Source organism: Rhinichthys klamathensis, unplaced genomic scaffold (assembly GCF_029890125.1).
Source record: "Rhinichthys klamathensis goyatoka isolate OS25496 unplaced genomic scaffold, OSU_Roscu_1.1 h1tg000036l_1, whole genome shotgun sequence".
Taxonomy (NCBI): domain Eukaryota; kingdom Metazoa; phylum Chordata; class Actinopteri; order Cypriniformes; family Leuciscidae; genus Rhinichthys; species Rhinichthys klamathensis.
The window spans coordinates 1,190,415-1,262,503 of NW_026606584.1; the positions used below are offsets into that span (position 1 = coordinate 1,190,415).

At 39.2% G+C, this 72,089-nt stretch overlaps 1 protein-coding gene across 1 annotated transcript; it reads right to left on the minus strand.

Annotated features, from left to right (window-relative positions):
* Positions 1 to 14,611: 14,611 nt before the first annotated feature.
* LOC130081149 (probable ATP-dependent RNA helicase DDX5) lies at positions 14,612 to 38,969 on the minus strand. Its single transcript, XM_056246109.1, has 6 exons — positions 38,830 to 38,969; positions 35,952 to 36,062; positions 35,805 to 35,866; positions 19,935 to 19,994; positions 15,109 to 15,330; positions 14,612 to 15,024 (listed from the first exon to the last, which is right to left on the minus strand). The coding sequence occupies exons 1-6, from the start codon at positions 38,967 to 38,969 to the stop codon at positions 14,612 to 14,614; spliced, it is 1,008 nt and encodes a 335-aa protein (XP_056102084.1).
* Positions 38,970 to 72,089: the final 33,120 nt, after the last annotated feature.

The window sequence follows — 72,089 nt, forward strand, 5'->3', positions numbered from 1 at the left end:
TACAAAATGTTCTCCATTTACTTCAAAATTCTTAATTTTGACTTGATTCTCTCTTGAAAATATTGAATTTCGGCAGCTGTGTGGATGCATGTCTGGCAAGTGGCTCAACGAGATGAGTGACAGGCATCTAACCCATAGATAGTGGGATCGAGTCCCGTGTGGGACAACTTTAAAATTGTGTATTATGAAATTAATTGATTATGAAACACTTGTAGTGAGTAGTCCAACGTGTGATCAGATGATCTTTGGACCGAGCTGCACAGAAATGATGAACAGGTTTTTGATAGTAGCCCCCATACCAAAGATCTTCCTCTCTGCAGTTGATCTAGCCTGTGTTTGTTGCCTTATCTTAGTTAGCTTAGCATACTAATTGGTTAGCATGCTAGCCAGATGCCATTCTTTCTAATGTGGCTCTTCAGTTATCAGGCTAAACCATAAGGCTTTAAGTGGTGGACAAGTTGCTTCTGTTCCAGGTGAAGGAGCTAGTAGAATAGAACACACAGATAATTTATTTAAAAATTCTTCATTTTGAGTTGCTTCTCACTTGAACTATGGATCTTCTGCATCTTGGCCAAAACACAACTTCCAAGTGGTGCAATGAGATGAGTGACAGATATCTGACCCAGAGATAGTGGGTTCAAGCCCCATGTGGGACAACTTTAATTTAAAAAAAAAATGTGTTAAGTTGTCATTTCAATTCCTTTATTATCCAGATAAGCATTGTTGTAATCTTTCTTTTGGGATTAGAAATGTGTTTTTGTTCATTCTATGTTGATTCTTACCTGAAGTCTTAAATATCCAGAAAGGTTTGTGAACAAATGAGCAGTCATTGACTTTCAACTATTCTAATTGCATTGTAAGCAGTTACATAAATTGGTTGTTTTCTTCCTATGTATAGTCGTATCCTCTTTTTTTTTTGCCTCCATGTGTTAATTCTCAACTTCATATATGTGTTTGTGCATTGTGTGTAAAGTAGTGAACTGGAGAGCAGAAGGGTATGATAAGATGTTTGTGGTGGTCTAGGTAAACCTCTATTTTTTTAAATTGTGCTGCCTTTTTTACATTTCAAGTTAAATACATAAAGCTTCAAACAGAACACAAATGCCTATTCAATTGATCAACCACTGGCAACATTTTATTGCAAAGTATATAGTAAAGAATACTTTCAATTCCATACAAGAAATGGTTTGACCAACTCCACAATATTAACTGATCTGACATTAAACATTTGAATGTGTACATATGCATATCTTTTAATTATTTTAAGTCCCATAAACATTAGACTTACTTAGTGACTTGAATATCAGTTTTTCCTTCTCGTCATGTGGACAATAAATAAAAGTAATTTTATCATAATAGTAAACCATAAAATCACATTAAAATACATGAACATTTTTGTATTATCTAACATTAAGAATTGTTTTAAAAAATAAATTGTAATTGTAAATAGAAGTTAATTAGTTACTACATGAATGTTAAATTACAAATAGTTACTATTCTAACAGTACATTATTTGGATCAACATCAATTAGTTGAGGTATATTGCCAAAAAGACTAGTAAAAGCTAACCTAAAGAATTTACATAATGTATACAATTATTTATTCTCAAATAAGCAACAAAATATCATTACACATCAAACAATACACTATCATTATACACAGAGCTGCACTCCAGGTTTATTGCTGCTCCTGATGCTTTGAATATTTTCCCAAAACAATCAGAGTAAAGCTTAATTAAGTTCAAGAGGCTTCATTTCTCCATCCCTAAAAGGCATTATACAAGTAAATTTACCTTTCAATTATTTCCAGCAGACTTTCAGATCCATTTCTTGCCTCCACTAAACCAAGCTTCCCAATTCTAAAATGATTAACTCAGCAATTTGATGAATGTATTACTAATTCCTGCAATCACCCTAATTGAATCGTTTGTTAATTGCATACCAAGCATTGTCAATTTCTGTTCTAGTAGGCCTAATCTACTATAAATCACACCACTTGCAAACCTCTTTTTTCATGCAACAGCAAAAATGAACAAATATTTAAATAGACCAGAGACCAGTGAATCTGACAACTGCATTTATGTTTACATTCATGCAGTTTCCAGAGTGCAACTGTCTAGAACAAACTCAAAGTTTTTTAATGCAACTTTGCAAACAGGTCGCAGTGAATATCACCAAGCTGTCATCTTTGCGCACGAAAAACATCAAACTTGGACAACATTAGCATTAAATCGGACAGCGGTTAAACTGTCAAACATAACAAAAAAGCCAAGTAAGTGGTAGTCTAGCTATTTAATCCTGTTTTCTATCTGATAAACTTTCAGTAATCGTATTCCTTTCAAATTCATTGTACAAACAAGCCCATATCAATTCTCACTTTTTTCATTCTTTAGGCCTCAATAATTCTGAATATTTCATTCAGTGTGATCGGAGTACTGCTGTGGAAGTCGCAACATCTACATTTCCCCACAAACCACCAAAAGAGATAGAAAAACTCACTGTAGAAGAAGCAAAAACTCTGGGATCACGACAATTGGTAAGCTGTTTTTTTTTCAACCTTCTCACTGTGTAAATAGCCTACAGGGTTGTTTACTTGTTGTAGTAATGCTCTGGAGAGTAGTACAATCACATATATTAGCCCTCTGTAGATTGTGCAAAATCGTTTTTATGGGGAGAAAAACATTTTAAAGTAGCCTGACGTTCAAAAAAATGCTAAAATGTGAAAGATTTTTCAGATGCACAGGCAAAGATTACTCTGCTTCTCAGTTATCTTTGCTAGATGCTTTACAAACATGATTAATGCGTTTCAAATTGGTTAATGTGTGGAAAAGTTTGGCTATTTCCTCTTCTTATGACCACAACAGCAGTTGTATACATTTCCCTTGTAATCATGTTTATTGATGTATATTTTTGATTGTACATGTACGATTTTCTTTAAATTTTCAGATCACTAAAATATCTGCAACAGTATGCAAGCTAAACAACGCAACTACTGTAAAGGCCTGGGGTACAGACTGTGAGATCCAAGAATGTTCCTTGCAAGATCCATCTGGAGAAATTCAACTTACTCTTTGGGAAAACCAAGTTTCAAAACTGCAACTAGGTAACTCCTACACCTTTACCAATCTTAAAACTAGACTGTACAACAGCCTTAAGAGCCTCACAACAACCCTGAAAACAACCATGGAACCTATTGCACAGGACCAAGTTTTCCCACCTGGTCAAGGCCCTAAAATCAGTAAAGAACCCTCTCTACCTAATACAGTGGTGAAACAAAAGCCAATAGGGGTGCAAATAAACATTAAAAAACAATGTCCAAAATGCCACAAATCACAAGAACAATTCAACATCAAACAGCAATTTCACCGTTGCCCGACTTGCAAAATTCTACGGAACACAAAAAGCTATATAACAAAATGCAATGGAATAATTGAGATAAATCAAGACAGTCAAATAACTTCTCTTACGGTTTCGAACTCAACTTTGTCAAAATTCATAGCACCAGAACTTGAACTGTCAACTTGTGATTCACAAGATATAGAAGAACTCTTTCTATCCTCCGATGAACTGACTTTAACATATAATAACTGTTTGGAAGTCACCAATATTGAAAACGCTTCATCCGCTCATCCCAGTGATGAGGATTTATTTGAAGTGAATATCGATGAAATCAACCCTGTCCTCTGTGTCACAGAGACACAAAGCACTCCAGAACCCAAGTCTCCAGTTAAAAGACCATCTGAGCCAACAACGCCTCCTATTACACCAGCTAAAAAACCTTTGACTAAGAAGAGTGCTGTAAAAATAATACAAAAATGACTTTGTATTGAAATGCACAACTAAGATGGTTGTGTGTGTGTGTGTATATATATTGAAATGATGGTATTGGTGTTTTTTTTTTTTGTTTTTTTTTTAATGAATGGCAAATATTGATTTAAGTCATGTTTTCTATTGAAATTAGGTTAATTTTGTCTATTATGTTCTGAAATGCTACTGATTGATTTTTATTTCATTTTTATGGCAAAGCTTTGTTAAATGTTGTTTAATGTGTTTTTTTTTTATTAAAACAAATGTGTGTCAATTCTTGGAATATGTGACCTTTATTGCATGGGCTTATCTTGCATTTGGAAAGTTGCGTGCATTCTTCTAGCCATTCTTAACTAGGCACTAAGTTTAGTTTCACAAACCATACTGGGAAAAGCAAGTAGTGTAACCATAAGTGTCATTGTGAATAACTAAAGAAACGGTTGGTATTCTGTTCTGTAAAAATTTAAATATGCAACAATGGTGCTTTAAAATCACTTCAAAGGCCCCCTCTAATTTGCTTACTTTATCCAATGTGCTAAATGGTATTTAAACTAAAAATAATCGTTATTTTTAATTCACATTTTTATCACCTCTCACAATATTGTTTCTAGGCAGCATAAAAAAAAAAACTTAATTGTACAAGACATTATCAAAGATGACTGTCAAAGTAATGTACTTGTAGCAAAAATATAGGTTACAGTTGCATATGGCAGTTAACCCATGTAATTCCAATTTCTTTTCCCTGAGATAACATGTATGAATACATAAGGATATTAAACAATCTTTAACAATTACGTCAAAAATATATATCAAAATCCATACAAAAAACTTGATTATTCGTCAGGTCACAATTGTGACCATTAGTAGAACAAAGGGAGGCTAGGTATATGGTGTTAATGGATTTATAAACTGACAAACTTCTACAGTTTAAAGACCAGGTTCAATAATTGTTTTAAGCTTTAGTTAATAGTGTTGTATTACATCAAAGACACACCATGCAAAATTTCCATTTGTCAAACAGTGACCCCTAGAGTCGCTGTGGAGTACTTGTATTTTTTCTGAATATTAACTTAATGACCTAATATCTAATATGCCCATGACAATTTAGAAACTGAAAATAGAACATAAAAATATGTATTAGATCTAATATAACAAAATTACAAGATTATAAAATGCATTGCGTGAATTCTTGTTTAAAGAGAAGTGTTTAATCTACAATTAAACTAGGAATGTTTGACAGAATAGTGAATATTATCAGGAAACCTGCTCCAGACTTTAGGACCCACATGCAAAAACAAAACATTCTCTCCTTTAGTGCAGTTCAATATTCTTAGTAGTACCAAAAGTCCAGAATTGTAAGATTCTTACAAGAACCTGTTAATCTTAATGTTGTAAAATAATATTTTATCGATCTATATACTGCATCTTGGACTAACTTTATTTGTTAAAGGTGCAGGACAACCACCTAACAGTGAATCACAATAATATCAACTAAACTCATTAAACGTAACATGCTGTCCATTTAAATACTAAATCTTCATTTTGAGTTGATTCTCATTTGAACTATGGAACTTCTACATCTATGGAAACACATGACTTTCCAGGGGCTCAATGAGTGACAGGCATATGACCCAGAGATTGTGGGTTCAAGTCCTTTGTCTTACAACTTTATAAAGTTGTGTCATTTCAATTTCTTTATCATCCTGAAACGCATTGTACTATTCTTTCTTCCTATTAAATACAACGTGTGTTTCATTTATATGCAAAGTCTTTATTTTGAGTTCATTCTCTTTTTTACTACTGAACCTCGGCAGCTGGATGATCTCATTTCTTTTGTGAGGTAAGAAGTTAATGAGTAAGAATACTTTGGTTATTAAAGTTTCTTTTAAAGTTTTGAAAGCAAAGTATTTTTAAGTACTTTTTGAACCCATGGAACCATTGAAGGCTTGGCCCCGTAAGGCTGCTTGCAGCTTTAATTAGGGGCCAAGCACCGAAGGTGCAGAGGCACCTATTGTATCTGTTGGTTTTCTTATTATTATTATTATTCCGTGAATGGGAGTCTATGGCAGCCCTATGAACCGTAAGTAGGAAAATGATGAAATTTGGCACACTTGTAGTGATGCTAGTGAATAGTAATTGGACCAATTTTTGACCCTCTAGGACCAACTCTATAGCGCCACCAGCAGTTCAAAAATTCAACATTGAAATGGTTATAACTTTTGAACCCTTTGATCTAGAGACATGAAACTTAGTACACCTGATTCCACTCATCATGCTGATCACAACCAATACCTTACATTAAGACCCCGCCCATTACAGTAGTGGCCATTTTGAAATGTACAGTATTCAGTTATTTCGCTACTCCTCCTTCAAATTTTGTCCAATTTTCTCCAAACATGCACTCAAATGATCTTCAGACTGAGCCGCATAAAAGTACTGTTCCCGATTTTTTTGTTATACTGGAAAAAAAAAGTTATAATGTCGCAAACTTAACGAGGTCCACCCAAAATTGGCTAAGAGGCTGTATCTCGGCCAAAGTTTGATCAATCGAAACGAAAATTGGTACACTTCATCGGAAGCATGTTCTGAGGTCCCATACCAAAGTTGGGAATAGCGCCACCTACGGGTCATGAGATATGACAAATTGATATTTTGGCCAATAACTTTTGAACAGTTTGTCAGAAATTCATAATTGTGGTATCTATGGATTCCTTGCATCATGCCGAATCCGTGGATATCGATTTTGCCATGATGGGATGTACCACGTGTCCGCCATTTTGAATTTTGTCATAATTTGCAATATCTTTTAAACTATTTGAAATTTCCTCACCACATTTGGTATGGATCATCATTAGCATGGCCCGAAGGTACATGAGAAGTTTGATCACAGCGCCACCTAGTGTTCCAGAGATATCATTGTTTTTTGAAAAAACGCTTATAACTTTTGCTATCATTGCTTGAAATTTGATTTCTTTATGTCAATATATTCCTTGGCTTATGCCGATTTCAACGATATCTCATATGCTATTTTCCAACAATGTGACTGGCCGCCATATTGGAGCGAATGTAAAACAGTTTTTTCGCTACTCCTCCTTCAAAATTTGTCCAAAATTGTCCAAAATTTTCTCAAATGATCTTCGGACCGAGCCACACAGAAGTACTTTTCCCGATTTTTTTGCTATACTGGAAAAAAAAAAGTTATGATGTCGCAAATGTAACAAGTTCGACCCAACATTGGTTCAGAGGCTGTAACTTGTGAACAGTTTGTCACAAAATCATAAAATTGGTGTCTATCGATTCCTTGCATGATGTCGAATCCGATGATATCTATTTTGCCAGGATTGGATGTACCACGTCATAAGCTAAATTAGCATTAAGCTAGCTTAGCATGCTAATCTGGTTAACATGTCATGGAACTTTTTTGTGAACTCATTCTCACACTGAACCCTCTCCTCTGCTGTCTTGAAATTCACGTCCTCTGAGTGGCGCAATCAGCTAAACCATGCATCTCGAATCCCGAACCATTCTGGTCGTGGGTTCGAGTCCCATATGGGATGACTATAAAGTTGTGTCATTTCAATTTCTTTATCATACTGAAAAGCATTGTACTATTCTTTCTTCCTATTAAATACAACGTGTGTTTCATTTATATGCAAAGTCTTTATTTTGAGTCCATTCTCTTTTTTACTACTGAACCTCGGCAGCTGGATGATCTCATTTCTTTTATGAGGTAAGAAGTTAATAAGTAAGAATACTTTGGTTATTAAAGTTTCTTTTAAAGTTTGGAAAGCAAAGTATTTTTAAGTACTTTTTGAACCCATGGAACCATTGAAGGCTTGGCCCCGTAAGGCTGCTTGCAGCTTTAATTTTCTTATTATTATTATTCCGTGAATGGGAGTCTATGGCAGCCCTATGAACAGTAAGTAGGAAAATGATGAAATTTGGCACACTTGTAGTGATGCTAATGAATAGTAATTGGACCAATTTTTGACCCTCTAGGACCAACTCTATAGCGCCACCACCAGTTCATAAATTCAACATTGAAATGGTTATAACTTTTAAACCCTTTGATCTAGAGACATCAAACTTGGTACACCTGATTCCACTCATCATGCTGATCACAACCAATACCTTACATTAAGACCCCGCCCATTACAGTAGTGGCCATTTTGAAATGTACAGTATTCCGTTTTTTCGCTACTCCTCCATCAAATTTTGTCCAATTTTCTCCAAACATGGGCTCAAATGATCGTCAGACTGAGCCGCATAAAAGTACTGTTCCCGATTTTTTTTACTCATCTTTGTTCAAAAGTTATGGTGTCGCAAACTTAACGAGGTCCACCCAAAATTGGCTAAGAGGCTGTATCTCGGCCAAAGTTTGATCAATTGAAATGAAAATTGGTACACTTCATCGGAAGCATGTTCTGAGGTCCCAGGCAAAAGTTGGGAATGGCGCCACCTACGGGTCATGAGATATGACAAATTGCTATTTTGGCCAATAACTTTTGAACAGTTTGTCAGAAATTCATAATTGTGGTATCTATGGATTCCTTGCATCATGCCGAATCCGTGGATATCGATTTTGCCATGATGGGATGTACCACGTGTCCGCCATTTTGAATTTTGTCATAATTTGCAATATCTTTTAAACTATTTGAAATTTCCTCACCACATTTGGTATGGATCATCATTAGCATGGCCCGAAGGTACATGAGAAGTTTGATCACAGCGCCACCTAGTGTTCCAGAGATATCATTGTTTTTTGAAAAAACGCTTATAACTTTTGCTATCATTGCTTGAAATTTGATTTCTTTATGTCAATATATTCCTTGGCTTATGCCGATTTCAACGATATCTCATATGCTATTTTCCAACAATGTGACTGGCCGCCATATTGGAGCGAATGTAAAACAGTTTTTTCGCTACTCCTCCTTCAAAACTTGTCCAAAATTGTCCAAAATTTGCTCAAATGATCTTCGGACCGAGCCGCACAGAAGTACTGTTCCCGATTTTTTTGCTATACTGGAAAAAAAAAAGTTATGATGTCGCAAATGTAACAAGTTCGACCCAACAGTGGTTCAGAGGCTGTAACTTGTGAACAGTTTGTCACAAAATCATAAAATTGGTGTCTATCGATTCCTTGCATGATGTCGAATCCGATGATATCTATTTTGCCAGGATTGGATGTACCACGTCATAAGCTAAATTAGCATTAAGCTAGCTTAGCATGCTAATCTGGTTAACATGTCATGGAACTTTTTTGTGAACTCATTCTCACACTGAACCCTCTCCTCTGCTGTCTTCAAATTCACGTCCTCTGAGTGGCGCAATCAGCTAAACCATGCATCTCGAATCCCGAACCATTCTGGTCGTGGGTTCGAGTCCCATATGGGATGACTATAAAGTTGTGTCATTTCAATTTCTTTATCATACTGAAAAGCATTGTACTATTCTTTCTTCCTATTAAATACAACGTGTGTTTCATTTATATGCAAAGTCTTTATTTTGAGTCCATTCTCTTTTTTACTACTGAACCTCGGCAGCTGGATGATCTCATTTCTTTTATGAGGTAAGAAGTTAATAAGTAAGAATACTTTGGTTATTAAAGTTTCTTTTAAAGTTTGGAAAGCAAAGTATTTTTAAGTACTTTTTGAACCCATGGAACCATTGAAGGCTTGGCCCCGTAAGGCTGCTTGCAGCTTTAATTAGGGGCCAAGCACCGAAGGTGCAGAGGCACCTATTGTATCTGTTAGTTTTCTTATTATTATTCTTCTTCTTCTTCTTCCGCAAATGGAAGTCTATGGCAGCCCTATGAACCGTACATAGGAAAATGATGAAATTTGGCACACTTGTAGTGATGCTAATGAATAGTAATTGGACCAATTTTTGACCCTCTAGGACCAACTCTATAGCGCCACCACCAGTTCAAAATTGTAACATTGAAATGGTTATAACTTTTGAACCCTTTGATCTAGAGACATGAAACTTGGTACACCTGATTCCTCTCATCATGTTGATCACAACCAATACCTTACATTAAGACCCCGCCCATTACAGTAGTGGCCATTTTGAAATGTACAGTATTCAGTTATTTCGCTACTCCTCCTTCAAATTTTGTCCAATTTTCTCCAAACATGCACTCAAATGATCTTCAGACTGAGCCGCATAAAAGTACTGTTCCCGATTTTTTTGTTATACTGGAAAAAAAAAGTTATAATGTCGCAAACTTAACAAGGTCCACCCAAAATTGGCTAAGAGGCTGTATCTCGGCCAAAGTTTGATCAATCAAAACGAAAATTGGTACACTTCATCGGAAGCATGTTCTGAGGTCCCATGCCAAAGTTGGGAATAGCGCCACCTACGGGTCATGAGATATGACAAATTGCTATTTTGGCCAATAACTTTTCAACAGTTTGTCAGAAATTCATAATTGTGGTATCTATGGATTCCTTGCGTCATGCCGAATCCGTGGATATCGATTTTGCCATGATGGGATGTACCACGTGTCCGCCATTTTGAATTTTGTCATAAATTGCAATATCTTTTAAACTATTTGACATATCAGCACACAATTTGGTAAGGATGACCGACACCATGTCCTAAAGCGACATGAGAAGTTTGATCACAGCGCCACCTAGTGTTCCAGATATATCATTGTTTTTTGAAAAAACGCTTATAACATTTGAAAATATTGTTCAAATTTTGAGTTCTTTATGACATTATGTTCCTTGGTTTATGCCGATTTAGACGATATCTCATTTGTCATTTTCCAACAATGTGACTGGCCGCCATATTGGAGCGAATGTAAAACAGTTTTTTCGCTACTCCTCCTTCAAAATTTGTCCAAAATTGTCCAAAATTTGCTCAAATGATCTTCGGACCGAGCCGCATAAAAGTACTGTTCCCGATTTTTTTGCTATACTGTAATAAAAAAGTTATGATGTCACAAATTTAACAAGGTCAACCCAAAATTGGCTAAGAGGCTGTAACTTGTGAACAGTTTGTCACAAAATCATAAAATTGGTGTCTATCGATTCCTTGCATCATGTCGAATCCGATGATATCTATTTTGCCAGGATTGGATGGACCACGTCATAAGCTAAATTAGCAATAAGCTAGCTTAGCATGCTTATGGAACTTTTTTGTGAACTCATTCTCACACTGAACCCTCTCCTCTGCTGTTTTGAAATTCATGTCTTCTGAGTGGCGCAATCAGCTAAACCATGCATTTCGAATCCCGAACCATTCTGGTCGTGGGTTCGAGTCCCATGTGGGACGACTTTAAAATTCAGTATAAAGTTGTCATTTCAATTCCTTCCGGCTCTGCTCTGCTGTTGGTGCTTAAATGCTCGCTGTGCTTCATTTACATGTATATTCAATTTGTGCTGTTTTTGTTCTTGCGGCTCTGCACTGCTATTGGTGCTTAAATGCTTGATGCGCTGCTGTACTTGCAGTACTTGCTGTACTTGCTGTGCTTGCTGTACTTGCAGTTTGCTGTACTTGCAGTTTGCAGTACTTGTTCTGCTTGCGGTGCCAAGCCTTTCAACTTTGCTGTACTTGTTCTAATTGCGGTGCCAAGCCTTTTAACTTTGCTGTAATTGTTCTAATTGCGGTGCCTTGCAGGGCTTGGCCCCGTGTTGCTGCTTGCAGCTATATTTAGCAATTGTTATTGTCAGAATAATAGTTTTCTTCTTCTTCCGCAAATGGAAGTCTATGGCAGCCCTATGAACCGTACATAGGAAAATGATGAAATTTGGCACACTTGTAGTGATGCTAATGAATAGTAATTGGACCAATTTTTGACCCTCTAGGACCAACTCTATAGCGCCACCACCAGTTCAAAAATGTAACATTGAAATGGTTATAACTTTTGAACCCTTTGATCTAGAGACATGAAACTTGGTACACCTGATTCCTCTCATCATGCTGATCACAACCAATACCTTACATTAAGACCCCGCCCATTACAGTAGTGGCCATTTTGAAATGTACAGTATTCAGTTATTTCGCTACTCCTCCTTCAAATTTTGTGCAATTTTCTCCAAACATGCACTCAAATGATCTTCAGACTGAGCCGCATAAAATTACTGTTCCCGATTTTTTTGTTATACTGGAAAAAAAAAAGTTATAATGTCGCAAACTTAACGAGGTCCACCCAAAATTGGCTAAGAGGCTGTATCTCGGCCAAAGTTTGATCAATCGAAACGAAAATTGGTACACTTCATCGGAAGCATGTTCTGAGGTCCCATGCCAAAGTTGGGAACAGCGCCACCTACGGGTCATGAGATATGACAAATTGCTATTTTGGCCAATAACTTTTGAATAGTTTGTCAGAAAATCATAATTGTGGTATCTATGGATTCGTTGCATCATGCCGAATCCGTGGATATCGATTTTGCCATGATGGGATGTACCACGTGTCCGCCATTTTGAATTTTGTCATAAATTGCAATATCTTTTAAACTATTTGACATATCAGCACACAATTTGGTAGGGATGACCGACACCATGTCCTAAAGCGACATGAGAAGTTTGATCACAGCGCCACCTAGTGTTCCAGATATATCATTGTTTTTTGAAAAAACGCTTATAACATTTGAAAATATTGTTCAAATTTTGAGTTCTTTATGACATTATGTTCCTTGGTTTATGCCGATTTAGACGATATCTCATTTGTCATTTTCCAACAATGTGACTGGCCGCCATATTGGAGCGAATGTAAAACAGTTTTTTCGCTACTCCTCCTTCAAAATTTGTCCAAAATTGTCCAAAATTTGCTCAAATGATCTTCGGACCGAGCCGCATAAAAGTACTGTTCCCGATTTTTTTGCTATACTGTAATAAAAAAGTTATGATGTCACAAATTTAACAAGGTCAACCCAAAATTGGCTAAGAGGCTGTAACTTGTGAACAGTTTGTCACAAAATCATAAAATTGGTGTCTATCGATTCCTTGCATCATGTCGAATCCGATGATATCTATTTTGCCAGGATTGGATGTACCACGTCATAAGCATGCTAATCTGGTTAACATGTCATGGAACTTTTTTGTGAACTCATTCTCACACTGAACCCTCTCCTCTGCTGTTTTGAAATTCATGTCCTCTGAGTGGCGCAATCAGCTAAACCATGCATCTCGAATCCCGAACCATTCTGGTCGTGGGTTCGAGTCCCATGTGGGACGACTTTAAAATTCTGCATAAAGTTGTCATTTCAATTCCTTCCGGCTCTGCTCTGCTGTTGGTGCTTAAATGCTCGCTGTGCTTCATTTACATGTATATTCAATTTGTGCTGTTTTTGTTCTTGCGGCTCTGCACTGCTATTGGTGCTTAAATGCTTGATGCGCTGCTGTACTTGCAGTACTTGCTGTACTTGTTGTACTTGCTGTACTTGCTGTACTTGCTGTACTTGTTTTACTTGCTGTACTTGCTGTACTTGCTGTGCTTGCTGTACTTGCTGTGCTTGCTGTACTTGCTGTACTTGCTATACTTGCTGTGCTTGCTGTACTTGCTGTACTTGTTGTACTTGCTGTACTTGCAGTACTTGCTGTACTTGCTGTACTTGCTGTACTTGTTGTACTTGCTGTACTTGCTGTGCTTGCAGCTTGCTGTACTTGCAGTTTGCAGTACTTGTTCTGCTTGCGGTGCCAAGCCTTTGAACTTTGCTGTACTTGTTCTAATTGCGGTGCCAAGCCTTTGAACTTTGCTCTAATTGCGGTGCCTTGCAGGGCTTGGCCCCGTGTTGCTGCTTGCAACTATATTGTAAATATGTCGTTGTTATTTTATTTTATTATTATTATTTGCACATAGGTTCTTTGCTTTTTTGTTCATAATGACTTTGTATGCTGAGATAAGCAAATGTTTAAATAAAACATACTTTGCTGAAGACATTAAGTTTTGGTAGGTGATTGGCATACTAGTCAAATAGCCTAACAGTCTGATCATGCATTGCTAGTGGTGATCAGGTAGGCATTTGTTTACCTTTGTTCATTGTTGTTTATCCATGATTTCAAATAAGAATCCCCCAATGGCTTTTTAGTGCAAATCATTAGCCCAAATTACACAAAGTAACTACTTGAGCACTAGTCAAATCCCAAATTACGCAAAATAACGAATTGAGTTTAAATCATTTGCTGACAGCTTGGTCCCCCCCCCCCCAGTTAAAAAATCCTATCTGCGCCACTGCTTGCAGCAACCCATTTTTGTACACCAGGGGTTTAAAAACAATTCCTTGAGCTTTCCCAGCACTGTCTTTTGGATGTGACAAACCCAAGTGTAAACTATACAGCATGGACTACTATAATAACATCTTCAACACAGTATTTAATTAATGTCACTTTATTGGCCAAGTAAACAGGGTTGCTGTGATCAGAAACTACCAATACAATGGACGGAGTATGTTTTCACCCTCTCTGTACTAAAGTCATAGATTAAATGCAATGTTACAACATACCCCTTTCAAACCTCCCACCCAAAAAAAAAAAAAAAAAAAGTCAGACACCACTGGAATTCTCTTTGCCCTCTTTATTTGAAGATCCATACATGACCCTCAAATCAGATTTCAAACATTGTGTTAAAACATACAATAAATCAAAGTGTGCACTACCTAGTAAAAATAAATTACTGAGGAATGTAACAAAAACTGTATAACATGTGTGCACTGTAATTGCTTTGACTAATAATATCAGCTGGATGAGCTAAAACATCCAGCTCTGCCATAAGCGAAATAAACAGTACAAATGAAAGTAATATTTTAAACAAGTCACTTGATTATCTGTAAGTGTCTAATAGCAGCAGTTGCTATTCTCTACTGGGGGAAGGAAGGGGGCATGGGGAATGGAACCATGGGCTGTGGTGGCTGCTGGTGCGGTTGAGGAGGATTAAATGGGTACTGTGGGTGGTTTATCCCATTCTGGGCCTGAGCCAGATTACCCGGGAATGACTGGTTCTGGAAAGTTTGATTCCCAAAGGCAGCAACTGAGTTCGCTGTGTTGTAGCTGGTCTGGCCATTGCCACCATAGCAATTACCATAGCTACTGCTGCTATTGTTACTTTTGTCATAGCTGCTGCCTCCATAGCCACCATTCTGCACCTTTGGTCCACTACCATAACCCCTGTCACAATCCCTATCTCTGTAACTACTGAAATCTCTCCTACCCCCACTAGAATACCTATCTCGACGATCGTCCTTATAGCCACTGCGACCACCACGAGATCGACCTTTAAATTGAGGGGAAAAAAGGGTAATTATTATTTAATTAATCTCAGGTTTCTAAAATGTTCTGTGTTAATTAGCAGCCTCACCTCCTCTGTCCTCTGCCATCTGGATCAGTTTTGGGTTGATGGCCTGGTTTGCCTCTCGGAGGACAGAGATTAGGTCGTTGGCCTGTTTCATGTTGTTGGGAGTAAAGAAGGTGTAGGCTGTGCCTGTTTTTTGACTGCGGGCTGTTCTTCCAATGCGATGAATATAGTCTTCAGATGAGTTAGGGTAGTCATAATTGATGACAAATTTGACATCTTCCACATCTGTAAAATGTTGCAGTGTGGCAAAAAGGAATGCAGACAGATTTTGCACACCACAACAGCCAGATCAAAAAAAAAAAGTTAGCAATAAGTACATTAAACAACTGAATGGAATCTGGACTGATAAAAAAAGTTAATGGATAAATTTAAACAGATGATAGTTTCTGACTCCATGGGAAGACTACTGTGAGAAGAGAGAAACGATGCACACTCTATTTACAAAAAACAAAACAAAAAAGAAAATGAACCTAAATGCGTTCCACCCTCCCATTTTTTACTAAGGCTGCACGATAAATCGCAATTAACATGAAATCGTTTAGTGCGATTATGAAATCGCAAAGGCTGCGATTATTTTTTTAAGCGCAGCTTGTCAATGAAGCATGGATCTGTGATCAGAACTAAATGCTGCTCCATCTGAAAGTACTGGGAGTTTTGAGTTGCTTATAACGTGCATGTTAAAAAGCAACATGCGTCAAACATCTTTCCAAACATATATGAAGCATTTATTAACCTCTTGCCCAACAAGAGACAACATTTAATAACATGTTTTTACTCCAAACTTACTTCATAACATCAGTTGAGTGTTTGAAAACATCCTTCTGTGAGATGATGCTTCTTACACAGAATAAGGCATATTATTTCTACACAGAATAAGGCATAGTGTTTCTATACAGTGATAAAGGCTATGTCGATTAGCATTGAAGTATAAATATACTTTATCATCATGAAAATACCCGAGAAGGCTTGAACTCAGATAAACCATATATGTGACCCCGCCTGTGAACCCCCGGCTAAAGTCGCAGAATCTAATTATGAGTAAAAGAGCGTCAAAGTAGTCATAGCCATAAAAATGACAAAAATAGGTCATGTGTGTTTATTGCTGTAAATGATAGATTAGTCCAAGGGTTTTGAAATGCAATACTCAAATTTTCCTTTATAACATGATAAATACTAAAATTAATGATTTTATTGACACTACGTTATACTTTTGCGAAAAAAAAAAAAACCGGACGTGGGCTTCCTAAACATTGATTTCAATCGTCTCTGGGTTTATTTTTCGGCGCAACAACACCTGCTGATTCTTATATCATTCAGTTCAGGGACTTCTTTTCTACTTATTTTCTATTAGAAATAGTAAACAGACCTTAATATCAATCCGCACCAGCGGCAATCAGGTCAACACGATGGAAAAAAAAGCGACTTTAGCCGGGTTCAGATGTCTGAGGAGATTTTTCGTGTCATCGCCAAACATTTAGGAACAGCTTATTTGTTTTGTAGCTCAGTATTCTGCCAATAAGATTAATCTTAACAGTTTAGGCCTGCTATGTGTCAATAATATAATTTGTTTGCTGGAGTAACGTTACTGCATAATTTTGACATCTGACATGGCAGCACCGAAGCATGAGCAGGAACGTAAAATAGCGGATTGCTTAAACAACTTGTTAGATATTAATCTCGGTGGAATTGCCCCAAATTATGATTTAACCGGTTTTATAGCGGATTATTTTCTGGAGGATGATGGTGATGATGAACAGGACACACTCTTTGACGAAACTGACTAGGAATTTAACGGTAAGTTTTTGTCATTCTTTTTTGTCAGTGTTCAGCCAATGTAACGTTAATGCTAACACAGAATTCATCCTGTGATGCAAAAATAGTGGATTTAAATGTTTATTACATTTGTTGATTGGGATTGAGTCAGTTTAAATTAATTACGTTTATGACATGATGTATATTTGTTTGATTACACTCTGAATTGAAGCTATGGCCATATATCCATAGCCTACCTGTTTCTTGTCCCTATGTCATCCCCTCAATTAATCAGAATCAGTCTGATATTTTCATATAAAATGATTCATTATCCATTTTAAATGTGGATTTACATTTAAATATATCTCATATCTACATTTAATTAATATATTACATTTAAATATATCACATATCTCATAAATCCATTTAGATCTCTTGCTTTTAATTGAACAAATTCTCCTTGTTTTTTCAGGCAGTGACCAACATGATGATGAGGACAATCTGGTATGCCCTAATCCAACAATGCAGAACAAGGTTCAGAGTGACGAAAACAACAAAGTTGTCCATGCAGAGGTGCTGACTCCTGCTCCACCCCACACCCATGGTGTTAGAAGACCAAAAAAGACCCCACATGGTCTTGCCAAAAAAATGAAAATGGCTTAGCTTAATTGACTGTCTCTATGGAGCTGCTTATGTACATACTCTTATTTCCAATTTTAATATTAATTTTAGACTTTTTAATGACAAAGTTGAATACTTTCGTGAATAGAATCCATGAGATTATCAAATATTTTGCATCTAGACAATTTTAGAATGTGTACAAAATTTGAGACTGACCTGTTAAAGGGATAGTTCACCCAAAAATTTGAATTCTGCCATCATTTACTCCCCCTCATGTTGTTCCAAACCTGTATGAGTTTCTTTCTTCTGCTGAACACAAAATAAGATATTTTAAAGAATGCTGGTAACCAGACAGTTGGCGGCACCCACTGACTTCCATAGGGGTTTTTTTTTCATAGGGGGTAAATGATGACAGAATTCTAATTTTTGGGTGAACTATCCCTTGAAATTGTATTTATTTATTTTTTACTCCAGATTTACTCAATGTTACACCATGGCTCAGTAAGAGAATGAGATTTTCTACCGAATAAAGTTATACAAATCATTCAACTGAATTGACATGGCAAGCTCTTGTGGTGGCCCCATTCGTTTCAATGTTTTTATGCTTTTAGCTTTTTGGACATGCGCATCATAATAAATAGGTCTGTTTTACAAAACTTAAGAATTTTCCCATAAATGTGTTTATATATCACTAAAAAGGGGAGAATCTCAGCTTTAATGTGGTATATGGCACATATGGAGGATAATTATGGATCAAATGTGTTGCAGTTTTAAAAATAAGTTGTTTTTTTAATCGGAATAATTCTCAAAAACATGATTTTCTGAGCCTGAAATTCAGCAAATCTTTGACATAGCCTTACTCAGTCAATATTAAGGATATCAATGTTATATTTTCACAGAATGTTCTTTACATTATGTAGGATGATTTTATGTAGAAAACAGTGAATCACAAAAAAATGACTTTAGCTGGGTTTTCACAGGCAGGGTCACATATTGTCGTAGTCGTGTGTTTATAAGTCATGTTTTATCAATCAAAGACTTTCAATATTCTGTATATTCAGCTACAGCAATAGTATGATCCCAATAGGGATTTCCTGGAATGGCTGCATTATCATACTTCTGCGGGGCATATTTGAAGTGTTTGCGCAAGAGCGCCCTCTGGCTTTCAGATGGAGCAACATTTACTACTGATCACAGAGCCGCTGCGCATAATTTTTTTTTTTTAAATCACAACCTTTGTCAAATCGCGTGCGGTTTAGTTTCGATTAATTGTGCAGCCCTATTTTTTTTACAATACGTTTTTTAGTTTGTTGAACAATGTCTTACCATTAAGGAGTATGCCACAATGTGCACAGTCGCCTCCTCATGTGACGATTGAGGACTGTTGGGTTGGTTTTGGTTCTAAAGGTCCTTTCTCAGCAGCACACTCATTAGAAGCTTGCTAATAAAGGCCGCACTGCTTAGTCTTGCCCAGACCCAAAAGACCAGTGCTAATCTGACGGCACCCACAAATCAAAGTTCAAAAACAAACAAAAGCCAAGTGATATCCAACCCATCTGCACAAGCTATCAAAGACGTATCATCATATCCCTCATCACAGTCTCGTCTAGGCATGATCTTCCCAAAAGCCTGTGTTCACTTGAGAAAATGTCTCGTTGGCAGGTCTCGACATGACTTTTTAAAAAACGCAGGCGAGGGAGGAACATCCAGCTTAGAAAATTTAGCTGAGCATTTTGTTTAAAATAAAGCTTTATGCTCCACTGTCTACAGGCGTCCCAGAGCTCCTCACATGTGCCAGTTGTCACCAATTGCGTTATGAGGAAAATAAACTAGCTTTCTCCATTTCATGAACACCAGGGCTTTGTATAAAGAAAAAAAGCAACTAATCAGAAAAGCTTTTTTTTGTGCATTTTGCTAACACCCCATGCTTGGACAAGCTCAGAACTAAAGAATCTGCCCAAATCTCAAACAAATGTCTTGCCATTCAGTGCTTTTACAAAATGCATGCAAGGCAAAATGGTAAAACCAGCAATAAGCCTTTTTTTGATCATTTTGGTAATTTGAGATGGAACATGGCTCGAGATGGAACTGGTGTACTTAAAAGGCATAAAATACATGGACAGAGAACAGAAGTATATATAAACGAGTTATAAAAAGGCTTAGCCACACTGCCTTATTGAAGATGATACTGGCACACAGAGCTCAACTTGGACACAGTCACCTCTCTATGCAACTGGGTGGCAGCCAGTCACCAAGTTCCAATACTCCTCCTTCCTGCTCTGCTGGCCTGGAGTTGTCATGCCTAGGCCCTGCCACAAAGACTCCACCTTTAGCTGAGAAAAACTCAGAGAATGCATAGAGAAGTTAAAGAAAGCAAAGCACTTTCTTTAAAAGTGAAACTTTGTTGGCTCTTAAGAGAGGACGCTAAGAAAGGTGTCATCTTGGAAGGTACTGACCTAATCCACGTGAGGCTACATCTGTTGCAATCAGGATGCAGGCCTTCCCGTACTTAAACTCTAGAGAGAAAAAAAGAGAAAGAGAGGGAGGAAAAAAGAGAGAACATTCAGAGGTCAAAGACAGTTTTACTTATACAAATTAACCCTTTAATTTTTAAAACTGCTGAACGTTAAAGCTAGCCTGGGAAAACCCAGACAACTTCCGGCAAATTTAGATTTGCTCTGCAAGTTAGTCTGGCAAAGAGCTCATTCAAGCCCATTTCTAATCCGTCGAAATCGCGGCACCAATCAGAAACGTTGGGGCGGGCTTTACACGATGACGACAGCACAGCGACGGTGAAGCAGATTTAGTACATTTACAAAGATGGATGCCGCTGTGGAACTAGGGGTGTGACGGCAGTGGCGCAGATAGGATTTTTTAACTGGGGGGGACCAAGCTGTCAGCAAATGATTTAAACTCAATTCGTTATTTTGCGTAATTTGGGCTTTAACTAGTGCTCAAGTAGTTTCTTTATGTAATTTGGGCTAATGATTTGCACTAAAAAGCCATTGGGGGATTCTTGTTTGAAATCATGGATAAACAACAATGAACAAAGGTAAACAAAGGCCTGATAGTATGCCAATCACCCACCAAATCTTCATGTCTTCAGCAAAGTATGTTTTATTTAAACATTTGCTTATCTCAGCATACAAAGTCTATCATTATGAACAAAAAAGCAAAGAACCTATGTGCAAAAAATAAAAATAAAATAACAACGACATATTTTCTACTGTGGCTGCCCTCCTGCAGATCCTCACTTGACTGACTAGGGCCTGCCTTACTGTCATCAGAAATCGCCTGAGGCCAGGAGGACAACAGTTTAAATCTTATAATTTCAGTTAACCCTCTATACCTCTATATAATGTGAATATCAATGTGAAGCAACATATTCCTGATCATTAATGGCTAAAACTACTATTTCAAAAATGTCTAAGAATAACTAAAAAATGTAAATTTAAGTGTTAATTACAATTTTGTTGCAATTTATAGATTAGAAATATCTTTCAAATGATGTATGACATATTAAGAAATGTTTTTCATAGCCCATAATTTAAGAATCTATATCCTCCTTTGCTCCGTACAATAAAAAAAACATGATTTCCTGCTATAAGAGGATGTCAAAAGTTTATGTAGGCCTTTATTTGTTGTTTGCATAAACTTTCTACCACACAAATTTACTTATAGTGGTTTACACGACAGTGAACATACCTCATCAATTTATACAGTACAATGGGTTAAATAAGATAAAACATTATTTCCTGACGACGATAAATTGTTTGATTTATCCAACCATTCTTTTTGTGTTCATTCATTATTTGTCTCTGTCCACTCACCTAAATGCATAGTTATGGTCTCCACATTTTGCTGTTTACTAAGTGCAAAAGCCTTATTGTCAGACTAGCTATTCCCCTTAACAAATCTAATCTGCCACATCTGGGAAAGTCAACAGGCATAGGATACTTACATTGTTTGTTTTTTGAAAAAACGAGGTGATTGTTTTTGTTTTTTGTCTCTTCATTGCCTTTATGTGGCATTTATACAGTCGATTTTGTTCAGTTCAGAAAATCACCGACTCAGCTCAGTCATAGATGGTATATGACAGAGATGGGACCAAGTCACACATGTGCAAGTCTCAAGTAAGTCTCAAGTCTTAACCTTCAAGTCTCAAGTAAGTCCCAAGTATTTTTTTCCTGGGCAAGTCAAGTCAAGTCAAGTCACAGGCTATGTCAAGTCAATTCAAGTCAAGTCCTGTAGTAGGTCAAGTCAAGTCCAAGTCAAGTCACCTTATTATTGTAATTTTACCTGCAGAATTTGATCTATGGGCGTCAGTTTGGTCTGAAATGAACAGAGGCGCATTCGGAAGTGCATTTGGGAACAATGACGCATTCATTCACTTTTCTCTTTCACGCAGGTCATGTTTTGAAAGATGGTGTCCTATAGCTTACTAATTTAAAGAAATAAAAATGTATACAAAAATGTGATGATGTCCGACTTCTTTTATGAAGAAGAAAGCCTTAAGTTTTCAAAAAGCATTAGACATATGACCCACTATTCTGCTTCGTGTAAGTTATCAATGAATTCAAACGTGCTTTCACGCGTTGGCTGGCGCTGAGCCAGAGACATAACGCCGGGTTCACACCGGACGCTGAAGCGACGCGGAACGGAAATTCACGCGCGGACCGGCGCGTGCCTGTTCACACCAGACGCGTGTTCTTCGCGGAGGTCGACAAGCGCTTCTGCTCAGTTGTTTATTCAGAGCTATTTTTTTTTTTACATCATGGGTAAGTAAATAACCTCATAATATAAATACAACATGTTTCTGTAACCAATAAGTTTGTGCCTCTCCCTCTCGTTGTTTCCCTGTTTGTTTGTGTGTTCGCATTTGTCACTCGCGGTATTTTAATTTGAAAATTGCTTTTATTTTGACAATTGACCGGATAGTCGAGTGTTTCTTGGTGTAACTTCCTTCCGGAATTGACGCGGATCACTCGCGGCTCGCGGAAAAAATAGACCAGACGCCGAAACTGGCGCTTCACGGCGCGTGCCGCCTGCGCCGCACTGCGGCGCTCCGCGTCTGGTGTGAACGACACCATAGGTTAACATGGGCGCCGAAAGGAAGCGGCCTCCGTTCCGCGCCGCTTCCGCGTCCGGTGTGAACCCGGCGTAAGCCTTGTTTATACTCGACGCGTCTGCAAGAGCGCGAAGTGCCCTCGGCAAAAATGACGTCATTGCGGTGTGGGCGGTCGTGCGCGTTGGGTGCGCAAGACCCCATTTCGCCTGGCGGTGTGCACGGCACTTTTTGTAACATCGCGCGCGGCGCCGCATCCGAAGATGAACGACTTCGAGCCGAATCTGGCCGAACTGGTATGTCTGTACCACCATGTTTATGATCCTTCTATACACAGAGACATTTGCATTGATGGGCGACCATAAAAGCCTCTCATTTTGTGAATAGAAACACATTTACATTAAGCACCCAGTTTGCACTTGTATAAAGTAACTGCTTACATTTACAAAATAAGCCTACAATAGCAGAAGTAAGCCCTGCTGATGAAATTAAGGTTTAAACACTCTTCAATAAGGCTTCAGTTGTTTACTAGTTTACATGCAGCGAAAGTACAATAAACCTACTGCATTTATTACTCTTTTTATATGAATCAGAAATTAATAAACTACTAATAAATGGCAAACTACTTCTTCACTGCTGATTCCTGGTGGTTTAGAGGAGAATTACTCCGAGTCGCCCCCTGTCGTTTCACAGAATAGCACAACGGCGAGCGCGTCAAGTATAAACGCCTCGTCCATATGGAGAGGTCCGCGCGCAGTCAGCGGAGACTCGCGCTCGTGCGGACGCGTCGAGTATAAACAAGGCTATACGCTCTCAGTGCTGTCATATATCACAACTGTTCAGTGTTTTCAACCACATAATTTTTATTTTAGGTTTCAGACATTTAAATACACATAAGTACTAGCAAAAAAAAAAAAGTGTATTTTGTAAAATACACACTGATGTCTACGGAAGCGTCAATAATAATCCTTTCCATTATAATAAGACGTCACGTTTTATTCATATCAGATACACATTGTGTAAGTATAGCTTTACATTTTACCCTATTCTTCTCCCAGTTCACCGGTCACTTAACGTTACTTTCATGTATTTCGTGAGAAGTTGAGAAATTGACCTGTTGTAAACGTTAACATGGCACCGCCCATTCGCACATACAGCTCAACTAACGCGATCATTATAAAGGTGTTTAAACAACAAAACACATCCACTTACACATATTTGACAATCGGAATATCAGTGTTGTATGTTATAGCTAATACATTTGTGAACATTTTGAATAAAACAGGAAAAATGACATAAAAGCAGATCATCATTCATTCAGCGCTGTGTTGTGGTTGCGCTGTGTCACGTGACAAGCAATGACGCGTCACCATGGAAACATTAAAGTGAGTGATAGGTTCTAAATAACGGTCGCCTAGAAAAACTCACGCTGGGGGATCAGTTAGAATAGTTTAAACTTACTTGTGAAAGGGTTAATGACTACTTTAGCTATTATTACATTAGCTAACTACCAACTAACATTAACAAATTGACAAGCACTTACTGGGCAGAATGGCTCTTCAAATGACGGACGAAATTGGAGGTTGTCGTCTGGCTGTCCGCAATATTAATGTTGCATGTCTTGCAAAGCGCTGTTCGTCTTTTGCCATCTTCTGTGAATAATTCTTGAAGCCGAAAGCGAAGACCCTCGGTAGCCCTCCGGCCGACATTTTGATGTGATATCTGATCTAAGTGGGCGTGGTGTGCGTAAGGTACGAGAGGGCATGACTGATGATAGTGTCGTGATCAACTTAAAAAAAATATATAATTTATATATTTTATATTCAAACTGAAAACATGATGTGATTAACACTCAAGTCATTCAAGTCATCGTGTCTCAAGTCAAGTCAAGTCCCGAGTCTTTAACTTCCAAGTCCGAGTCAAGTCTCAAGTATTTCATTTTATGTCAAGTCAAGTCACAAGTCATAAAAATAGCGACTCGAGTCGACTCGAGTCCAAGTCACCAAGTCACAAGTCCCCATGTCTGGTATATGATCACTATGGTTACCGGTTCGCTCCTACAGGCACGATAAAGGCAGCTACTAGCTCCTCATAGGACCCTGGCGACGTCACTCAGGAGGAGTCGTAGCACACACACACACAGAGAGAGAGTGTAAACGTCGGTGGCATGAAGACATCGTGTGTTTATTGACAACAGAACAGCGTGTAGTGAGAACGTAGGTACAAAGTAATGGTGACCGGTGTAGATCAGCCTGCGTCTGTCCCGACCCGATTCTGAAGCAGCGGCGGGCCGGGACACTCTACTTTGGCTAATGTACATATAGCGAAAACATTGGTTAATCCTCTGTTTTACCGATTTTTGTCACCTTTTGTAGGGATAGTGAGGGGGGACGGATCGGGTCACTATAAATCTGGGGGGGTCATGTCCCCCCCGTCCCCAGTGCCATCTGCGCCCTTGTGTGACGGTTATAGTTGAACACCGTCATTAGAACTCTATAACCGCCAAAACCATGGTATTAAAATATTTTTTTCACAAAAAATTTGTATCATAGAGACATAGAGCTGTATTAGCTGTATTATAATTTCATGACATAGAGCTGTATCAGTATCAGTGATACTGACCTTCATTCATAAAAAGATGCCATTAAACAAGTATTTAAAATATACTGTCTTTATGTTGTCTCTACATTAATTTGGATATTAACTGTGAAATGATTACATTATAAAATATATCAACTAAATATAAACCTTTAAAAGCTGTGTTTTTAATTGTGATTAACCGCAGAAAAAAAAATTGTGATTAATCGAGATAATAATCGATTGACAGCAGTAGTATACTTTATAACCACAATTGTTCATCTTGTGCTGGTCTGTGACGCGCCAGGCATTACGTAATCACGTTGGAAAGGTCACGGTGGACGTAGACTGAAGTTCGTAGACAGGAAATTTTCATTTTGAGGTGAACTAATCCTTTAACAAAATAGAGTGTAGCATTCATTAGTGTTGTCAAAAGTACTATTACTTTGGTACCAAGTTGATACCGAATTTGTAAAAAAAAGAACAATGTCTGTCAGCCAGTACAAGCTCCAGACCATAAATTTAGCTGGGGTAGATTCTGGGTTGTAGCACAAGCTTAAGCTACATGATTAATATAATTAATATACAATTATGATTATACTGAAATAAGTCTTATGGTTTTGGAATTACCTGAGGGTGAGTAAATGACAGAATTTCAGAATGAACAGATTTAACAAATTCACGCAAGCCGACATTGCAAAAAAAACTATAAGAACAACAAAAAGAAAAATATAGCTGTATCTCTATATGTACAAAGCTTTGATAAGTTTGGACCTTGTACACGCAAGATAATCGGCATAATGGGCCAGACCTAACAAATATATTGGAACGTATTTGCTGGAACGTAAATATAACAATTTAATGCATTTGCTTTGATATCTTTGTCAGCATGGTGTAGAGCGGATGTGTGCAAAGTTTGGTAACAACAATGAATCTCTGTGGAGTTACACTTGAGATGTACACTTGTTAGAGCTTAAAAGCAATGATTCAGAAAAGAGAAGAATTCTGATTGTACACACATGGTTGCAGAGTTAGTGAATATGTAAAGTTCCTTATAGTGCAACTTTTGTGGCCAATATTCAGTCCTTCCAGAAAAACGCAGAGTTTTTTTGTGATTGTTGCGGGCAAAAATCCTTGATTATGCGGCCCGTTTTCTTAAAAAATGCGATGGAATATGCGGGATATTTATACAATTTTATGAGAGGAACTTGCAATAATTGCGGGAACTTGCAATAATTGCGGGAACTAGCAATAATTGCGGGAACTTGCAATAATTGCGGGAACTTCTAGGCTACTACCTTAATGTAAAGAGTCACTTCTTATTACTTCCTATGATAAGCAAGCATACTACATCACAGAAAGTGCTGGGAATATTTAAGTTCTCATCTTGTTTTATTTCAGACCTTAATAAACACATCAAACTTACAAAACATTGATGAGTCAAACAAGTTCTGTAGCTTTACAAAAGGAATATGCTACAACTTCTGTAAAAATTAATAAATAAAATATAAAAAAAATAAAGTGTGCTCCTGTTTTACAGCTTTTCAATGATGTTCACGTCGCGTAATTACGTCACTTCATAACGTTCCCATGGCAACAGAGGGAAATGGCTGCTCTTGTGTGAAGCAAACAACATTTTTCAACTTTCTGCGTGACTTTTTTTGCAACGAAAATGCGAGGATTATGAAATCATGCAAGCCCCGCATATTTTGCACGGAAATCTGCAATTTATGCGGCGAAAGTGCGGCGTATTTGAAAAAAATGCAGCACCCGCAAAAATATGCGGCCTTTGGCTGATTATGCACTAAATCAAAACATCACCTCCTCTCCAATCAGCTCTACGAAACCTTTCAGTCTGGATTCCGCACTCATCATTCTACTGAAACTACACTACTCAAAGTAACAAATGACCTCCTGCTCGCCTCTGACTCTGGTTCCCTCTCCATTCTCCTCCTACTTGACCTCTCTGCCGCCTTCGACACCATTGACCACTCCATCCTTTTACAACGCCTACAACATCTTGGCATCTCTGGTGGAGCTCTCTCCTGGTTCACCTCCTACCTTACCAACAGATCTCAATTCATATCCATCAACAACTGTACGTCTCACACCATACCTGTCAATCACGGAGTCCCTCAAGGCTCGGTGCTAGGTCCCCTTCTGTTTATACTGTACATGCTTCCCCTTGGACTTATCATTCATAATCATGGATTAAAATTCCATAGTTACGCAGACGACACACAACTATACCTCAGCACCAGATCCATCACTCCTGCCACAGTATTAACCATCACAACCTGCCTCTCTGAAATAAAATCCTGGATGAACGCCAACTTCCTTAAACTCAATTGCAATAAATCGGAAATCATCCCAAATCACAACATTGGTCCCAAATCACTTCTCCCCTCCCAAGACTTCACTCTCTCCGTCGATGGCCATACAGTTACCACCTCTCCCCAGATCCGAAATCTTGGTTTCATTTTTGACCCCACACTCACATTTAAGCCCCATATCAGTCATATCACCAAAACTGCCTTTTTCCACCTACGTAATATTGCTCGTCTACGCCCTACCTCTCCACATCTGCTGCGGAAACTCTCATCCATGCATTCATTACATCAAGACTCGACTACTGCAATAGTCTCCTATATGGTCTCCCATCCTCTGATATAAAAAAAACTGCAATACGTTCAAAACTCCGCTGCCCACCTCCTCACCCACACCCGCTCCAGAGACCACATAACCCCCGTCCTTCAACAGCTTCACTGGCTCCCTGTACAACAGCGCATCCATTACAAAGTTCTGCTCATCACTTACAAAGCCCTCAATAACTTGGCACCTCCATATCTCACAGACCTCTTACAGCATCACCGCCCCTCCCGACGCCTCCGCTCTGCCGACTTGGGCCTTCTCAAACCCATCACCAAATCAACGCACCGAACTTTGGGGGACCGAGCATTCGCCATCGCTGCCCCCACCCTTTGGAACTCACTCCCCATCCACATCAGAAACTCGGACTCACTGACCACCTAGAAAAAACTGCTCAAAACCCACCTGTTTCAGCTCGCCTACAATCTATAATTAGCACTCTCATCATTGTTTGTTTGTTTCATTTGTAAAGCGTCTTTGAGTTCCTTGGAAAGCGCTATATAAGACTTATGTATTATTATTATTATTATTAAATCATGCGATCGCATAATCGCGTTTTTCTGGCGGGACTCAATATTCAAACACATGATGTACAAATATGCCCAATTTCGTAATGATTGGCCATTCAAATAGGACGTTTTTGAGCTTTAGAAATATTACTTGAAGTCAAAAAGGTTGAGATCCACTGACTTAAAGAACCTTTTTTTTTTTTTTTTGCTCAGACTATCAAAAAATAGTTCTATAAATGTTGGATGTTACAGGGACTAATAAATGCAAATGCAGAACACAAAGATACACAGAAGTGGACGTGGGCAGCACCCGAGAAAACATCACCCGTAGCACCTGGTTGTAAAAACAGAAAAGTTATCAGTGCAAGAAACATGATCGATTTTGTAATGGTAGATCAAAGATGGAGAAGTTCGTTCACAGATACTCGCAGCTTTCCTAGTGCAGCGATCGGATCAACAGATCACAACTTAGTTTTAAGTAACATCAAGGTACGGTTTCAAGTTCATGGGGCCATTGGAACAAGAGCTAGAATCGACATAGAAAAGCTGATCCGGCAGCCTAAAGTGAGGCTTGAATATCAGATAGCCTTAGCAAATCGATTTGCCATGCTTGAGAACCTACCAGAAGATGTGGACAAAGCACTAGATGTAGTAAACTCTAACATCCAAGAAGCAGCGAAAGAAACAATTGGGTTCGTAAGGAAGAAGAAAAAAACATGGATTAGTGAAGAGGTATTGTTGCTCACTGACCAAAGAAGAGAGGTGAAGGCACAGCTGAATGCCAATCCAAGTCTAAAACCCAAGTACAAACAATTAATTAATAATAATAATTAATAATTCATTACATTTATATAGCGCTTTTCTCGGCACTCAAAGCGCTTTACACAGAAGGGGGAATCTCCTCAACCACCACCAGTGTGCAGCATCCACCTGGATGATGCGACGGCAGCCACATTGCGCCAGAACGCCCACCACACACCAGCTTACTGGTGGAGAGGAGACAGAGTGATGAAGCCAATTGGTATATATATATGGGGATTATTAGGAGGCCATGATGGACAGAGGCCACTGGGCAAATTTGGCCAGGATGCCGGGGTTACACCCCTACTCTTTCGAAAGACATCCTGGGATTTTTTGTGACCACAGAGAGTCAGGGCCTCGGTTTAACGTCTCATCCGAAGGACGGTGCTCTTTGACAGTATAGTGTCCCCATTACCATACTGGGGCGTTAGGACCCACACAGACCACAGGGTGAGCGCCCCCTGCTGGCCTCACTAACACCTCTTCCAGTAGCAACCTGGTTTTCTCAGAAGGTCTCCCATCCAGGTACTAACCAGGCTCAGCCCTGCTTAGCTTCAGTGGGGAACCAGTCTTGGGCTACAGGTTGACATGGCTGCTTTAATTATCTAAAGACATTAAAATGGGCCTAGTTAGATGTCGTCAACAATGGACACAGCGGCAATGTGCAGAACTCGAATCAGCCAGTAGAAAAATTGACTTGCGAAAGCTATTCAGCAAGGTAAAAGAGATTTCGGGCGGACTGGCACTCAAAGTCCGGAGCGCAAATGTCAAAGATGAGACAGGCAAGCTGCTCTCGAGTGAAAATGAAATCAAGTCTAGGTGGCATAGGTATTGTAAGGACCTGTACAACCAGAATGTGTCAGTGGATAAAAGTGTGCTCGAACTCTGGCCTTCGAGTTTACACAATGACACAGAGCCGGATATTTTAGAGTCGGAGGTGAGAGTGGCAATCGACAATCTTAAACAACGCAAAGCATCCAGAGTCGATCGTATAGAAGGGGACCTAATTCGGCTAGGAGGCAAGACACTAGTTAAGGTAATGCATAACATCTGCAACAAAATATGGAAAACCGGGCAATTCCCTAAACTGTGGACACTACTTGATAGTAGTCATCCCTAAAAAAGGCGATACAACAAAATGTGAGAATAATAGAACTATCAGCCTCATTTGTCACGCTAGTAGGATTATACTGGAAATCATACGTAGCAGGATGAAACCGCGTATCGAAGGGCTGATGTCAGAAGAACAAGCCGGCTTTAGGCCAAGTCGGGGTACAATCGAGCAAATATTCTCACTAAGGTTATTGGCAGAAAAATATACCAAATTGCAAAATGGCGAGCTGTAAATGATCTTCATTGATTTCAAGAAAGCATTCGATAGAGTGTGGCATGAAGCGCTTTGGGCGATCTTGCATCACTACGGTTTGCAACCAAAGCTGATCGGTTTGTTGGAAGACCTATATAAACGGGGTTTATATAGGTCGGGGTTAGACAGGGTTGCATAATGTCACCAGATCTATTCAACCTGTATCTGGAACACATCATGAGACTTGCCCTAGATAGACAAAACATGGAAAATGTCGGAGCCAGTGTCGGCGGAAGGCAGCTCAGCAACTTAAGATTTGCAGACGACATTGGTCTCATAGCTGAAACTCTGCAAAATAGCCAAGTATTAATTTGGACAAGAGATCCACAATACAAAGACTGAATGGATGCGGGTAAGATCAACACCTAAAGAAGAGATCAACACCTCTTTAATCGAAGCAAGATGGCGGCGACATAGATGTAGCGGCTCAGTGCTCTCTCAGTTGGTGCTATAGTTTGCGTTGTTTTTTCGTGTTTATATATGTCCTGAGTGTTTTCTGTCAGGCCAATAACATCTACGGTCGGCACGATCTCCTTAAGATAGGAGTCTGTTACGAACAGAATATTACAGCCAAGTTTCTTCACACACACAATATACCGGAGGAGATAGCACGGCACCCCGGCTCCTCGTGGATTATCATCCCCGCCGGAAAGAGGCGAAGGCGGCGTAGAGAGAGGAGGCAGAAGCGGGGCTGCAGGGCTGGCCCACTCGCCAGGCTACGGAGGCAGCCACTCAAACCTCCGCTTCCCAGCCTGTTTCTCGCTAATGCGCGATCACTTGTCAACAAAATGGATGAGCTGAGGCTACAGATTGCAACCAACAACACCGTAAAAGATTGCTGTATTCTGCTTTTTACGGAGACCTGGCTTCACCCACTCATCCCGGACTCGGCGATGGAGCTAACAGGCTATACCGGGCAGCGACAGGACAGGACACCGAGCTCCGGTAAGAGCAGAGGAGGGGGGCTGTGTGTGTACGTGAATAACAACTGGTGTACTAACACAGTAACTGTGGACAGTCACTGCTCCCCGAACTTGGAGTATGTGTCTGTGAAATGCAGACCCACTTATCTCCCGAGAGAGTTTTCTGTTGTCATGATAACAGCTGTTTACATACTGTACCACCGGATGCTAATGCTAAAATGGCTAGCAGTCATTTGCATAGTAGCATTACCAGCCAACAGAGTAAATATCCTGACGCTGTACACATTATAGCGGGGGATTTCAATCACACAGACTTGAAATTAGTACTCCCTCATTTCTATCAACATGTTAAATGCACAACTAGAGGAAATAAAACTCTGGATAAGGTTTACTCTAACATCCAACTTGGTTATAGGGCTGAACCACTACCCCACCTGGGCCAGTCTGACCATTTGTCTTTGCTGTTAATTCCTGCATATGCCCCCCTCAGGAAAAGTACACCCAACATCACAAAAACTATAACAATCTGGCCTGATGGAGCCATGCACCGGCTGTAGGACTGTTTTGATAGGACCAACTGGGATGTGTTTTTACATCAAGACCTGGAGATGTTTACGGACAGTGTACTGTGTTACATACGTCACTGCATAGGCACTGTTACCGTGGAAAAACAGATCCGGGTCGATCCCAATCAGAAGCCCTGGATGACTAGGGAGGTACATCGGCTGCTGAGGGAGAGGAACACCGCCTTCAGGTCTGGTGACCAGACCCTTTACACGGTGGCCCGGGCTGACCTGAAAAGAGGCATCAAAAGGGCCAAGTTGGATTATCGGCGGAGGATTGAGGCATATCTGGGAAGTAATGACAGCAGGTCGGGTGTGGCAGGGAGTCCAACAGCTCACCAATTACAGGTCCACCGTAGGAGCAGCTGAGGGTGAGGCCTCGCTGGCAGAGGAACTGAACACTTTCTTTGCCCGCTTTGAGGTGGAACCAAGTATGGCAGCGACACCACACCCCACGGTCCATAGTAACTTCACCTTCACTGAGCATGAGGTGAGGCGTAAACTACAGGCCGTGGACCCGAAGAAGGCTGCTGGGCCAGATGGCATCTCTGGGCGTGTTCTAAAAGAATGTGCGGATCAGCTGGCTGGAATCTTTATGAGGATTTTCAACCAGTCCCTGGCTAAATCCACAGTCCCACCATGCCTGAAGTCCTCCACCATCGTCCCCCTGCCTAAAAAACCTTATATTTCCAGCCTCAACGACTACCGGCCAGTCGCACTCACCCCAGTGGTGATGAAATGCTTTGAAAAGCTGGTCCGAGGTCACATTACATCATGCCTGCCAAAAAGCCTGGACCCACACCAGTTTGCATACAGAGCTAATAGATCCACAGAGGACGCCGTAGCTACAGCCCTGCATGCTGCATTGTCCCATCTAGAGCAGCAGGGGAGCTACGTACGGATGCTCTTTGTGGACTATAGCTCTGTGTTTAACACCATCCTTCCTCAAAAACTGATGAACAAACTGATGGACCTAGGCATTCCATACCCCACCTGTATGTGGATTAAAAGCTTTCTCACTTGTCGCACCCAGAGGGTGAGAGTGGGCCATCATACATCTACGGCCCTTAGTCTCAGCACCGGCTCCCCACAGGGCTGTGTATTGAGCCCCCTGCTGTACACTCTCTACACGCACGACTGCACCTCCACCCACCACAATAACATCATAGTGAAGTTTGCGGACGACACTACAGTAGTGGGGCTCATCACTGGAGCAGACGAATCAGCTTACAGAGAGGAGGTTAAACATCTGTCGGTGTGGTGTAGGGAGAATAACCTTCTCCTTAATACTGTAAAGACCAAGGAGCTGGTGATTGATTACAGGAGGGAAAAGACTGACATCACACCACTCATCATCGGCGGGGATCGGGTGGAGCAGGTGTCGGACTTCTGTTTTCTGGGTGTGTACATTGAGGACGGTCTGACATGGAGCGTAAACAGTGTGAAGGTGCTAAAAAAGGCCCAACAACGTTTGCACTTCCTGAGGGTCCTCAGGAGAAACGACATCACTCAGAGACTGCTGTTGTCCTTTTACAGGTGCTCCATAGAATCTATCTTAACATACTGCCTATGTGTGTGGTTTAGTAGCTGCACAGTAGCCCAGAAAAAGGCTCTCCAACGGGTCATTAACATGGCCCAGAAGATAGTCGGTTGTCCCCTCCCTACAATGGTTGACCTTCACAGTGCTCGCTGTGCCAAAAAAGCTCAGAGCATTATTAAAGACACTTTCCATCCCGGTCACTCCTTGTTTGAACTGTTGCCATCAGGCAGACGATACAGGACAATCAAATCAAGAACAAACAGACTTAAAAACAGTTGTTATCCAACAGCAATAACCACACTTAATGCCATAAAAAAACATTCATAAAACAATACTATATAGTTAGATTGTGCAATAACTATGACAGAATGAATGGTGGTGTGTGTGTGTGTATCTCCAATAAGATGGGGAGGTTTTTATTTTGTTTTTATTTATTTTTTTATTTTATTTTTTTATTGATATTGATTTATTGATGCACCAACTGTTTGGCACTTTTAAATTTCGTTGTACAGGTTACAATGACAATAAAAGGATTACGATATCAGAAGGCGAGGTAATTGAACAACAACACATCTTGCTGAGAGGAGAACCGCTCACGGAAGTAAAGACCTTCAAGTACCTGGGAGCAACAATAGCTGCAAATGGAGACTGTATGCAGAACTGCGACAGCGCTCAGTTCAATGGGCGATCTCCAAAAGACATGGAAAGGCAGAGGAATCAGCATACATACCAAGATGCGCTTGTATAAAGCACTGATCCAGCCAAAAGCGCTATACGGCTGTGAAACTTGGACCCTTAAAAAAGCGGAAGAGAAAAAACTCCTTGTATTTTCTAAATGGCTGCCCTAAGGAAGATACTCAGGGTTAGTAGATTAGACAAAATCCGTAACGAGATAATACGACAGCGTACGGGGTGCCATCAAACGATTGTGCAAGTAGTACATGAGAGGCAGCATAGGTGGCTAGGGCATGTGCTGAGAATGAACGAAGACCGTATAGCGAGAACGGTACTACAAGGAAAAGTAGATGGTAAACGAAAACAAGGAAAACCGAAGACCACATGGATAAGATCAATCAAATATCGGACAAGTATGAGTTTACACCAGGCATCAATTGTGGCACGGGACAGAAATATTTGGAGAGAACTAGGTGAACGTATTGGAGCCCACGTCGGACTCACCAGCTGAGTGCTGATGAGGCATAGAAGAGAAGAAGTGTTCTTTATGACAGAGAGAGAACAGCGTAGTTTATGATGGGCACAATCTCAGATTTTTTAGCTTTAGACCCCGATTCCATCTAGTCAGAGGGCATCAAGCATGTTTTTTAAATGATTTTAGAGCAAATTTTCATCTGCCACGACTCACGAGTCTCCTCACAACAAGGCATGTTTCTGCATATGCTTGTTGGGTTTCAAAGTCTTTCAGGCCACATACACACTGCAAAGATTCTGGAGTGGCAACCGCATTTAAATGTGGGAGTGAATCCGCTAAATCATTGTTCCGTGAGTTACTCCTGAAACTGCAATGAATGTTAGTGATAATCATAATATCAACAGAAAGAAAACAAATGCCAAAATAGATACAGCATGTGCATTAGGGATAAGCATGCAGACTACGGACCTGACACAGCAATATTCAGCCATCAATAATTTGTCTACTTGCCAATAAACTTAGCTTTAAAAAGCCTCTACATTTAGATAATAAAATACTCTTTGTTCTCTTATATTTTTGTTCATTTTATTAGTGACTTTCACTTGACCTTTTTGGTTACTTAATTGAAAAACCGTTTGAAGGCATGCTAATGCTTCAACATATTACTTACATTTATAATCATTAAATTCAATTATTATCATTAATAGTTAACTGTGGTGAGCAGGACGAGGCCTAGGGACGTGAGAGAGCGGTGCGAGGCCGGTGGCGTGAGTGATAATGAGCGACACCTGTGAGAAGCACCGGTCTCGCATCTCTCACAGAGGAGCGGAAGGATAAAGGAGGAGCGACGACAGTGAAGTTCGAGAGAGGAACAGGCCTGATTTTATGTTGTGTTCTGTTTCTGTTTTATGTGGCCAGCAGTCGTCCGTGAGGGGCTGCTGGCTTATACTTTCATTTTGTATTTGTTTATTTTATTAAACTTGTTGAACGTTCACCAGTTCCTGCCTCCTTCTTCCCATAACATCTGAACCCCGTTACATTAACTTTATTTTCAAATAGTTAAATAAAATGTTAAATAGAGAGTGAGTTCCAATAATTTTTGCATTGGTATCAATTTATACTGAGAACTGTGAAATGTTACTACTTTGGGTAAAAAAAAAAAGTCAAACTCCTAAATGCCCACCATTCAGAACCCAGTCTCTTTCCTGCTGATTCTTGTCTCCATGAATCCCCATGGCAGGCCAGCTGGAAGACAGAATATTCCATCATAAGATAAAGTGAAGGTCATCCAAAAAACCCTTATAACTCATGCAGTACTGTGGTCTCTTACCCATCTCTCCTCATCCTCCTGGTCAACTCATCACATCTCCTCTTTGTCTCCACAAAAATGATTGTCTTATTCTCCTTCTCACTCATTATCTCCTCCAATAGCCGCAGAAGTCTGGAGAAATAAGTAACACCAATAATATTAATACAGTTGTTTTTGTAGTTTTTATAAAAATTATACCCAGAATATATTACTACAGTAATATTATTGTGCTGTAAAAATAGTATGTAATAATAATAAATAAAATTAAGAGCTAAGCAATAGGGCTGTCAATCTTCCTCTATAATACTATTCGAATTCCATTCCTTATTTTATTTAATATTCGAATAATATTCGAATATTAAATGTTCAAATTCATCCTATTATTAATATTTACGACATTACTCAGGCTTATGGATCGCCAATGCCACTATAGCATGTGGTTGTTGTTACACGTTCTGTCCACTAGAGGGATATCTAACATTAGGTACAATAAACATTTTATTCGTGCTGAATATGGTTGAAGTTTTCGGTAAAACACCACCAAAAATTCTGAAACTTATATCGTTCTTTTCAGTTCGACTAGACGGTTCCAACGAGTTTGGTGCTCGCCGAATCCGTTGAGTTTTCACCAAGATATTTGCGCTTCACGGGCGCTTTTTTACATTGTTAAACATTTACCATTTTTGACAGTATTGTTATGATGATACAGCGTGGATAACGTGCACAATTGTGTTACGATTCAAAAACGTTATTGTTCATCAGACGAAACAAAAGCATTTCATTTTCACATGTGTGTAAGCCAAGGTGGCGAGAAAGGCAAGATTCCATATAAAAAAAATTAATGAATGGGAATAGGAGCAGGCTTCACTCAATGATTAAACTTAAACTTTAAGAATGCTGGCCTGATGATTAGAATATATGACGTTAAACAGGAAAGAGGCCGCACTGTGCATAAATTGTTTTATTTGCACAAACGCGTTTCGGCGCGTGCCTTCTTGAAACGCGTTTGTGCAAATAAAACAATTTATGCATAGTGCGGCCTCTTTCCTGTTTATATATATAAAAAAATTAAAATATACATAAAAAAACAATATTCGAATAGTAACTTCAGCATTCGAATAGTATTGATTTTTTTAATATTCGAATTATATTCGAAATTTTGGAATTCGTTCCAACAGCCCTACTAAGCAAGCATATCAGGATCAAGCATCAGGCCAACTGCAAAAATGTGTATAAAGAGGTATACTTTGAAAGGCTCACGCGCTCAACTGCGGAGTGGAAAATTAAGACCAGGCTTTAAAGGAGAACTCTGGGCAATTTTTAAGTTAATCTCGATCGTTACACCTTTGTGAGTAGCCTACTGTCTATATATAAAAAAACTAACCGGATCGGTGCTTGCAACACGGAGCTGTTCCCGCAAATGCCCAGAGCTCCCACTCAGCTAAAACGGCAGTTATGGGGGCATAAACAAAAAGAGTGTCTTTGTACCTCTTAACAGACACATAATGCAATTAAAATGTCTGTCCAACATGAACAGGGGCCTTACATGTGAACAAGATGCGTTTAGCAACTTAGCCATTGTTTAAATTCACCTAAATAGTGTACAGACGGCAAGCTGTAGTCTCGCGCTGAAGTCCCGTGGGAACTCAGTTGTAGCTGGAAAAGGTAAACAGTGTCCAGGTGGGAGGAGCGTAGTGTGTGAAGAGTGATAATCGGAGTTGCTTATAAGTGAAGAAGAAATGGTTCGTGTTTGTGCCTTTCCGAATTGTGGCAACAGAATGTGAAAATATAAATACTTAAATTTTCATTGTCTTCCTTTCCATGACCGCGAGATTCTGCAGTTGTGGCTAGTTGTACTTCAACTTGATGTGCAAACTCCCATACAAGTACTACGCGCTAAAGATTACCGCATTTGCAGCGAACACTTTGACAAGGATGACTACACAGACACAACACAGCGGGGCCGGTTGAAGAAAAAAGCCATTCCGTGGACGAAGACGGGTGCAACCAGTGTGGAGGTAATGTAAACTTTATTTATCCTTCCATTTGGGCACACGCGGCTTGAGGAGAGATTGTGCAGTAATGTTTTTGTAGACTTATTTGCAAAACTTTAATTATTTCACTAGCTTCTATTGAATTATATTCTCCATAGTTACGTTACTACAAGCTTCTTCACTTGTAAGCAACTCCGATCATGCTCTTCGCGCTCCTCCCACCTGGACACTGTTTACCTTTTCCGGCTACAACTGAGTTCCCACGGGAGTTCAGCGCGAGACTACAGCTTGCCGTCTAAAACACTATTTAGTTGAATTTAAACAATGGCTAAGTTGCTAAACGCATCTTGTTCACATGTAAGGCCCCTGTTCATGTTGGACAGACATTTTAATTGCATTATGTGTCTGTTAAGAGGTACAAAGACACTCTTTTTGTTTATGCCCCCATAACTGCCATTTTAGCTGAGTGGGAGCTCTGGGCATTTGCGGGAACAGCTCCGTGTTGCAAGCACCGATCCGGTTCGTTTTTTTTCTTTCTATAGACAGTACTCACAAAGGTGTAACGATCAAGATTAACTTAAAAATTGCCCGGAGTTCTCCTTTAAAGGTGCATTGCGCAACTTTTCATGTTAAAAATACCTGTTTTTCTATCCTATACATGCTTAAAGAACTGCCTGATGGGCTGAATGAGCCCTTCTCTGCGCACTGAGATTGCCTCTATAATCCTGTACAGTAAAATATATAAGAGGGATTCGGGCTCGAATTTGAGACTGGGCGTGACGTCATGCGCGTTCACGCTCACCAGGCTATGTCTCGCAGGTTTGTGTATTCGCCGGCGCCGCCATTCTCTGCATCAGCGAAGACAACTCGTGCGTCAAAGCCCAGATAGCAAAAAATATCGGCACGGCTTCTTTTTGCCGCCGGCCCCAAACTGTCGGCTATAGGTGCGCCCCGCTGGCGGAGATGAAACGTTTGCCGCCGAATACGTCACTCCCATTTCTTGCGAGATGCCGCCGGCGAACAGCCGCCGGGCCGCCGACTTCATTCTCTCTGGCGGTTGCCGCCGTCTAAATGAACCGCGGCCGGCTGGCGGCAAGCCGCATTGAAATCATAGACAGTAAAAGAAATGGACAGAGCGATCTCATTGGAACTCAGTTGAGACAGTTGAAGCCCACTTTTAGCGATTTTTGAGAACTTCCGTTCCTGACGCGCAGACTCAAACCGACTCAAACTAAGCTTGATGACGTGAGCAACCTGTCTGACAGACGTTAATCTTCTAGTAGCTGTGCGTGAAAACTGCCAACGTTAATCTTGCAGAGACGGGGAACTTGAGCAAAGAGTTCTTTGGCGTGAGAGAGCAGGAGTAAGTATTCCGTTGCTTTTATGGACTCATTATCTATGGGCTTCTCCCTTGACGGGACGTCCCCCCGATTGCCTGCGAGCTTCTCCTCCTGTCTGCACGGTAACTTCTGTACAGCGCGACAGAGAGTCGAGTGGTTATGACGCAATCGTTAGCCTATTTTTCCTAAATCTGTTTCTACGGGGCCATAGTGTAACATAGAAGGTAATGGAGCCCTTTATACATTGTCGTGTTTCTTTAGAAATAAATAATGGACAAATGGAGTCTTTAAACGCCTCAGATGTAAAGTTATTCGCTGTCAAAGTGACGCAAAAATGAATGGGAGTCAATGGAAATGCTAACGCAAGTGAAGTTCTACTACAACATGGCGGCACCCGGCCAGCCATGTCATTGGCATGAGTGGAACTGACAGCATTTTAACTTTCACATTTAAAGCGATTATAATTATTATGTGAATTATATCAAATTTTGTTATTGTTGTTGCTCCAAAGTCATTAGGGTTTATAACAGATTTGACTCAGTCTGATTCCATGATAAGGTTTAGGAAAATACATTTAAATTACGTTGAAACTCTGAAGCGATTCAGTGATAGGCCTATGTAAAATATATAGAATTATTTTATTCACTTAAGGTTACAATTCTTTACATTTCTTTGATTTATGCACAATTGAGATGCACAAATAGTCCAAAAAGAATTCCTTTTGTAAAACTTACTTGGCAATAAATATCTTTCTGATTCTGATTAGGTTTTAAAATAAATATTTCATTCATGGTATGAACAATTTAGCAGAATAAATGGATGAAGTTAGACTTTTCACCAATGCCTGAAATCAGTGAACAGTGAAAGACATCTGCAACTTGGCCAAAAGCTTGGGTATGCTTTAGATTTTTTTTATTAATTTGCAACCATGGTAGCCTAATATTTATAATAAACATGAAAATCCCTGTTTTGACATGAAAGATAAAGTGAAATATTTAGAAATATTTAGTCTCTCTGTCACCCCAGGAAATTTCGTTTATGTCTTTCATTTTTTTACAAGCTCGATTTTTTTATTTTTATTTTACCTTTTACAGGTAAGGGATTAATTTGCAATTGCGAGTTTTGCAATCTGTACAAATGTTTAAGAAAGTATTAAAGCACAAACAGAGAAGTACCTCCACCGGCCGAGAGGGGCAGTACCTAAAAAACGGAAGCAGATTTACCAACACAACAGTGGCCACTCGTCACACGATTTCAGTATTTGGAGAGGATATCCTATCTAGTCATTGACTACGATCTTTAAAGTAAGTACATTTTTCCTTTTTGTGTAACGCAATATTATGTTCATTTTTTACATTTTTAGTTCAGCTTTTTCAAATATGTTCTTGCCTTACTAGTCAAGCTAGTAAGTTAGCCTTGTTTACAAAGTTTTCGTCATGTTTCTGACATAGCTAACGTTACTTAGTTTCTTCCTGGCGTTAGTTTTTTCTTTTCTTCTTTTAACTATATTTACGTATGTTTATGCAAGTGTGAGTACTACAGTATGTGGTTTAAGATAGTATTGGTCAGTCGAATAATTAACTAACTTACGTAACCAAATCCTGAAGGACAATTCTCCCGCCCACGTGGGAATGGTAACGTTAGCAAAATCTTTACAACAAGAAAGACTGATCAGTATAACTTGTGTTGTTTTCTAACTAAACATAATGATGTTTTGTTTGATTCGACAACCATGCTGCTAGTCTAGATTAACTTACAGTGTTAGCTAACACATGCTGCTTCGCCTTTTTTACTCACTGAATTCAAGCATGTTCGACATGTTGAAATGTATCTAGCTACAGTAGATCGCCAAAGCTTTACATCTAGAAAGAAAGCTTTACATCTAGAAAGTTTAACTTTTGGTGTTTTCTTACAAAAATAACGATGTGTGTGTATATATATATATATATATATATATATATATATATATATATATGTGTGTATATGTATATATGTGTGTATATGTATATATGTGTGTATATGTATATGATTGTGTTTGTCTGAACATGGTTTTCTGTTGATCCACTTGTGAAAATGACTCGTTTTTTGAAGGGGTGAGCATTTTAATGTTATTGATTTTGCCTGGAAATTAATCAAAAAGTATACTTTATGCAAAATGTTCTTCTATTTTAGATGGTTCACATTGTTCAGTTTATCAACGAGGAGGATCTGCCATTTGCAGTGGTTCCGCAAGAGTGGCTCAGCGAGAGCATGTGCCATTGGCCCCCATTTAACCTCAGCAAAAAGACGAAGGCAACAATTTAGCCATCCTCTGCACACCTCCACACAGCACCTGGGAGAAACATCATTTTAAGTTCATGAAGGGAGCAGGTAAATGGGTCTGACTTGTGTATTTGATTTTCCTGTATTTCATCTGTGTAATTTATTTTCTGTTTATTGTGGATAACTGACTCTTTCATTCATTATTCCCTACTCTAGAATCTTGGAAATCTCAAGAAAAAAAACTCTAGAAAGATGCATCGATTCCAGAAAACCAGGAAAATGCTGAACTGGTATGTAAAATCTATTGCTGTTATGCTGGATTTGTGATCCTGCCACTAAACTATACCATTTGTTAGATTTTCAAATTTCTGTTTCCTCTTTCTCGCAACCAGGTTTCTCCCCAGTAATCCAGACTCCACTTCACAGAGCCAAGAGTTTGAGTACAAGTAAGTGATGTTATTTGTGAAGTTTTTTTGTCTTGGAAACTATTGCTTCTATTTGAAGTCGGCATGAACCGGAAGTTACAAACGACTTTTCTCCAGTGTTGTGACGTATTTAAAAATGAAACGGTATATTGAACGGAGGGCAGGGTTTTACTCTAGCGCTCCTCTTCTCCATCTCTGCTCATAGCACGGTTTGAGGGGAGTTGCCACGCCCTCGCGCCATAGCACATGACCGGAAGAGAAGAGAAGTCGTTTCGAGGGGGAGGGAAGGGTAACGTATTTGATTAAAGATTATAAGGCTACATGAATTTTAAAAGAATAATGAAGTGCACAGATAAATCATTTATAATAAACACTACAATATTACATATAAAAATACGAATTGTAAAATCTTACTTCAAGAGCAGGTGAAGCAAGTTCAACAAACAATGTTGAAGACTTTTGCTTGCACTGAGCAATTAGGTACAACTTGCAAACAGCACCTGTGGCTGTCTGTTTAATTCCCACCTGGGGCTACCTGTACATGTAGTAGACCTAGATATAAAGTAAAATTTAAGATTGTATACTGCATATATTACAGTCTGAATCCTTAGCCTTTCACATTTTTATTTATTTATGAGAAGCTTCAGAGAAATGTAATTTGTAACACTTTTTTGGATTTTCAGCTTGGTGTAGGGGATAAAGCATGTTTCAGAGACATGTTCCTGAAGACCATTGTTCAAAGTAAGTTGGATTTTTTTTTTTTGATTTAAGTAGATGTGTATGTCCTATTGTCCTCATGCAATTCAAATTAAATGACAGATCTGTATTTTCTATATTAGCCATCCGGAAGGACCCGGCAACCCAGGATGCACTGATGAGGCGGTCCAGGTTAACGTTACACGTTACCTGAAAGGAGCATCTGACCGTGAAGGCAGAAAAAGGCGCCGCACAGCTGAGAGGGACCCACAGCCGACCACTTAAAACTAGACTGACTACTGACACCCCAGAATCACTGACAACTGGAATCCTTTCTTTATCTTGCAGTCAGTAGAATCAAGACCCCTAAAGAAGTCAGAAGTGTCAGACTACACTCACTCACTGTGGAAATTACTTTCTTTTTTTCTTTTTCAAATAAAGCTTGTAAATCCTTGTGCCACAGGTCAGCATTGCCGTTATAATGGCCTATTCTACTCCAGAGCTTTACTATAAATTACTACCACTTATCATATTGTTAGAAATGGCTTGTAAATGTAGTTATACTTTTATTTATTTGGTATCTTGCACATTATTTGGTATCAAATATCCTCTTTACTTGTCATAATGTTTACTGGTAATTTGTTACCCTAGAGCTGTCCTTTTTATATGAAAACTTATTGTAAGTGTTGTAATTGCAGCCTTTTGAATCCAAAATTGAATTGGAAACCTGCATGTTAGTATATTGATTTATTTATTTTTCTGTTATGTTTCAGTGATCTGAAACATCTTGTTTAAATGACAGTTACTGTACTTTGAAACGTGGAATAAAAATGCCAATTGTAAATTTGTCTGGTTTGAGCAATCATTATTCTTGATAAACTGCATGCTATAAATAAAATATATATATATATATCTAGCCAGAATAAGCGGCGGCAGAGCGCTCGAAAATAGCGTTTGCCTCCGGCGGGCCGCGGAAGGACGGCCTTCAATATAAAGCGCGGCGGAACGGCGGTTGGCCCGCGGGCCGGCCGCTTAACGAAGGCGGTAGGAAGGCGGCTGCCACTTTTAAAAAGCGGCTGGCGCCGTCCAACGTGTTTGCGATGTCGCCATTCTGACGCTTCTACTGCCGCCGGAGAACCGACGGTGGTCCGCCGACTCATTGCTATCTGGGAGGTAGAAGATGGATTCAAAGAGATCGGCTTGTAGTCCATTCAAAACACCAACGCAAACTCCACGTAAAGTAAAGAAAAGAAAAATTTTGTCTAGTGCCACCAAAAGGTCCAAATTGGAGTCAGACAGGCGTCGGAGTAAGACGAGAGTCAACCTCGGGAAGGCATTCAACAAATGGAGAGATCTCCGGTCTGCTCTTGGTCTCAAACGGGATCCTCAGTTGGCTTTTTTCTTGATAAAATGGTAAGATATAGCCCAGTCTCTAATGTTTGATACGGCCAATCTATGAATGACAACAAAAGAGGATGGGTAAAATGTGTAATGCTTTAGCGTAAGCTAGATACATGTACAATCAGAATTGGTTGCAGTTTCGCTTGTCGCCAGAGGGGGCGTAGTTCTGCAAAAACTCAGACACTTGCGTTTCGCACCTTTAAGAGAGAGTGTACAGCTAGCAGATTATTATACAAAAGAAACCTCTTCAGGGTAAAACTGGCGAGCAATGTGTCTCCGGAGTAATGCTGAAGCCGACGCTTCACTTCATAGTAGGACTGTGCAAAAATATCGATACAGCTAACTATCACAAATTTTTTTTTTCACGATAGTGTATCGATATTCCAACCTCTAATATCTATACTTTTTTTAAAATCATGTTTTAAAATGGCGTTAACATTTCATCAGATCCCTCTGTGTCAAACGACCTCCTCAGTTCCTGTAGATCACTGACTCGCTATCAACAAATCTAACAGTTGCCCGTCATATACATTCAAATGGCCAATGTCTCAGAAGTAAGCAGGAGCAAGCATGGCGGAAAATATAAGAGCGCCTCCAGCTTGCAGAGCCGACGTGTGGGTGCACTTTGGTTTTAAAATAAGTCAGGGATTATTGAATTAGATAAAACAAATGCCGTTTGTAAGCTTAGCCAGGCTACACTAAAAAATTCAGGACACAACCAACTTGCGTTATCACTTAAGACACCATGCAATGAAATGGCGTGGCGACACTGCAACCTCAGATGAAATCTGTTGATTCAATGCAAACTATGGATAATAACACCAACAAGCTTATGTCTACCTCAGCTCGCGTGCAAAGATAATGATGGTGCATTTCATTTGTAAGGATTTGTGGCCGTATGGTGTGGTTGAAAACCCCGGCTTAAGGCATATGGTGAACACTATGGATGTGCGCTATGTGATCGCGACTCGCAGATGAGTTATCAAAATATCAAATATCACAATAATTGTTTACAGCATAGTAGAGCATACTTAAGTCACCTTTATTTATATAGTGCTTTTTACAAAACAGATTTTTTAAAAGCAGCTTTACACTGATAACAGGAAAATAATGCAACAAAGTTTGTTTAGCCTTTACAGTAGCTCTAGAAGAAAATAGTGCCATTGTCCATATTAAGGAAGTTCAGTACTTGATTAATTTAGGTTGTAAAAATCATGAATTATTAATTTTGTTCATTTATCTATACAGCAGCTCTGGAGAAAACAGTGATGTCATCATCCAGCTCAGTTCAGTTCTTATAATGGTGTCAATGCAGGCAGATCAATAATATTGTTGAATATTAAGCATACTTAGTTTGTTAGTTTAGTTATCAATATAATGTGATACACATACCAGTTTACCTCAGGTGGTACACAGCAAGTTGTATTTTCAGCTCTATTATTTTTTTAAATTTTAGATAAAAAAAAAAAGTATTGCAATATGTATCATATCGGAATATCGTATCATGAAACGTATGCATCGCAATTTGTATCGCTCTTGCCAATATACCCAACCCTACTTCATAGAGATCCATGTTTTGTTCAGAGCTGATGACAGTCATCTGAAATCCCCTTAACAGTGAATGGATACTACAAGTGGGCTGGTTAATATGTAAAAAACATTGTGATATCCGATTATATTGTCTACCCAAGCCCCACACCCACCACATTTTGGCGTTATTTTAATGACAAATGTCAATAGCACATTATTGTAATCCGAGAGCACATCCATGTAATGCACGAGCGCAAATCTCTACACTCACACTCGGATTTCCTTCGCTCTCACACAAAACTGGATGCACGTTCTCAAATATACAGTGCTCTCTTATGAACTGCCTCTCCTCTCACTCAGATATTGCATGTGCGCGCTCAAACTGTGTCCTGTGCACTCGCGAATCTCTTCGTGTTCTTGCACTAGAAATTAAGGTAACACTTTCTATGAAGCATGTACTTATAATGCATTACAAGGGAATTCTTAATGCATTATAATACATGCATAATGCCTTATAAACAACATTATAATATGTTGTATCATCTGATAAATAATCATAACAACAGTTACAATACATTATAATACTTACCTATTTGTGGTTATAACTTTTAAGAGTATAATGCATTATAACACCAGATAAAGCCTGCATTTACAGTAATGCATTATAAGGGTATTCTTAACGCATTATAATGCACACATAATGCCTTACAAACAACATTTTACACAACACAACATTTAGAGCGTGCATGGAAGATTTACAAAATGGATATATGGTGCCACTGTGGCAACAGGACAACTAAACTTTTGAAAGAGCACCTCAAGGTCATTGAATGGGAATACTAGCTTGCCAGGAACCACCCCTCACACATTCTTGGCCCCCTTATAAATTATATTAGAAAATACAACTTACATGAATGTGGTAAACCAGACTGTAAAAGAACATTTTGTGCACCTCAAACTGTACAGAATTTGTTTAAATTGTATATTTAAATTTATCTTTGCTTATTTTCAGGACAAGAACAAAAATATATAACCTGGACATAAATAAAAATAACAGTTAGCTGCACATACACTTGTGTTATAACACTTCTAAATAATATCAAATGTAAATTTAGTTAAAATAGGATTGACCTAATGATTTCTAGTTTCTTTTTGTATATATAAATATTGAGCTAGCCATTAAATCTACATGCTTTTCCCCTATATTACTACATAGGTATTAGATTTGGTAAACAGGTTTTTCCTGGGTCAAAAATGGTCTTCAGTGGTGGCTGACAGACATGGTCATCCACACAGAGTAAAAAGTTCCCTACCCACGTTATCTGCGAGCCCAATACTGACAATAAACTAAAAATAAATGCAATGAAAGTGTTTGTGATTATTATATCTCATATTATGTATGATCTCTTAACTTCAATGTTTGTTTATTTTGTTCCTCATTGTTTACACATGGTGGCTGATTCGATTATTTATTTATTTTTGGCCCCTCAATTTTCTTCCGGACTGTGGCTGTAATAGGTTATGCAATTATCAGACATATACTACCTGTCACCATCACTGTCATCCTTTCTTGCCCCCTCTTTGACAAAAAAAAAGCTGTGATTTTTCCACTGATTTTCATAGCTGTGTAAGATAAGATCCTTCTTTACTAGACCTGATAATTTATTTTGGTATATTATCATATCCATATTAAAAAGTAGCATTAAAAGGTTTATTTGAACTAAGTCTAATTTTCTATCATATGCAATAGAATAAAATTAGCAGTTAGCTAAGAACAACTTGCTTTGTGCTTTGTTCTTGTTTCACCTCACTCCAGTCTAAACTAAATGATTTTATGGGTAATTTACTACATAGTGTCAATATAAATAACCTGAAAATACTGTGGATTATTAAGGCTAAATCCTACTAACCACTTTTGCTAAATGGGGTAAATACACTTACGTTCACATTTCAGAGGTGTTCTAAGTAAATTATTTGTTATACACCAATTCAGACAGTGACGTCTCGTCTCATGAGTTCAGTGTTGGACAGATTAGTTGTTTTGACCATTCATTAAAATGAATCAGTTCAAAGGAGTCATTAGTCAGTGGACGTGGATGCGTTGTGCTAATCCTGACTGTAAGGACATCACAAACGATTTGTCAACACACTTCATCACTGAATAGGATTTTGTTTTTACTTATTGAAAGTGTGGTTTACATCAGCTGCCTGTCAGAGAAGAGGCGACTTTTTTTTTTTTTTTTTTTTTTTTTTTTTTTTACATCCAATTCAGGAAAAAAAACTCTGATTCTGCAACAGATTCAGCCTTCCGACCTTTTACCATTGTTGATTTTGATTAACATGTGCGAGGGAGAGAAAGCAAAGACAGAGCTTAGATTGAAGTCAGCGTGGGGGGGGGGGGGGCTCTTTGCTGGTTCTCTCTCTCAGTTAATATGCGCCCTATCACAAACGCAGCAGTCATCTACTTCACTCAAAAAATCGTCATAACTGATCAAAGAAGGCTCTGACGGGACAAAAAAATTGTTTGGGTAAAACCTTGTAATTTTACAGTTTTAATGTATTAAACATGATTTGCATTGTTCCTTTGTACTTTTCCACACAACTTTGATTTGACCTTAAAGGAAATATCTTATAACCACTTCATGATATCGTATGGCTGTTTAAAAGAAGACTTTTAAGTGTTACTTAAAGCAGATAAAGACCATTTCAAAATATTATGACCACATTATAAAGCTTTTTAGATGTTTAAATGAAGACTTTGTTTTTGTCACTTTCCTTTAAGCAGTAAAAGACAACTAATAAGATGTAGTATGATACTGTGCATCTTAAGAAAACAATGTCAAGATATGAGAATTGGGAAAGTAAAAGATATGAAACTAAGGGATATATAATCCATTATAAATTAAGTGGATACAATTATGTTCATTGTGTGTTATAAACAGTGTTGGGAGTAACGCGTTACAAAAGTAATACATTACAGTAACATTTTACTTTTTGCTGTAACGCAGTAGTGTAAGGCATTACTAATCAATTATCAGTAATATTTTACTCGTTACATGTTCAGTAAGGCTTTTGAATTAGCCTACATTAGTAACAGTTAATTTTGTTACGGTATGAACTTAATCCTAGCAAAGGCAAAAAAAATATATAAGACCTTTGTAACGAAATCCAAGACTTTGTATACTAAATTCAAGGCTTTAAGGCCTTAATTTGAGATGTTCAAATTCATGGGCGAGGCTAGCCCCTTTTTAGGGGTGCTTCAGCACCCCTAAAAAGGAGCTCAGCACCCCTAAAACTTGGAGTAAGAAATATTGTTATTCAAAAAATGTGTTCGTCTTTGACAAGGTTAAATAATGTCCAAAACATACTCCGTAGTTTGTGGTTTAAAATGTATGTGTTAAGGATGAAAATGAAAACATCCCCACTTAGCAAATGGTGTCATCCTCTTCTCTTCTTCTACTTCTCCTCTCGGCATGACCATCATCCAGCGCGAAACACACGCAGAGTGAGAACCTGTCTATGGTGAGAACCATAGGCGTCACTAGGCCCTTTTTAAACTTCTGCCTAGCCCCCCTAAACATTTGTGATTAAGTGTAGGCTACACACATTCGTATTCGCTTCAGTCTTGTTATAATCAGATTCAGACCCAGATAGCAAAAATCATCTGGCCCAGATCTGGCCCAGACACTTCGTAAGTTCTGGGCCAGATCCGCGCAACTGACCCGGGCCGGTGTCTTTTGGCACAACGGGCCAATACCGGCACGGATCCGTTTTTTCCTCATCTGGACCAGAACTGGGCCAGCTCCGGATTCCTTTATGGCGATTTGGCCCAGATGTGGGCCAGATCTGGTCCAGCTCTGTTTTGAATCTGGTCCAGAACTATGCCGGATCAGGGCCAGCTCATTTTGTAGACCGTACACACACACACACGCTAGTAATATACATATCTAGAATTTTCAAGAATTCACTAGCACTAATTCACTAATCCACTACTTCACAATAATCATTCATTCGGAAAAAAACTAATTTGACATTCCAGGGCTTTTATTTTGATCCATCGTCCATTTATTTGAATAAACAAAATGCAAAAACAGTGCCACTGTGCATCTTTTCTTTTGCTATTTTTTTCACAAGAGCTAAAATCAAAGTTCATACTCAGGAAGATAGGTGGTTTATTAGTGGCTTGTTGGTTTATGAAAGCAAGACATTCCTTGCAATTAGTGTAGCGCTTCGAGAGCGCTTATGGCTGGTATGAGAGGAGCAAGAAAGTTAAACTTTGCACATGCGAAAGAGAACATCTGCGCACATCCAAATACTTATTTTAAATGCAAAATTGATTTTCGTTCGCTCGAAATATTTTCTTATCTGCGAGACGAACATTTCTCCACAAAACTCAGTTCACGCGCGTGCGAAATGCCCTTTTTTTTCGCGCTCAAAATGTGATTTTGTGCGCGCAGAATTGTGACCGAAATCTAATCCCATAAAAAAGGAACAGGAAGAAGAAAAAATCTTGTAATACCTGTCGCTATTTATACACATCAAAAGAAACAGAAAAAAAAACAATAAACAGCTGCTTTATGAATGGATCAACCCCAATCCCTTTGACATCATTTTCCTTGTAACATTCCTGTATTTTTTTCTTATATAAATTCTTAAATTTGTAAACACTTTTGCAATACTTCAGTTCATAGTCCAAGGTGTTCCACAGTTTGACTCCATAAATAGACAAACACATCTGTTTTTGTGTAGTACATGCGAAAAGATTTTTAAATAATATTACCTTCTATGGCCATCATCTTCTGATACAAAAGTAAATAAATTTTGTAACACCCTAGGCAGAACTCTCTGCTTTGCTTTCCACATAAAAATAAAAATCTTCAAATCAACCAAATCTTTGAATTTTAGCAGTCCTGAATTTACAAATAAACTATACATAGTTCCCACAGGCCAATTAATGTCACGTGACCTCCCCGGAGATGCCATCTTTGAGGGCATAAGCTGCTCTGTTTACAAAGTTTTACAAGCAAATTTCGAATATTTCTTTCGGTTTATAATGTTACGAAAATCATGAAGAGACAAAGTGGCAGAGATTATAAAGAGACTCTATTAACACAAGACAGAGAGAGGTACAATGCGAAAATTTCAGTCATAAATGGTGTGGAGGAAGCACAGAGCACTGATTATGCAGCTTTGCCTCATACAGTATTATCATGTGTGTAACGTTACCATTATCTGGTATTTTATACACATGTGAGCAATTCCGAGCCTGGAAATCACTGGAGGCGTACAATCAGTTTGTCGAGGGTTGGGTTGGTGACGTTTGCTCAAGTGCAATCAATGGAAAAGTTGTCATCATAGCGAATGTATGTAGCGTGATGCTAGACTATCTGTCTATTAAAAAGCCATAGCCTTCATAACAGCACTTATAACAGTCATCGGTGCTTTCTGGAATATGCATGTACTTATTTGTACACTGAAGAATAGGGTTGGAACGGTACATGTAGCCTATTCGTATTGAACCGAAACTGTACGGGCGTCACGGTTCAGTGCATGAATTTACACGGTATAAAAATAAATAAAACTCGCGTGCAAATTAATTAATGTAATGCGGAACTACTTTATACGCGGGTTCTTTAGGGACATAATCTGAGATTGCAATGCTGGAGTGTGTGTGTGTGTGTGAGAGAGTCGCGCGCGCGATGAACAGTGGAAACTGTTGTTTTTAATACCTCGTCATTATGTTAATACAGGACATCATTCAAACTGCAAACTGTTAACTTGTTTATTATCCTCGCAGCCATAACCTCCGTCGTTGTTCTGACAAAAGAGTCTTCTCACATTCATGAAGTCTAAAGACGGGTATACTGTAAAATCCAAATTTAACTGAACCTCCGGCACGATTTGAACATCCATTGACCCAGCAGGAGATGACCATTTTCACTTGTTATCACGAAATTAACTCGTTTCAGCTTCTTCTTCTAATTTTCTGCCCGAAACATGCCCACAGAAATGGCGCCGGGTCGGCAAATGCCCGTATGTTGTGACGTCATGTGGGAACTGTATATTGGTGTGTTTTCTGTAGCCTGTCTTGTGGATAATCCTTAATGCCTTTTTCTGTAACAAAAACAGAGGTTTTGTGTTACTATGGTATTACCCCAGACCTCTGTGCAGTATCCAAAGTATGGAAGTATTAGGGAATTGTACAGCATATGCAATGAAGAGTAGTCTAAAACATCTTTAACTTTATACAAGACCCCAAAGCTTTTACACACTTTACTCTTAATATAGACTATGTGATCTTTCCAATTCAATTTATCATCCAAAATAACACCTACAAATTTTAGCGTATGAACTCTTTCAATATCAGTTCCTTCAATTGCTATTTTTACATTTTCATTCTTTTTGCGATTACCAAAAATCATGTATTTTGTTTTCTCCCAATTTAAACATAATTTGTTTTGGTCAAACCATTTCTTAATTTTTACCATTTCTAAATTTATATTTTCTGTAGTAATTTCTGACAGATTATTTCCAGAGTAAAAAATGTTAGTGTCATCAGTAAACATCAAAAACTGTAATATCTGAGACACTTGGCAGAGGTCATTAATAAACAAAATAAAAAGTAGTGGGCCTAAAACGGACCCTTGTGGAACTCCACATATTATGTCTTTTAACTCTGATTTTTGACCATTAATTTGAACAAACTGCTGTCGATTATTGAGAAAGCCATTGAAAAGCCAGACCCCTAATGCCACAATTGAATGATTTTGACAATAGCAAACTGTGATTTATGGTGTCGAATGCTTTGCTTAAGTCGATGAAGACCCCCACTGTGTATTGCTTATTCTCAGTTGCAGATGTAATTTTTTCTATGAGTTCAATTAATGCCAAAGCTGTTGATCTTTTTTCTCTAAAGCCATATTGTTTTTCAGTACTTAATTTGTTTTTCTAAAAAAATATTTAGTTTTTGAGCAAACCATTTTTCAAGGATTTTAGAAAACTGAGAGAGCAATGACACTGGTCTGTAGTTGTTAAAGTTGTGTACATCTCCATTTTTAAAAAGTGGAACGACCTTAGCAACCTTCATCTTCTCAGGAAAGACACCCGACTGTATAGATAAATTACAAATGAAAGTCATTGGTTTAATAATACAGTCAATGGTCCTTTTTTCAATAGTCATGTCAAGTCCGTCACTATCAATAGATGTTTTATTTTCACATTGGCTAACATTTGACAAAATTTCATTTTCCTGAACTTCACCCAGGAACATGGACTGCATTATTCTACTTTCCATTCTATAGATAGCATTTTGACTATGGTTAGATATGTCAATTGATTTGGCAATATTTTCCCCAATATCAATATTGTTCATAACAGTTTCATTGTACACAAAATATTCAGATAACTTTATATGTTGTTGTGAGTTTGGTTTCATTATATTATTTAATATTTTCCATGTTGTTTTCATATTTCCTTTATTATCTTTCAATTGTTTATTGTAATAATAATCCCTTTTAGTTTCTCTTAAAATTGTCGTCAATTTATTTTTGTATGCTTTGTATTTGGCCTCACAAGTAGATTACCTATTTTTTTACAAAGTCTCTATACAATTTATTTTTCTTTTTGCATGCTTTAATCCTAACGTCATCCAAGATTTAACATTTTTATGGGGTTTCTTTGACAGCTTTAGTGGACAGCATTTATCATAGCTAGATATATAAATGTTTAAAAATGTTTCCTATGCTGCATTCACATCAGTCACATAGACACCTGACCAATTCTGTTGTAAAAGCTCACTCCTAAAGTAATTTATTGTGTTCTCAGTTCTCACTCTAAAGTATGTAGGCTGATGTGAACTCTTATACATCTCAGGTTGCATGTCAGATATGGTAAAACAGGCAAGTGATCACTTAAATCATTCATCAGTAGTCCACTTTGAACAATTCTTTGAACATCATTTGTGACAATATTGTCAATCAATGTGGCACACGAGCTAGTGATTCTGCTAGGCTGTGTAATTAAAGAAAAAAGGAATCTTGTATACAATGCATCTAAGAAATCTGAAGTGAACTTACATTTAGATTGATTCAGAAAATCAATATTGAAATCACCACTTATTAAAAATGTTTTATGGTTATTCTGTGTATCAAGTAATTGTTCAAATTTGTCCTGAAAAACATCTATTTTTGATCCTTGAGCTCTGTAAATGCAAGCAGCAATCACATTCCTATTTTTTCCTATATCGATTTCAACAGCTACACATTCCAAGACTCCCTCAATTGCGATAGACATTTTTTCAACAAGTTTGCATTTCAGATGACTATCAACATACAACGCCACACCTCCTCCTCTTTTTTTCTGGTCTGTTTATGTGATATAGCTTGTATCCTTCCATTTCAAAGTCTACACCCTTTTCATTGCCAATCCATGTTTCAGATAGTGCTATTATTTTGAATCGACTTGTAAATGTAGTGATATAATCCTTCATTTTATTGAAATTTGCATAAAGACTTCTGATATTGAAATGAACAAGCGACAAACTGTCCCTTAAATTAACATTTAAATTAAACTCATAATCTGTATAATATTTAGAGATGTCACATATTTCATTCAATCCATGGCTATCAGGGTCCAGGTCCTTATCAAAATCATGCATGCTTTGCTCTCTAATATCAAATCTTGTCAGTGTTATACATCTTGTTTTAAATAATAGCAACTAAAGATATCCATATCCACAGATGTATTCAAAAGACAGGTAGAAAACAAAATATTGGTGACTGAACATTCCCTTCCCACTCTTTCCCCGCTCATCCCTAGCCTGACTACGTCAGACTTCCTACTTCCGCTAATTTCATTTCGCTCCTGTAGTCAGTCTGATGCTGCGTTCCAGGCAGGTTTTTGAGCACGTAAATCACGACTTCAAACCACGACTCACGACTTTGTAGCATTCCAGGCCAGTCACGCAATATACATGTATACTTATTTTTTCAGACACATAACATTGTAATACATAATCGTGTGTGTATATACATACTTATTGTTTCAGACACATAACATTGTAATACATAATCTTGTGTGTATTATTATCATTATTATTATATTATTATTAATTTGATTGCAACGTTATATTGTCCTAAAGTGTATTCTCACTGTGTACCGCCTGCAGAAACACTGCATCCGTAGGGGCTGCCATTGTTGTTTTGTATGGTTTTGCGGGCTATGTGACGTCAGAACTCGTAACTGGGAGTACATCGATCTAGTACGAGTTCACGGGTGGGAAGTCACGGGTTTGACTGCCGTTCCAGTGCACTTTCACGGGTATAAGGTTGGAAAAACACGGGTTACAGGTTGCCTGGAACGCGGCATGAGATAGCAGCCTATCTTTCTGTTTTCCACCGGCCTGAAAACAGCCTGGCCAATCAACGAACAGAGGGCGGGCTGAAAGCCGTGACGTAGTCGGTAAGCACCGTGTTTAAGATTAGGTTAGGGAAATCGAAAACGACCGCTGATATGGAGACGCGGATGCAATTCGCTCTCTTGTGGAGAATATCCCCGGCATTAGCAAACTGAAGCCCGAACACGAAGAGTGTGTATTAAACATTTTGAATGGAGGTGATGTTGTGGCCCTACTCCCTTTGGGAAAAGTTTAATTTATCAACTATTACCGATCGTCAGCGAGAAACTGGGGAGCCTTTTGACAGGTCAGTGTCTCTTTTCTTTTCCAGGTCTTAAATACCGTAAAACTTCAAATAATAGCCCGGGCTTTTATTTGCCCAAATCGTCGAACTGCACCGGCTTGTACTTGAGATAGGCGTCTAACTTATATGAGAGAGGCCTTTATAGTTGAGATGTTGTTCATTGAGATGTTGTTCCTAGAGTCTATAATCTCTAAAAATCTCCAAATGCTCCACGTGAAACCGCGGTCTTCCGACCTCTTACTATCTTGTCGATTGATTTTTATGAATATGCGCGAGGGAGAGAGAGCAACTTGGGCTCGTGTTGTTTGTAGACGTGGGAGTGCGCGCGCGCGGCCGGGTCTCTCTCTCTCTCTCTCTCTCTCTCTCTCTCTCTCTCTCTCTCTCTCTCTCTCTCTCTCTCTCTCTCTCTCTCTCTCTCTCTCTCTCTCTCTCTCTCTCTCTCTCTCTCTCTCTCTCTCTCTCTCTCGTGCCCTGTCAAGCGCAGCAGTCATTCTATTACATCACCCACAGATCAAAAAAGTCGTTTACAGCCATGTTCACTCGGGTATTTCGCTCGCATCATCAAGTGTTTACAGTGGAGGTTCGATCATAGATTTGAGTTCGATGCATGATGTCTGTGGTTCGATGGCTTTGTCGGCGCATAACATACGTCATAAACAAACTTATCTGATTGGCTTACGGGTAACCAATGATTTTAAACTTCAGTACGCGCCCCCTAGCGAGAGAGAAAACACTTCTCTATTATGCTATCCCAGACTCTGTGTACGAAGCAAAGTGAAGTAGCAGAGTCTGGTATTACCAGGCTAGCTCATCCCACCACCCACCCCCACATTCATAAAATAAATCAGCGCTCATAATAGTTCCACTCTCCCAGGATTTTTTATCAAAGTGACAGTCATTATGACAAACTAAGAAGAAATCATCAAAAGTTCATAAGCACCAGAAGATAAATCAAAAATAAAATTGCCTCATAGCAACCTCACCAAATCACTGCGCTGGAGTTACTTTAGTCCTCTATAGTTGAAATGAAGAGCTCAGCCTACTTATGTCTTGAAATAAATGCTTGTCAAACCCTTTGGTGAACTTTATTGTCGCGGGGTACAAAAGGAAAGCCTGAAACCCCTTTGTACGGGCTTCATGCATCACCTTGTAGCATAATTTACGACGCTTTGAAGTGGCCTCGCTGTAATCCGCGGCAAACTGAAGTTGAATATTAGCTACTTCTGGAGGATTTTTTCTGGATTCTTTGAGAATACGATCCCTGTCGATATCCCGGAGACATTTGACGATCAGCGGCCGTGGCCTCCGCGGCTTACTCCCGGTGCCTGGCTCGGGCAAACGTCCAAGCCGATGTCCTCGCATCAGTTCCGGGCAGGTATCAGCGAAACCAGGGAACCACTTGGGAAGGTTTTCTCGCAGGTAATCCAGAGCATTTGCACCTTCAACTCCTTCTTTTATATTGAATATAAGCAGATTGTCTCTCCGTGCGCGATCCTCAATTTCTGTGAGTTTTGTTTGATATTTGTGCATTGTTTCCACACACTGTGAGACAGTTTGTTCAGCCTCACTCACGCGTTCTTTTAACTGGGTTGTATCTGAGCGTATTATCCGTATTTTCTCCGTGTGCTTGGATAAAGTTGAAAACATACTATCAATGCGTTTCTCAAGCCTGTTGACTCATAATTCGGCTTTCCCCCAGCTGCTTGTTTACTTCTGTCATAATGTGTTGTTTGGCTGCAAACGACCCAGATAGCAAAATTTGTCTGGCCCACCTCTGGGCCTCATCCTTGCTTCAATTCTGGCCCAGTTCTGGCTGGGCCCTCGGCCCAAAACTGGTCCCTCGGCCCAAAACTGGTCCAACACACTGACAACGGACTCAAACAACTTCCTCTGGCCCAGATGTGGCCCACACCCTGTAAAATGACTCTTATTTATTGATATGGCCCAGGCACTGTAAAATGACTCTTATTTATTGATATGGCCCAGGTCTGGCCCAGGCACTGTAATACAGATCTGGCTGAGAGTCGGCTGGGCCCCCGGCCCAGAAACTGGCAGACAGTGAAACACAAATTCAACCATTTAAAAGGGGTTTGTATTATAAAATTAACAAATACACTTTAATATAAACTTGTATTAACAATGAACAAAATACACTTTATTAACATTTAACAACTAAATAATAAGTAAATTGATTGTAAAATGATTAAAAGAAAAACATCATTCTCTTTCACACACAAACTCTCTTTCACTCTTTAACACTAAATAAATTCCTTTTGCAAATGTCAAGTCACCATTAAATATAGCCCTATATACAGTAATGACTGTTTCAAAGCAGCTTTACAGGGTTAAACAGGAAAATGATCAATGATGCAAACAGAGTTAAATTTGGCTGTAAAGCTGCTCTTAAAAGAAAATAGTGTCATTGTTCAGCTAAATTTAACTGTGTTGATTCAGTTCTGTTCAATAACTGTATAAAGTATATCAATTATAAAAAGAGTCCATTTCCATTATTAAGCAGCTCTGCAGAAAACAGTGATGTCATCGTCCAGCTCAGTTCAGTTCTCATATAATGGTGTCAATGCAGGCAGATCAGTAATATTAAGAATAAGTGTCCCCAACTAAGCAAGCCAGAGGCGACAGTGGCAAAAACCCAAATTCCATCAGTGACAAAACGAAGAAAGAAAAACCAGGCTCAGGCGGGGGGGGCCAGTTCTCCTCTGGCCAAACAACGAACATGGTGTGTGTTAGGATTCCAGGGTGCTTCACAAGTCAGATTGTGGATTGATATCATTCAGAGTATTTTATTCAGCTCCTTTTGCTTGAAGATTGGAAAAGATTACACCAAGGTAAAAGAGTAGCAAAACTCGAGAGCATGTAGATGTGAATTTGAGAATTTGGACAATAAATATTTGTACTTGTACAATAAAATTAACACTCACAGCTCCAATGTGAAAACCTTAGGCATTTGCAACTTCTCAAATCTGCCATTGCAATTTTTTTAATTGCCCCGCCTTTCTCTCACCGCCACTTAGTTTGCAAATGCACAAGTTAGTTACACATCTAATATATTGCGAAAATAGTTGCAAAGTCAATGCGTGAAGATTTGAAATAGCAATGGCAGATAGATTTGAAAAGTTGCAAATGCCAAATTGAAGTTGTACTGCGAATGTGAATGAACGAATACAAGTTTGTGTCTGTCATTGTATTTCTGTGAATGGCATTTTACACAATTGTGACTACTTGTCTGCAGCTTCAAATTCAGAAGACAGGTTTGTGACTATTGTCTGCGAGTAAAAATCTCAACATTCAACAGGTTTTCAAGTTGTAGGAAACTTATTTTCTTCTCAAGTGTAGAAAAGTCAAAGTTCAGACCAGGAGATTGTTGAGGTATAAGTTCTTTATTTCATCTCAGTAGCATCTCAATCAAATCTAATCTAAAGTAACTTTACATGGTATCTTTTAGGCATTTCAAGGGGGAGGAGTTACATGGAGGTGGAAACACTCTGTAACAATACATGTAAATGAGGTATACAAGCTTTGGAACCTGCTCAGCATGTGTCCTCACCCGGTGAGACACGAGAACAGGAAAGGCTGTCCCTTCTCGTATTGAGACAGGACAGTCAGGATAATAAAATAGCAGGTGTTTACACCTGCTCCACAGGGCTTCCCGCACTGAGACAGGAACCCCACGACAAATGGTTTGCATTTAACTTGCAATAGACAGACAGGAAAAGGCAGGTTTGTGACATTTACCTTATATATACTATAAATCTAAATTAAACATTTTAATAAATTTGTAATCTTACAAAGTACAAATATTTATTGTACAAGTTCTTAAATTCACATCTATGTTCTCCAGTTTTGCTCCTCCTTTACCTTCATAAGATCGCGTCGGTGAGAGGGGAGTTGAAGCTGGCCGTTGGGTCTGTGTGGTGGACTGGTCTGTTTCTCGTGGATCTGATCCGATGACTGTGCCGAGGACTGTTGTGTCAACGAGGTCTTCACAGGCGTTTGTTTCTAGGTCTTGTCTAGTTGTGATGTTCTCGTCTGGCATTCAGGCTGCTGTGGTCATCTTAGGGTGCAGGTCCACCGTCTGGTCTGGATGCAGACTAGATCCGGATGACTACAGTAGCCTAACCTTGGGATCAGAATGAGACAGAGAGACTAACATTAGCGTAGATGCCATTCTTCTTACGATGTAACAAGTACATTTGGTGTAAGCTACCTTTAACGGATGTGAATTATAGAAATGTGGGAGTGTGTTATCTTTATGCTAGGTTAAAGAGTGTTTTTAATATAGATTTAAACTTATCTTGTGTCTGCCCCTCGATCTGCTGCCAGTTCATGGATCCCTCGATCTCCATTTCAGCAACATTAGCCATGAGGGTTTTCTCTTGTTCTTCTCTAGAACTGCATCTTTTAAATAAAGGAATACATATTGTGAGGTCAAAAAAATTCAATCTTAAAGGGATAGTTCACTTTGAAATAAATTTTTGGTATGTTTTAGCTTACCTCAAGGGCATCCGAGATGTAGGTGTCTTTGTTTCCGCAGTTGTTTCAGTTTTGATATTTTTAGGTCAAACGGTTCTTGTCTGTCAGTCATATAATGCAGGTCTATGGTCACCACCTCAAAGAGCATGCACAGAGAAGTCCAAATTAAACATGATTTAATGACTCGTCATTACACGAGTACACATTGATGGCCTAAGACACGAACGAGCGGTTTGTGTGAGAAAACGAACAGTATTTATATAATTTTTACCTCTTGTAACCACAGCCACGTCCAAGTGATCTGAGGGCGCGGGCGCTTCGGTCTGGGGTCTTCGGAAGTGATCTCTCGCGCGTGTACGTCACTCATTGTTTACACAGAGATTTCGGAAGTGTTACCTTTCACTGTGAAGATCTAAACATATTTAGATATACAGGAAATCGCAATGGAAGACGTTTTCGATATATCAACACAGACAACGTTGAATTTTTTTCACAACCATATTTAGATCACTTCCGGCGCTTTCCGATCAAGATCACTTGGACGTGGCTGTGGTTACAAGAGGTAAAAACGATATAAATACTGTTCGTTTTCTCACACAAACCGCTCGTTTTGTGTCTTAGGCCATCAATGTGTACTTACATTTACGAGTCATTAAATCATGTTTAATTATTTTTTTCTTTTCTTTTCTTTTTTTTATTAAGAAAAGCATCTCAAGCACAGTACAAGCATCAGATTGTTACATAATTAAATAAAGGGGAAAAAAAATAAAAAAAATAAACAAACATAATAAAATGCTCAAATGCGGATGAACATATAATCACAGTAACATATGCATACATATAAACAATTAAATAAACCAGAGGGAGAAAAATAACAAAAAGGGTTTATCCAGAGCTCATCTCCTTAAAATAATCTAAAAAAGGGCTCCAAGATTTCAAGAAAAGATCGGGTTTCATTCTAACTCCAAATTTAATCTTTTCAAGTTTGAGGGCAAAAAGTAGGTCAAAAACCCACTGACGGTAGGTCGGAGGAGATGGTAGCTTCCAATTAATTAGTATAAGCCGTCTAGCCAACAACGTGCAAAGTGCAATATTATCCATTTCTAAAGATGTAAGATTAACATTTTCCGGAAGAACCCCAAATAAAGCTGTCAATGGGTTGGGGTCTATTACTGTGGTAAGAATTTCTGAGAGACAACTAAAAATTCCCCCCGAAAACCTTAATAACTTAGGACAGGACCAAAAAGAATGAAACAGAGAGGCTGGCTCCACAACACAGCGGCGTGGGCAGGTGGGGTCTAAATCAGGAAATATCTTGCTGAGTTGCACCCTAGACCAATGAATACGATGCACTACCTTAAATTGAATAAGCCTATGCCTAGAGCTAACTGAAGAAGAATGTATCCTTTTTAAGATAGTGTCCCAGGTTTCATCTTCTAACAAAATACTTAAGTCCTGCTCCCAGAGAGATTTTAATGATCCGCTAGATGGGGTTTGTTTGTCATTTATTATACTGTAAATCTTTGAAATGGCACCCCTTATACATTTATGTTGATCTAAAATACACTCCAAGACACCACTAGGAGGGGCAGAGGGGAACTCCAGAAAATGTTTACGGGCAAAGCTCCGAACTTGAAAATACCGGAATAAATGGGAATTGGACAAAGAAAATTTATTTTCAAGTTGGTCAAATGAAGCAAAATTATTATCTATTAATAGCTGATCAATTGTAACTAGACCTTGTGACTTCCAAATATTGAAAGCCCCATCAAAAAGAGAGGGCGGAAAGGAAGCGTTACTGGCAATGGGTGCAGCTGAAGAAAGACCCTTAAGCTCTAGAGCTCTGCGGAACTGAGTCCAAATCCTGAGAGAGTGTTTAACAATTGGATTCTTAATTGAGATACTATGAGTAAGTGGGATAGAAGAACAGAGCAAAGATGTCAGCGTGACTGGGGAACAACATACAGCCTCTATTTGCACCCAAAGAGGTTTACACAGTTGTAAATCATACCGGCACCAGTACAATAAGTTTCTAAAGTTGGCTGCCCAGTAATACGTTTGAAAGTTAGGCAAAGCCAAACCTCCCACCTCTTTTGGCTTAACAAGATGCTTTAGACTTATTCGCCTTGGCTTGTTATTCCAAATAAATGACGAGATTGTATTTTCCAGACCGGAGAAAAATGACTTAGGAATAAATATGGGCAAGCATTGAAATAAATATAAAAATTTGGGAAGAATGTTCATTTTAACTGCATTTACCCTTCCTATCAGTGACAGAGGAAGGGGTTTCCATGATAAAAACATAGATTTTGTGAGATCGAATAAAGGGCTAAAATTGGTTTTAAATAAGTCAGCATGTTTACGTGTCACTTGGATACCCAAGTACCTAAATTGGTTATTAACAACTCTGAATTGGGAATTTGAATATGAGAGACTTAATGCAGCAGAATTCACTGGGAATAATTCGCTCTTGGAAAAATTCAATTTATAACCTGAAAAGGTACTAAATGAGCCCAATATTAAAAGAACTCGAGGAATTGAGACTAGAGGATTGGATAAAAATAAAATAAGATCGTCAGCATATAAAGAAACCTTCTGTTCTAGACCACCACGAAAAATGCCCTGCACCTCTGAGTCAGCACGTAATGCAATTGCAAGGGGTTCAATAGCAATAGCAAATAGAAGAGGGGAAAGGGGACAACCCTGCCTTGTGCCCCGACCTAGTGGAAAAGGATCTGAAATAATATTGTTTGAGCGTACAGATGCTTTGGGGGTGGCATAAAGGAGCTTTATCCAAGAAATTAATTTTGAACCAAATCCAAACCTCTCCAAAACATTTATAAGATAGCCCCACTCGATGCGGTCAAATGCTTTTTCAGCATCCAGTGAGACCACCACTTCAGCATTGTTGGAATGGCGTGAATACAAAACATTAAAAAGACGCCTAATATTAAAAAAAGAGTATCTGTCTCGAACAAAACCAGTTTGATCAGGTGAAATGACTCCATGTAAAGTTTTTTCAAGCCGAAAAGATAATACTTTAGCTAGTATCTTGTAATCACAATTTAAAAGCGATATGGGGCGATAAGAACCACAGTCTAGGGGGGGCTTATCTTTCTTAAGAATTAATGAAATAGTAGCCTGATAGAAGGTTGGGGGTAAGTTAGAATTTTGAAGACTCTCTAAAAAAACCAAAAGCAACACAGGGCATAATAATTTAGAAAATGCTTTATAAAAATCAGACGGGAAGCCGTCAGGACCCGGGGCCTTGCCTGTTTTCAAGGAAGCAATCGCATCAGCTATTTCTTCAATTTGAATATCCTCATCCAAAAAATCACACAAAGTCTTCTCTACAGAGGGGAAATCTAATTTATCTAAAAAAGTTTTCATTAAAGATACATCTTGAGGAGATTCCGAGGTGTACAAATTTCCATAGTATTGTTTAAATTGAGAGTTTATTTCCTTATAGTCAGTGGTAGTAATTCCTGAAGGTAACTTAAGTTGGGGTATCAAGCGTGACGTCTGCGTTTTACGAATTTAATAAGCTAACAATTTACCCGTCTTATCACCAAACTCATAGACCCTATGTTGAGCTCGTAAAAACAAATTCTCAGCTTCTTCAGTCGATAACAGATCATATTTTGTCTGCAAAATCTGACGTTCTTCATAAAGGTTGGAAGATGGGTTTAGTGAGTACTGAACATCAATAGCTGTTATAGAACTAGATAATTCATCTAGTTGCCTCTTTCGCTCTCTATTTTTATAAGACGAATATGAAATTATTAAACCGTGCAGATAACATTTTAAGGTCTCCCAAATGGTAGAATAAGCCATACCCGGAGTACTATTGACTTCAAGAAAAGAAGATATATTTGAGGAGATCAATTTGACAAATTCTTTATCCCTTAATAGACCAGGGTTAAAGGACCATTGATGATGCTTTGGGGGTGCCTTTGGAAAGCTAAGTTCCAGTACAGCTGGTGCATGATCAGATATAACTATGGTTTCATATGAGCAATTCTGCAGATATGGAAGAAGTTTGTTATCAAGAAAAAAATAATCAATTCGTGAATAGGAATGATGTACTTGCGAAAAAAATGAATATTTCCTTGCAGAAGGATTTAAAAAGCGAAACGGATCACAAATACCGTAGTTATGCAGAAAAGACTGAACAATCGCTGCACATTTTGAAAGAGATATAACTGTTTTTCGAGGACCTATCAAGTCGTGGACACATCACACAGTTAAAATCTCCGCCCAGGACTAATGAATGAGAGTGAAGGTCAGGTATACATGATAAAAAAGTGGTGATAAAGGAAACATCATCATAATTAGGGGCATAGACGTTAGCAAGAATTAGGGGGGTTGAAAACAAAGTTCCTGTTATAATGACGTATCTGCCCTTATGATCTGCAATTACTTGTGATACTGCAAACGGAGTGGATTTATGTACCAGAATGCCACAGCCCCTGGACTTGAACTGAAAATGTGAATGATAGACTTGACCCACCCAGTCTTTTTTCAGTCTAAAATGGTCAGATGAACAGAGGTGAGTTTCTTGAAGAAACACAAAATTGGCTTTCAGTTTCCTAAGATGAATCAGAACCTTATTGCGTTTGACTGGATTATTCAAACCTTTACAGTTCCAGCTAACCCATTTCACCAAACCATCTTCATTAGCTCTACCACCCATCATTTAAAGAAAAGAAAGAAAAGAAAAGAGAGAAGAAGGACCAAAAATATACTTGTAAAACACAAATAATTATACAAGGAACCGCAAGTAAAGAAAAGAATAAAACAGTACAAAAGAGCAACAGCCCAGACTTGTGCTTATGAGATGAACAAAGAAACGAGAACATAACACACCTCAAGAACCCTAGCGCGAAGACCCGCCCCCCACCCTCACTGCCACCCCCCACCCCGCTCTCTTGGACTAAGCTAACACTCCCCCAACTAGAGTGTACGCTACCCTGAGGAAAACCCTCAATGTGCGTGCGAGATATTGCGATTCTTACCTCAGACGCATCTCCGCAAACAAATAACAAATACAGCGAATATATTCTGATACAGATAAAAAAATCAAATAAAATTATAATCCAATCAAAGAATAAATCCTAACATATTAAACCACACAACTGAGAAAAGTGCTTCCAATAGTCTCTGAACCAGAGAAAATGAGACATAAGTTCCAGCACATTTATAGGTGTTCAAGCAGGTAATAGGTGTTGTTTCACAAAAGCCAGCGCCGCGGCTGGAGTATCAAACATATGTTCAGCGCCGTTCTTTGTGATTCTGAAGCCGGTTAGTCCCTTTAGACCGTACTTAACATCTGGCATGGACCTCAGTAGACGTTTCACCTCGTAGTATGCAGCCCGCTTCTTGGCAATCTCAGGCGGAAAGTCCGGGAAGACGAACACATTTTTGTCTCTGAACTTAAGCTGCCCATCCCGGCTCGCTTTTCGCCAAATATCCTCCTTGACGTCGTAACGATGGAAGCAAATTACGAAGGCTCGCGGACGGCTACCCTCCGCAGGTTTCGGTGCAAGTGTACGATGTGCACGAGCAAGGAGTGGAGGTTCAGGAAGATCAAATATCTCCGCCAAAGCATCTGCCACAAACTTCGTAGGTTGCGGGCCTTCCAAACCTTCCGGAATTCCCACCAAGCGAAGATTGGATCTACGGGAACGACACTCTAGATCGATGCACTTAGCTTGCAGTGAGGCGACCTCTCTCTGGAGAGAAACGACCGTTGGCTCGAGAGAATGAAGACTGGTCGTCCATTCTGATGTCGCGGTCTCCAGGCTTGTTAAGCGCTCACTCTGGGTTTTGAGGTCTTCTTTCAAAGATGAAAATGTGTTATGCATTTCTTCTCGTACCATGGAAATTTCGCCTCGAATTTCAGCGGCGTGCGCGTCGAATTTGGCATGAATTCCACTTTCCAGCCTGTTAATTGCACCCATAATCGCAACACCCTCGGGCGTGTAAAGTTCAGCCGTTTCCAAAGATGACCCGCCGGCAACAGCCGAATCGGCCTTCTTTTGTCGTTGCGTTTTTGAAGACATCGCTGGAACTTTGCGGCTTAAGATTTCAACAATATTGTAAGAAGTGACCGTCAAATAGTCCTACACGAGATGTGAAATAAATAAATATAACGCTGTATCAAGTATAAAACGAAATTTAAGAGGTGGTTTGCGGAGCTCCCGATTTATGCGGCCTCACATGGCAGATGCTAAACCGGAATCCAATCATGTTTAATTTTCGACTTCTCTGTGCATGCTCTTTGAGGTGGTGACCATAGACCTGCATTATATGACTGACAGACAAGAACGGTTTGACCTAAAAATATCAAAATTGAAACTACTGCGGAAACAAAGACACCTACATCTTGGATGCCCTTGAGGCAAGCTAAAACATACCAAAAATTAATTTCAAAGTGAACTATCCCTTTAAGCATTAGTTTAAGCACATAGGTTAGACAAATGTTGTTGCCAGAGTTCACGCAGCAGTTTAAAATATTGGTAACACTTTATAATTGTGACGACCCTTAGTGTACTCCTTACCTGATGGTGGCAGTCTGTGGGAGTTTTGAGTCACTCCCCCATGTTAATTGTTAATTAGGAAATTTAGTATTTAAGTGTTTTGAGTTTTTCATTTGGTTAGCACTCTCTGTGGGATAGTTTCTCACAGGAGTTGCTCTTCACATCTCATTGCTTTTCTTTCTTATACTTATCATTATATCATGTAGCTTTAATATTTTGTTGTAGTTATTTTGTTTATTTCTTTGTTTCTTTATTTTCCCTAGACTTATGTTTGTTATGAGTGGTTATTGTTATATTTGTTAAAGAGAATAAAACCTTTTTTTTCATTCATTGAACATTTGAGTTGATCCCTCTTTCATGTTGCGGCTTTAAACGAGTTGGTCGTAACATGAAATTGGGGGCTCGTCCTGAATAGCTACATGTATAAGTGAGTATGTGTTCACCTGTGTAAATGAGCAGACTTCGGGTATTTAGAGTGTCCTCAGCTGGGTTTGCAATCCTTCCATCGGGGCACTGTTTGTTATTTTAGTTTGTTGTTTTGCCTTTCTTATTTTTGAAGGTTATTCTGGGCGGAGGTTTTAAATCTCTGTCGGGGGTACGCTTCAGGCTTTTGGTTTAAATGTACCAACTGTCCTTGAGTTCAGCGTTTAAACGCCGCCTCGAGCCCGGTACACCTTTGAAGATTAGGTAGGTTTAGTTAGTTTGGTGTATAGTTAGGAACTGAAGTCTCTCATTTTCATTTTAAGGTGACGCTTTGTTACTGTCTTCCGTGTCTGTGTTTGTCATGCCTGCTAAGAGTATGAAGATGATGTGGGGAACGACTTGTGGTAAGTCTTCATCTATCTTGTAATTGCGGGATTTGCAACAGGAGTGTGTTATGCTGCGACAGTCCCTGGCGAAGTGGCTTATGGGATTTGTAGTCTCAACGTTGTAGTTTAGAGTGTTCTCACGCGTGTGATTACTGTTGTTTTTGTTTCGTGTCGGTTTAACTCCTGTTCTAGCAAGAATGACTTCAGTCGTTGAAGATTTCTTCGCGTTTCCTTCAGAAATATTACTGGAGAGATGCACAAAGGAAGAGTTGTTGCAGATTGCTGATCGTTTTGGCGTGGAGTTAACGAGTAACGATAAAAAGCTTAAGGGAACTCTGACGAACACTCTGAAAAGCGCACTTTTCGAGCGGGGTGTTTTAGAGGTAAGAGATGTAGTCACTAACCCTGATGAGTCTTTAATGTCTCCTTTTGATGATACTGACAGAAATGTAAAGTTTAGCGAGATGTCTTTACAAGAGAAGCAGTTATGTGTTGATGCGGAAAAGCTTCGTGCCGAGCGGGATGCTTGTGTTTTAAAAGAGAAAGAGATAGATAGAGATGTTGAGGTAAGGAAATTACAACAGCAGTTTGAGATGCGAAAATTGGAGTTGCAGTTTGAAAGAGAAAAGGATGAAAGACATTTTCAGTTAAGGAAACTTGAGTTGGAGATGAATGCAAAAACAGTTGAAACTCGAGCTTCCGAATCATATGAATCGGTCTCTGCTGCACCTGGTTTTGATGTTTTTAAAAACATTAGGATGGTTCCGTCGTTTTCTGAGAGAGAGGTAGAGAAATATTTTTCTCACTTTGAACGTGTCGCTGAGTCACTAAAATGGCCCAGAGAGTTCTGGACGTTATTGTTGCAATGTGTTTTAACAGGGAGAGCACAGGAAGTGTACTCCGCGTTAACTGTTGAGCAAAGCCGTGATTATGAAACTGTTAAATCTGCACTACTACAAGCCTACGAATTAGCACCTGAGGCATATCGTCAGCGATTTAGAAGTTTGTTTAAATCTGAGAAGTGCACTTATCTTGAATTTGCTAGAGAAAAAATAACCATGTTTGATCGCTGGTGTACTTCAATGAAAGTAAGCACTAAGGAACAACTTAGAGAGCTGATACTTTTGGAAGAGTTTAAACATTGTGTACCAAATGCTGTCGCTATGTATTTGAATGAGCATAAGGTGAGTAAATTGTCGGATGCTGCTCTTATGGCCGATGAATTTGTACTTACTCACCGAGGCTTGAGTAGCCATTTAAATCAACTGCATAGACCTAAGTCCAGCGTTTTGGGTAAGAGCAAAACAACTGTTGTACGTCAAAGTGTTGCTTCTCATTTTTCTCCTGATCATGCTGTTGCTACACATGTTAAAGGAGAGATTGTTTGCTTTTATTGTAAAAAGGCAGGACATAAAATTTCTGATTGCATGATTCTTAAGAAAAAGGAGAGATCTGCTAAAACAGTTGGTTTAATTTCTGCATCATGTGAAAACCACAGTCCTGCTCAGTTTGTGAAAATGCAAAAGAATATCTCTGAGGTGGATAATGTCAAAAGTTGTAATGATTATGCACCATTTCTTACAGAAGGGACCGTGTCTTTGCCTGGCTCTGAGAGGGCTGTTCCTGTTTGTGTCCTCCGAGATACGGGGGCCTCACTGTCTTTTTTTATTGGAGGGACTTCTGCCTTTGTCTGATAGTACTGCTACTGGAACGCAAGTATTAGTAAGAGGGTTTGAGATGGGATTTATGGAAGTTCCTCTACACCGCATTCATCTTAATTCCAAGCTTGTGTCAGGTGATGTTGTTGTGGGAGTTCGCTCAGTGCTTCCTGTTTCTGGAGTCACCTTCATACTTGGAAATGATCTGGCAGGAGGAAATGTGTGGGAGAAGTCAGATGGTGGGGTTCCGCCTATAGTAGTTCCTGTTGTAGGAAAAATGTATGACTCCTCTGACTATCATAACTTATACCCTGCATGTGCGATAATTTGAGCCAAGGCCAAGAAAATATCAGACGAAAGGGAAAATATTCTTAGTGATACTTTAATTTTTTCTGTAGATTCCTCTCAGCCAGGAAGTAATCCTGTGTGCACTGATACTGAAGATGAGATCCCTGTGTCTTAAGTTACAGTCTGTCATTGACAATGTGGAAAAATCTGATTCCATTTCTGAAAGTTCTTTTGACTGTGTTAATGCTTGTTCTTTATTTCCACTTTATAGTGTACCTCGAGATGAACTAATTAAAGAACAACAGTCTGATGACACCCTCCAAGACCTGTTTTCTTTGGTGAATGAAGGTGACCAGAACTCATTTTCTGTCTACTTCCTCAGAAATGGATTGCTTTGTAGGAAACAACCTATGCGTTCTGACCTTTTGTTAGATCCTAAGATCCAAATTGTTGTTCCTGTTACTTTTCGTCAAGCCGTCCTGCAGCTGTCTCATGAGGGCGTCGCTGGTCATATGGGTGTACGAAAGACCTATGACAGGATTTTGAGAGAATTCTATTGGCCTAGGGTCAAACGTGATGTGATTAACTATCTACGCTCCTGTCATACATGTCAAATGACCGGGAAGCCAAACCAGAAAATTCCGTTGGCTCCTTTACAGCCTATCGCTGCGGTCACAACTCCTTTTGAACATTTGATAATTGATTGCGTGGGTCCTTTACCACGATCTAAGGCTGGACATGCTTATTTACTTACTGTAATGTGTCAGTCCACACGTTATCCTGCAGCCTACCCCTTGAGATCTATTACTACTAAATCGATTTTAAAGGCGTTGACAAGTTTTATGTCTATTTTCGGCATTCCGAAAACTATCCAGTCTGATCGAGGGTCAAACTTTATGTCCCGACAATTTTCTAAAGTCATGCGACAATTTAAAGTCACACATAACGTCTCAAGTGCTTATCATCCTCAGAGTCAGGGGGCGCTAGAAAGATTCCATCAGACTCTGAAATCACTTTTGAGATCTTATTGTGTTGAACTTGACTGTGACTGGGAAGAAGGACTCCCTTGGATGTTATTAGCTATCCGTGAAGTCGTACAAGAGAGCATAGGTTTCAGTCCTAATGAGTTAGTGTTTGGACACACCGTCAGGGGCCCTATTGCTGTCTTGGCCGATGAATGGAAGACTTCTCGTCCGCCAGAAAATGTTTTAGATTATGTGAGCAGTTTTTGTTACCGACTCTACGAAGCTAGAGCTATCGCCCAACGAAAATTAGGTAAGTCTCAGGGGAAGATGCAGAAACTGTTTGACCGCAAGGTTAAATTTAGAGAGTTTCAAGTAGGTGACCAAGTGCTGGCATTGTTACCAGTTTTGACTAGTCCTTTCCAGGCTAGGTTTATGGGACCTTATACAATTTCAAAATGTTTTCCTAACAATAACTATCTGTTAAACACGCCTGACCGCCGAAAGAAACTACAGGTTTGTCACATAAATTTATTAAAATCTTATACGACAACTGTGACTTCTCTGTCTGTAGATATTGTGTCAACTACTGTTGGTCAGAGCACTTCAGAAGTATCTGAGGAGATGGGGGAAAATTTAGGTTCCATAGCTGCGGATGAAATTAACGGTCCTTCTAGAGGAGTAGTGGAAGGGCGACTCCACAATTCTGAAGTTCTTGCTAATTTGAGTTCTTATTTGTCTCATTTGTCTGAATCAGAGAAGACTGACATAATTACATTGGTAAGTTCATTCCCCTCTCTTTTTTCTGATGTTCCTACCCGAACTCATGTCATTGAACATGACATTGACGTTGGTGTGGCTAAATCTGTAAAACAACATGCATATCGAGTAAACCCTGTAAAGAGGGAGTTGCTTCAGAAAGAGGTAGATTACTTACTTGCTCATAATTTGGCAGAACCCAGTTTTAGCTCTTGGAGCTCTCCTTGCATTCTTGTGAGTAAACCCGATAATACTTATCGTTTTTGCACTGACTACCAGAAGCTTAACACGCTGACAAAACCTGATTGTTCCCCCTTACCTAGAATTGATGATTGCATAGATCGTGTTGGCTCTGCCCAGTTTGTCAGCAAATTCGACCTTTTGAAAGGCTACTGGCAGATGCCCTTGACATCTCGTGCTAAGGAATTGTCTGCTTTCGTTACACCTGATAGGTTCCTGCAGTACACCGTTATGCATTTTGGGGTCAGAAATGCTCCCGCTACGTTTCAGCGGTTGGTAAATCGAGTATTGTCTGGGTTGTCAGGATGCGAAGCTTACTAAGATGATGTCGTTTTGTTTAGTTCTTCTTGGTCCGAACATCTTGACCAAATTAAAGAACTTTTTGTACGTCTGGCAAAAGCCAATTTAACGATTAACCTTGCCAAATGCGAGTTTGGAAAAGCCACCGTGACCTATTTGGGTAAAGTGGTTGGTCGGGGTTGTGTGAAACCAATCAACGCTAAAGTGGATGCTATTAATAGTTTTCCTACACCTAGTACCCGCCGTGAACTCCGCCGGTTTCTGGGAATGGTAGGATACTATCGAGGGTTTTGTCAGAATTTTTCCAGTGTAGTTACTCCTTTAACTGATTTATTGAGTCCCAAGAAACCATTTCAGTGGTCAGAACATTGCCAGAGTGCCTTTGATAATGCAAAAGCCCTGTTAGCCAACGCTCCTGTACTCGCTGCACCTGATTTTAAGAAACCGTTTCTCCTTGCAGTTGATGCCAGTGCCTCTGGTGCGGGCGCGGTTCTTTTACAGGAAGATACTGATGGAATTTCACATCCGGTTAGTTATTTTTCCAAAAAGTTTAATCGCCATCAGCAGGTTTATTCGACCATTGAAAAAGAGGCTTTAGCCCTTGTGCTGGCAGTTCAACATTTTGAGGTCTATCTGAGCTCAATTTGTGGTCCTATCATAGTTTTCACAGATCACAATCCTTTGACCTTTTTAGATCGAATGCGTGGTAAAAACCAAAGAATTATGAGATGGAGTCTTATTTTACAACCTTTTCATCTCTCGATCAA

What these genes read in the sequence shown, in the direction of transcription:
- LOC130081149 (XM_056246109.1), bottom strand. Translation starts at nt 38,969, where the DNA reads ATGAAGTCGGCGGCCCGGCGGCTGTTCGCCGGCGGCATCTCGCAAGAA. An exon ending in AGGAGGATGAGGAGAGATGG is followed by an intron (nt 35,867 to 35,951) that starts GTAAGAGACCAC and finishes TCTGTCTTCCAG; the next exon opens with CTGGCCTGCCATGGGGATTC. An exon ending in TGTAGCCTCACGTGGATTAG is followed by an intron (nt 15,331 to 19,934) that starts GTCAGTACCTTC and finishes AACATTTTACAG; the next exon opens with ATGTGGAAGATGTCAAATTT.